At 43.4% G+C, this 72089-nt stretch overlaps 1 protein-coding gene across 2 annotated transcripts; it reads right to left on the bottom strand.

Annotated features, from left to right (window-relative positions):
* Positions 1–43744: 43744 nt before the first annotated feature.
* Positions 43745–69921, bottom strand: FH (fumarate hydratase). 2 transcript variants are annotated; one of them, XM_045982914.1, is made up of 11 exons: positions 69761–69889; positions 64927–65111; positions 61993–62127; positions 60325–60435; positions 58227–58403; positions 55567–55749; positions 52441–52606; positions 51142–51345; positions 49545–49672; positions 47324–47477; positions 43745–44110 (listed from the first exon to the last, which is right to left on the bottom strand). In XM_045982914.1, exons 3-11 carry the CDS (start codon positions 62029–62031, stop codon positions 43968–43970), a joined length of 1305 nt encoding a protein of 434 aa, XP_045838870.1. In that variant the 5' UTR covers positions 62032–62127; positions 64927–65111; positions 69761–69889; the 3' UTR covers positions 43745–43967. The 2 variants fall into 2 exon arrangements, with proteins under 2 accessions (XP_045838870.1, XP_045838869.1); XM_045982913.1 differs by lacking the exon at positions 64927–65111 and having other exon boundaries at positions 69761–69921.
* Positions 69922–72089: the final 2168 nt, after the last annotated feature.

Below are 72089 nucleotides of genomic sequence, written 5' to 3'. Positions count from 1 at the left end.
TGATTCAGATGTACATCTTTATTCACATTGGTTCCTAAAACATAGCTTTGTTTCTAATCCTAATGAAATATAGATTTTTATTTACTTATTTGAGAGAGAGAGTGTGAGCACAAGCATGGGGGGAGGAGCAGAGGGAGAAGGAGAAGCAGACTCCCCACTGAGCAGGGAGCCCCCAAAAGCCCCAACTCTGGGGCTCAATCCCAGGACCCTGAGATCATGACCTGAGCCAAAGGCAGACACTTAACCGACTGAGCCACCCAGGAGCCCCTGAAATATATACCTTTTTTTTTTTTTTCGAAGATTTTATTTATTTATTTGACAGAGAGAAAGATCACAAGAAGGCAGAGAGACAGGCAGCGAGAGGGGGAAGCAAGCTCCCTGCTGAGCAGAGAGCCCGATGCGGGACTTGATCCCAGGACCCTGAGGTCATGACCTGAGCCAAAGGCAGAGGCTTAACCCACTGAGCCACCCAGCTGCCTCTGAAATATATACTTTTTACACTGTTCATGAAAGTCCTTTCAGTACCCTCAACTGACTTTTGAATTTGACTGGGACCAAAAAAGAAGTTCAAGGAAGAATAATCTGAGAGTAACTTGCAGTCACAGATTCGGGGATGGATTGATCTTACTGCTTTGCCCTAATGGTCGCAGAAGGCAGGTTGGCTTTCTTGACGGAACGATTGCAGTTCACCCATTATCTCCAAAACGACCATTTTAGGCTTTTAGGCATCAGTTTTCAGGGAACTAGAAACATTTCTTTGCATCTAGAGTACTATTTTGTTTCCTCGTAAACATCCAAGAACATAAATTCCATTTCAATGATTTCTCATGACTGACACCAATAATTGGGCTCACGGAGTTAATGAGACAAAATCATAAAAGTAGAACACATTTGGAAAAATAGAAAGAGTGTAGAAATAGTGGGGTCATTAGTTGGAAAAGAGAAAGTCTCTGTTGAAATGTTCACCGTGCAGGATGGGAAATGACATTTTATTTCTACAAGTACATATCGAACGGTGCTGTGTGCTGGTTGTTGTACTGACGGTACGGCAATTCATTCAGTCACAAGTAAGTCCAAGTATATGTCATGCACTTGTGTGTGTAAGAGAGTGCTACTGGTGTGGGGAGCACAGCAGTTAACAAAACCAAATCCCCATCCTCATGGTCAGGCCATGGGACGACAGTCTCACTACAGCAGCAATCTACAGATGAGACGGATGTTGTCTCTAGCACAGGCCTAACTGGAGGCGAATGAGTATTAATCAGCTGTCATGCAAACAGCAAACATGGGGAGTCAGAGCCGGATTCAAATTCAAGTCCCAGCACTTCACACAGTGTAGCCCTTGTGTAAATTACTCAGTCTTTGGGGTTTCAGGTATCCTTTTAAAAATGGCATCTACAGGGGATGCCTAGGCAACTCAGTCGGTTAAGTGTCTGTCTTCAGCTCAGGTCATGATCCCGGCGTCCTGGGATCGAGTCCCACATCGGGCTCTCTGCTCAGCGAGGAGTCTGCTTCTCCCTCTGCCTGCCACTCCCCCTGCTTGTGCTCTCTCTCTCTCTTTCTGACAAATAAATAAATGAAAACTAAACATAAAAAAATAAATAAAATGGCATCTACAAATACCACAACAAAAGCTATGTGGTGATAGGTCGTGACTACACTTATGGTGGCGAGCACGGCGTGATAAGTGGAATTGCCAAATCACTGTGGGGCGTCTGGGTGGGTCGGTTGGTTAAGTGTCTGCCTTCAGCTCAGGTGCTGGGATCCAGCCCCACAGCATCTGTCTCCCTGAACAGCCCGCAGCCTGCTTCTCCCTCTGCGCTACTCCCGTCCCTCCCCGGCTCAGGTTCTCTCTCAAATTAACTAAAAAAAAAAAAAAAAAAAAAGGTATGAATCACTCTGTTGTAGACCAGAAACTCATATAACACTGCGTGGCAACTATACGTCAATAAATAAATAGAGAGTAAATAAAATGGTATCTGCATCATACACCACGGAAGCCTCTCACACAAAGCACGGGGCCTGAGCACGATAAGCTTCAGTATGTGCTCGTTTCCCTTCTCCCCCATCCTCCGTGAGGACGAAGTAAGGAATGATATGCCCTCCGGGCGATGGCTGTCTTGCAAAGCCTGGAGGCGTTCCGCTGCTTGGATAAACAGCCTTACGCCTGGCCAGCTGCACCGATGAACAGTTTCACTGGAGGAAGAACAAACTAATCCGGAAGGGGTAATCAAGACTCGGCCTTGTCCAAACGGAATGATTTCCCAGCCGTGTAGAGAACCAGTAAACCTCCATCCCAAAGACAAAAGTAATTTTGGGGAACTGCATGGGGGTCCTCCAGAGAGGGAGTTCGCACAGAGCACGGTGGTCCTGGCTGTGCGGTGTAGCTGAAACCCCAAGCCAGCACCCGCAAAGGAGGGGACTGCAGAATTCTTTGCTTAAGAAACATGATTCGAGGGTGCCTGCGTGGCTCAGTGGGTTAAGCCTCTGCCTTCGGCTCAGGTCATGATCTCAGAGTCCTGGGATCGAGTCCCACATTGGGGTCCCTGCTCGGCGGGGAGCCTGCTTCCCCCCTCTCTCTCTGCCTACCTCTCTGCCTACTTGTGATCTCTGTCAAATTAATAAATAAAATCTTTAAAAAAAAAAAAAAAGAAATATGATTTGAGTTCAACTCTTACCCGCAATACTCACTGCAGGTGATTCGACCTGGCAGTGGTTCCTTCTGTCACAACATCTGAAATTTAGGACCTTACTTTCCAGGTCTCACATCCTCCTACTTTCCCTCCATATTGTACTCCATGTTTCCTCCACTTTCCATTCTTTCCTCTGCTGTAACTGACACCTTTTCTTTCCTTGTGAATATCATACTCCGTGTTCCCCATTCCTGTGAAAATCTGCTGTTGCCATCGGAACGACGGGCCTTCTGAATGATTTTCCCACTTGGGGTCATATTCACCTCGCCATTCCTCACCGTCTTCTCTGTCACTTGGGTCTGAGATTCCAAGATGGCTTCCCAAGGCTGTGGTAGAACCTGGGTTCTATCACTGAGTTAGAGTTCTTTCTCTGTGAGAAACTAGGTAAGCTTGTCTGAGGTTTAGATTCTAATTGCCAACTGGAGTCTCAGGAGACAGGCCAGCAGGCCTGGGTCCATGTCAGAAATATTTGCTGGCACACAAACACTGACAGAATCCACTCAGAACACAATCCCCACCATGGAGTGGACCTCATAGAACAAGTAGCACAGGAGACCCAGCTTCACCCCGGCCCCCCAGTTAGAGTGAGGGAGGGTAAGTTATCCTTTGGCCGCCAATTCTCCAAATGCTCCGGAGAGCTGGCCAGTAAGTCTTCCTCAAGGGAATCTGAGTGAGAAAAAGGAAAATCAGGCAGGTAGCCATGAGAGGGATAAAAGTGAAAGGTGCTGGGAAAAGAAATAAAAACCAAATCTTCGCCTAATGCAGAAGTCCTCTTTACAAAGGTAGGAGAGAAAGAAAGCTCCGTTGTTATTGAGTAAGTATTAAAGAATGGGAGGAACCCCAGGCAACCTGCTCAGAGACTGCAAAGACAGAAAGACATGCTTGTACGTAGCTCAGCAGATACAAACTGTTACATACATGTTCTCAAGCTAAACAACAACCAGTCTTCAAGTATGACGACTCGCCGGTGTCATTTTTCATCCAGAGTTTATCCGAACTGTACTAGGTACTGGGGTAACTGGCTTTCTCCAAAGGAAAAACAAGCTTCCCACATCGTTATGGTGGGAGGGAGACTGGAAACTTGGAGTGAGGAACCCACTGAAGTTAGGCTTCTAACCTGCCACAGAAACTAGAAGATGGAGGCCCCCGCTCTTCCGATGGTCACGTTCCAAAGACATGGCTCCCTGGGCCTTGGGAAAGACGTTCCTGGCCCCCAGACTGACACGAGCCCTATCTCATCTTCAAAAGGATTTACATACATTTCAGAGAGGAGAACGTACTCATAATTAGAAGTTTTCCGAAGTAAATGCTCAAAGAAAAAGTAAGGGAGAGAAATCTCTTTTGTAATTTCAATGGGAGAATGAAGACTTCTAATTCGCCTGTCCTTACCACGACCTTGAGGTGGGGAGGCTGGGAGGGGGGGTGACACTCATGATGGGCCTGCGTGAGCCGAAGTGACGTGGCAGTGGAACAAATGAGTCAGCAGAGGCTGTAAGGGAGAGACATCCATCCCGATATTCCTATTTATACCGAAATCTAGAATTGAGAGTTGGGAGAAACGAGAGAGAAGCAGACATGCACATATGGCAACGAGCTGAGCAGATCCACCATTTTCCGCTGTTTCCACTGCCTTCCATCCAGACGCCGTCGCTGGAGCCCTGGCTGTCCAGACGCCATACATTCCTCTGTGTATGTGTGATTACAACCGCACGCCCTCCTCCCCAAGCACACATCTGAAGTGGCACCGGGAGTCTTTGTTTCTTGATTTAAGAGAAACAATTGCTTAAAACATGATGGAAAGACCTTTCCCTGAGAGGTTGTCGGGGACCCTGGTACGGCAAAAACCCTGTCACCCAGATAAAGTCGCTTCCTCTGAGGGAGCCTTGACATCTGGAACTTGGGAAGGTCATTCCGCAAAGTCAGAGTCCCTCAGAAAAATTCTAGCAAACTAGCTGTGGACATGCAACTTGAAGCGGATGAAGGGTCGGGACGACAGGAGGCCATCTTTGGTTTCCTTGAATATGGCAGCTCCCCTATGGTAAGCATTAGCCTCTGTAAAACATAATCTCAACATAAGATACTCAACTGCTCCTTTGCTCATTCATTCAACCAACCAATAGTCATGGGGCCAGGTTAGGGTTCTGTGAACCGGGGGCCCAACCATGGACCGACCAGACCAGGCCACCACTGTCGGACAGGTACGCCTTAGAAGGCAAGGCTGACCACAGACACAGAAACCTATAAAGATGTCATCCATCTGGGCACAGTGAGAGGGTGAGGGGACAAATCACGGGACGGTGGGTGTTGGTATTGACAGATGGTCAGAGGGATCACGTACATTTTGTGTTTATTATCACTCTGGTGTGTGTTAGGCCCACAGGATGAGCGAAAGCATGACAGATGACGTTTCCCAGGAGTCAGTGACAAAGAAAGCAGATGGCTGGAGCTGGGGGCTCGCAGGGGATAAAAGTGAAAACGCCGTCTCTGTGCCACGGAGGGGGGCAGCTCCTTAGGCCTCCACTCAGCCTCCCTCAGAGAGCGCTGGAGGAAGCCGAGTGAGGTATCAGTCATTGCCCCTGCTTTCCATTCTGGGGCCCGTTGCCAAAGGAGCCCCGACACTCCTTCCAACACAGATGCAAGCATAAAGCCCCGAGGAGGGCAAGGGGAGGGCACCGGTCTAGTTACCCTGAGACTCCAGTGTTATCCCAGAGCATCCCAGGAATTTCCTTTTACGCTGGTGGGAAGGGTCTGGCACCAGACAGCTCAGGGTCAAGGTTGTGGCTGACACAAAGGGAGGTACCAATCGCCCTGCTTGGTACGAACTTCCAACCGCTGCCAGGGGCATCCCCGACCGCCTTGCAAGGCAGCTGAGGGTGTGTGCCTTCTCTCCCAGACCCTCTGCAGCTCCTGGGGGACAGGGACCTTGTCTGTTCCTCATCGGACTGTCCAGCGTACGCGGCCTCAGGCTTGGCCTGCGGAGGGAACTTCGGGTCAAGGACTTCGCAGCTGCACCTATCCTCTCCTCAGTAAACTACTCTTTGAAGCAAATGACATGTAGGAAATGAGGCTAAGAGTTCTGCCATCATCTGCTTTGTATTCTGTGTGGGAGAGTGACCCGTTTTTCAGAAAACGGAATGGCTAGAGCTAGGAGGTTTTTAAAGGTCCCTCGAAGGGGAAGGTTGGGAGTCCACGGAAGGAGAAGCTGGATAAAGCAATGGCTCCCCTCAGTGGCCTTCCAGAGTCCAAACATTGAGGACTGCTGTCTCGGCCTGCGTCTCTGGCCGGCTCCTGGCCAAGGACACTTGCTGATGCGACACAGCTCATTCATGCTCAGACACACTTCTGGGGAAGAAATGAAGCCAGGCGCCCTGTCCCCAGCCCAGGGGCTTCTCCACTCCGCCACCTCACCCCGGCAGCTCCAAACAGAGACTGTGCCCTGAGGACACCTGCCCTTTAAGCACAATCACATTTTATTTTATGTATGCATGCCTAGAGCCGTCACATGAAAGTAAATCCACAGCACCACCGGAGCTCCGCCAAAGCTCTCAGGTAAAGTGATGGACATGAAATGTGGGGACGCTCGGCCCCCCAAAAAGAGTGTGGTCAAATGCAAACCCCCCAACACAAATACACGAACCTATGCTGAACCGGGCTCAATAGGGAGCCATCTGTGCATCCAACTGCGGAGAGGTTAGCAACTACCAGTGAAAGGAGGAAAGGTCTTCTGCCCAGAGACATCGCCTCAAGGAGGACTTTGACCTGATTCATGCAAATAGTGAGGACAGCTGGAGGGCTAACCCTCAGACCTGCAGAGGGTCTGAGGAGGGAACTACTGGGACAATGGTAGGTCTTTGTGCACGGACTGGGGGCGTAGGCGCCCAGCCAACACCGTGACTGACTGAGCCCCATGGCCAGAGGCAGACTGAGAGGCGGGACACGCTGAAGACAAAAGCCATGAGTTACAAGGCAGAGTTCAGGACGCTGCTGAATCTCGTGCCGTGTGACTGTGGGCCAGTGACTAGTAGTACACAGGGAGCCTTGTTTCCCCAGCCGCAGGTGCGGGCCGGCACGTACCTAAAAGAGCGCACTGATCAAGGTGAAGCACAAGGTACTCCCCGTTAGCATGTGCGGGGGGGGGGGGGGGGGGGGGGGTCGCGACTTCTATTTGCATTTTACTTTTACGGTCTTCTATCTGTCCGTTTCTATTTTGGTATATGTTTTTAATGCAAATGGTAGTTCAGTGGTACATAGTTTTTAAATTATGTTTTAAATCAAAATGATGCCAAAATTGTGTGAAGGCCACTAACTTAGAGAACTATGAGTTAGGAAAATGCGGGTTCAAATCTCTCCTCTGCCACTGACGAGCTGCCTGACCGTAGGCAAATCCCTTCACTTTCCCCAGCCTAACTTTCAATCTGTGTATTAGCGGGATAATAATAGCACACGCGTCATAAGACCGTTGTGAGGATTAAATGAGCGCTTCGCATGGTGCCTGGCAAGAAATTAGTGTGAAACAGATAATAGCTCTTATTACTCGTCAACAAAATGGAGACGATAATTTCTTTCTTGCCAAATTGTTGTGAAATTTAATGACATGGTATATTTAAAAGCACTTTGTAAAGTATAAATTCCAGACAAGCGTAAGGCACTATTTTTACTGCTTGTTGAAAAAATGTTTCCGAGTGCCAGAGCATTAGACCAGTTGAGTTTAACCCTTTTCCTCTCTGGGACCACCCGACTTTCCCTCATATCTCGGTTACCACGGGGTGGGGGAGGGGGTTCCTGGGAGAGAGTGCTCATCCGCACGGGTGCCCCAAGAAACACAACTTAACCATTACCTCAGAGGCTGGGCGCAGCCTCGATAGGGCAACTCGGTTACCTCCGTGTTTCAAATGTTAGCGTCTTCTAGCCAAGTCCAATATATCCCTAGTATTTCCCCCAGTTCTTCTCCTTTAAAATATAGGGTCAGAAGGTGAGGCTGTTTGTTCACATAAAGCAGCACTTTTGAAACCACAAGATTTATGTGTTTGATAAGATCTACAGAACCTGTGAGTTGGTGCCCAACTAGGTTTCCAAAACAGGGCTGGCTCCCTGAGCGAGCTATTTAAATGGAAGAAAACATAACCAGCTTAATTCCAGCTTTCTTTTGGTATAGAAAATGATTTATAACTCAAATCATCTCTGTTTTAGCTCGAGTAATACCAGGGGACACCAGTTGACAGAGCAAGGACTACACTAACCCATATTCTGACTCCCCCGGTTGAATCACCTTTAGTCTGTCTCTTTCGGTGACCCCGGGAAAAGGTGGTGACGGAGGCAAGCCGGCACTTGCCCTTGACTGAGATCTGGGAGCAGAATGTTGGGGAATGCCCTCACCTCAAGTTCCCTCGGGGCGCCATGTTGGGGAGGACACAGCTAGCTCAGGGATGGTCCTACAGCTGTCATTCTCCAGTCCTGGAGTTGGGGTACAGCCTTCCTGGGACCACACTCCCATGGGCTAACAAAATAGAACTTCACCTGACTCTGGGAGTCCGGGAAACAGTGAAGGGCAAGAAATCCTTCCACTCTTTGTGTTCCGGGAAACGTCTGTCTGCACAGGACCACCAGCCCTATGTGACAGGATTAGACAGGGCTCACGATGACCTCTTTGGGGACCTGTGACCAGACCCTCCCAATTCCCACAAATGATTAGTGGAACTGGTGGTCCCCAGTGACCAATCTGGAAAACTGCCCATTCACTTAACTTGATTAAACGTTATCGGGCTTCCCTCCTGAACTTTGGGTGCCCCCAAGCTTCAGCAAGCTTTCGTGAGTCTGAAATGCAGAACATCGTCCCCTCTGGCTGCTTCCTGCCTGAGCTGTCTACTCACACCCCCTGCTCACCCACCCCACCCCGGACGCCGGCTTCCCTCCAGCCATCACTGCTCCCCCCATAAAAGAAGAGCCCTTTCCTCCTGGTTTTCGGATGCCTTCTTCCCGTTGCAATGGTCCTTATGAATAGAGTTTCTCCTTACCCAGGTCCAGATGTGTTTTCTGAAAGGAAGGCTCCACTTGATATTCTACCCCTAGTATTTTCTCTCAAATACGTTTTTTCCTGTATTTGCCTATTAAACAAATCTGTGCGTATGAACATACAGAGAGAGAGCTCGACATCGGTGCTCCTGATAAAAGCAGCAGACTCTCTCACGGCGTTATGCTACTGGGGGAGCAGCCAGAAGAGAGAGAAGAAGAAAAATGAACAAAAACCGATATGAAGTGCTTCAAACATAAATAGGGCCAGGTAGGTGAGAAAGGGTACTCTGGCTTGCGTGTGAACTGAAATTTTACGCGTGATAGTCGGATAAGATTTCACAGACACGAATAGACTAGAAGGCCCTGAGATGTGTTTCTGGAGTGTGTTGGGGTGTCCGAAGAAGAGCCAAAGGCCAGTGGCTAGAACCAAGTAAGCAAGGGGCAGGAGATAAAGTTAAAGCAATAGGGCGTCCTAGACCATGCAGGCTAATAAGCCAGGGTAAGGCCTTTAGTTTTTACTCCGAATGAGCTGGACGACCAACAAGGAGTATGAGCCATACCGCGGCGCTCTAACACCTCACAGAACGTCTTCACGGAGTAATACTCCGGCGTCCAGGCGGAGAGCGGACTGAGGGGAGGGGGAGAAGCAGGGAGAACACCTGCGGACCCAGCACAACATCCCTGCAATAGGAAGAGGGTGGTTGGCCCTGAGGTGGTGACAGGACCCGAGGAGACGGGCTCAGAGCTGGGGCTGGGAGGGGGTCTTGCTTTATCTCCTTATTAGACATAAAGCGGCCTTCTAGGTGAAAATTATGCATATTCATACAAGTTGTGAGTTTGAGACAGAGGTCTTCACAGATTTGGGATGTTAATATCGATGAAAGGAATATTACCCATTACTTAAATAATTAAAATGTAATTATTTAAGTCAAAATGTAATTATTTAAGTCAAAAAACTATTTGTTTCGTGTACTTCAGCCAATTACACAAATTTAGCTTTGCCGACTACCACCGGTCTATTTTGCCTGATAGCGCTAACCATGCTTTCGCCTCAGGCCTCTGTCCTTGGTCCCCTCTGTCTCCCAGTGTCACTCAAGTCCAACAGGGTTGAAAGTCGGGGTCAGTGAACCAGACCGCAAAGTGACACACCACTTCCTTCCACAGGACCGTCTTGCCGTGAGGAAGAAAATGCCAACCGGCCCGAAGCTTGTGCTCCGTGATTTGTGCTCCGTGTGGCTGGTTCACCTCCTGGGGCAGTCTTCTTCCCTTACCCCTTCCTGGGAGCAAACAGTTCACGGACCACCCTTTCCGCACAAGACCACCAGCTCGTTCACGGACAACTGCATGGCTCTGGCTCTTCCTCAGTCCATGCGGGTCCCGGAACAAGCGTCCATCCCTCCCATGCTGCTGTCTGCATCAGCCACCTCTGCCTTGCTTTACTTTCTTTCCACTGTAGCCGTGACCTCTGTGACTTTACGTTATGTAAGTATTTTTTTAATTCAGGTGAACAAAGCACATTTCAATTCAGGCATGAACTTCGTCCTACTGAGTTACAACATCAGTGCCGAGGAAATTGCCGGGCACAGACAGGGACGAAAAAGTGGAAGTGAATGAAGAGAAATGTAACGACTGGATGCATGCTTATTAGTATCAGGGCCCCCAGGGGCGCCTGGGTGGCTCAGTGGGTTAAGCCTTCGTCTTCAGCTCAAGTCATGATCCTTGGGTCCTGGGATCAAGTCCTATGATGGGCCCCTCGCTCAGCAAGGAGTCTGCTTCTCCCTCTCCCTCTGCCTGCCACTCTGCCTACTTGCAATCTCTCTCTCTCTTGCAAATAAAGAAACAAAATCTTTAAGAAACAAAAAAAAAATCAGGGCTCCTGTACCTCTTTATTCTGTGTCCATCTAGTAAATCTTTTACTTCTTTATTTGTAACAACTCATTTTCCTATGAACACATTTAACAACACATTTCCTACGTGATGGACTCACAGTTTTATCAGGCAGAAAATCTATTTCAGAAGAACACAATAAGATCTCATTATTTTTGAGCTGTCCATTTCATGTGAACCACAACATGTTGTCATAGATCCTAAAACATTTCAGGTCACTCATCTCACGGTGAAGTCTTGACTCAGGAAAGAACTAGGATGGCTATTTTTGGTCCCAGTCCACACCCTTTAAGAGTCCACAGACAGATATAGACTATTCTCATGGTCTAAGGTCCTGGGGTGACGACAGGGAACATAAATCACAGACTGTCACTTAATGCGCATTCATTCACCGGTGCCACCAGCAACATCAGCGCCCTGGAGAGAAGGCCTTGCCCCTGTTCTCCTCCTAGACTCACAGGGTAGGGAGCCACGCTGAGCTTCAGCTCCTTACTTTCCAGCACCCATGAAACGAGAACGAACATGGGGTGATGGGTTTGCTGGTGGAACACAAACCCACCCTGTTGGGAAAAAGCAGGAGGGAGCTGGAGCCCCAGAGAGTCTTGCTGCCTTTAGTTCTTGAGCTCATCACTCGTCGGAGGGTACGTCCTGAGCTCCATACCTACTTCCAGCTCTGCTTTCTCAAAAGGAGACAACCACGACAGCATTCCTCCAACCAGAATTTAATGGGTAAGGGTGATTTCGTCTCTAGTTTTCAGCTATTGAAAAAATATATTTCTGGGGCGCCTCGGTGGCACAGTCAGGTAAGCGACGGACTCTTGGTTTCCGCTCAGGTCATGATCTAAGCGTCGTGGGATTGAGCCCTGAGTGGGGTTCCATGCTCATGCAGAGTCTGCTTGGGATTTTCTCTCTCCCTCTGCCCCTCCCACTTGTACTCTCTCTGTCTCTCTCTAAAATAAATAAATCTTTAAATACACACACACACACACACACACACACTTTTTTTTCCTATATTTTACTGGTCATTTAAATCAAAATTTGAGAGGGAAAATAAAATTGCCTTTTCCTCATACTACCATCTGGCTCAAAAGTAATTTCTTTGTATTCTATTCGGTAACAAGCATGCTAGAAAAAAGGCTGAGAACCAGTTCTGGGAGTCAGTGATCGGCTTGTTTATTCAACGCTGTTATCAAATCAATTTTGGTTGTGAACTCATAAATACCATGACATGTGTATCTCAATCCTTGTAATGATCTAAATCTAAAGGATGATTATGGATAGGTAATGCAGAAAAATGAAGGGAATCAGGGAGAAATGAGTGATTATGTTTTTATCCTGCTGAAACTGTCAAGGATCAGAGTGCAGGAGATCTGAAAGCAGAAGTAATTGGCTTTCCTCGGTATCTATTATCTTCCCAAATCAAGATACCAACGAGCATAGGATTTATAAAGTAATAAATAACAGTACGCTGAAGAAGAAGGCAGATCTTTACATCTGGTGTCCAGGCTTGATGACAGAAAGCCAACAGTAAGCTTTCACATCTCCAGTATTTAAAATCATGTATTAATTTCTCTACCACACATTATGTGGACAATTCAGCAAAAACAGTAATTATTTAATTTAAAAATTGCCCTAAATTTCCCCTTCTGATGCTTATTCATTATCTTACTCATCTTCGTTTCTGGCCAGAACTGTCAGGAGACAGATCCTCAATGAAGTCATCAACAGATCTGTGTCATGGAGACAGCTGTTAGGTTTCGGTGGTGGGTGAAATGGTTCACTTCCACAGACACCTCCGGCTGTTTAATTGAATGATTTAGGCAAGACTAAAGGCTAGACGAATGCCTTGGAGTTCACGTGCAGGAATCATCACATCAAAACACATGATTATCGTTAACAGATCGTGCAATGCCCTTCGCATCCTACAGCATCATACAGGAAAGTAGCAAAGATCAGCCTTTCCGGATCCGTTAATTTGCTCAGAAATCACAGCTACAGGAAACAAAATCCAGATTACATAATCGGCCCTAAAGGAGGAGGAGTAGCTTGTGCTATTAGCTAAGACACTGAGAGAATCAGTCACGGGCTTGCTGGGGAGGGTTTGGAGGGATGGGACTCCTCGCTCCAAGTGGCTCTAAGTGGCCCCGTGTGCCGAGCACAGACTTGCACGCAGAGACTGGAGCCCCGGGAAGATGCCTGCAGAAGGGGGAGTGTAGGACCAACACCTCATGGGACTGGGGGAGGGGCCGGAGTGCAGGGGTGCTGGGGAGGCACGGGGGTGAGCCGGCAGATGGGGACTCGGAGGGCGCCTTGGAGACTGAGCTAGTTCCCCCTTATGTCTAAGTATAATTCAGAGGCAGATCTGAAACATTTTATTTTTGAAACTGAAAAGCCTTTTATTTCTATTCATATGAAAGTCCAAGGTGGTGCCAGTATATAATACGTGTGATAGCCTCCCTGGAGACCCGTGATTCTATTTCCTCGCTAAGCTTGGTGAGGCCCTTTCCTGCTTACAATTACTAAGCTGCGTTATCGCTTTGGAAACAGCCCAGGTGCTTCACAGGGAGAGAAGAGAGAGCAATTCCATTTCATTTGTATTACTCTGGCAGCTTCCCTGCCCTATTCTACCAAGTGGCCTAGATTCAGATGTTGAGCTAGCACTCTTTTAGCTGGTGGTGATGAAACCAGGGTCAGGAAAGGTAATGGACATGGCCCAAACCAATGCCTCTTTAACGACCCAGCCAAGCCCCTCCTCTCCTAGACCTTCAAGTAGCTCTAAGTTGGGAGAGAAAGCCCCCTCTTAAGAGACTCAGAAAGCGGCGACCACATTTTGTTGAATTTCAATATTTGAATTTCAATCGCATAAATTTTATAGACCACTAAGAAAAAGAAAGATGCCCAATTAGAAAATTACATTAGTGGTGAGTTGTATCCTGATTTTACAGATGCTACTATATACTACTATATTATTTTACAGATGCATATATATGATAGAGATATATAATATACATTATATAGAGATGTTATTCTATGATTTATACACACACACACATACTATGTATATATCGGAGATACTCTATCTGTCTTAGAAAAGCATCTTGCATCTTAGGGGGTGCCTGGGTGGCTCAGTCATTAAACATCTGCCTTCGGCTCAGGTCATGATCCCAGGGTTGTGGGATTGAGTTCCCCATCAGGCTCCCTGCTCAGCAGAGAGCCTGTTTGTCCCTCTCCCACTCCGCCCGCTTGTGTTCCCTCTCTCGCTGTGTCTCTCTCTGTCAAATAAATAAAATCTTTTAAAAAAAGAAAAGAAAAGTATCTTAGAACTGAAAAAATATGGTAATAGAAATCCCCGTGTTCCCAACTACGGTGGAAATTCATCTAGACAGGCTGCTCCATTATTTCAGGTGCAAACCAAACAGAGTGCCACACCCAATGGCTTCAACCATCTACTTTTTTTTTTTCCAAAGATTTTATTAATTTATTTGACAGAGAGAGATCACAAGTCGGCAGAGAGTCAGGCAGAGAGAGAGGGGAAGCAGGCTCCCTGCTGAGCAGAGAGCCTGATGCGGGGCTCGATCCCAGGACCCTGAGATCATGACCTGAGCCGAAGGCAGCAGCTTAACCCACTGAGCCACCCAGGTGCCCCTCAACTGTCTACTTCAATTAGTCACTCATTTTATACTAAATCTTCTGTAGTAAGCTTATTCTTCAGTTAGTGATTCCACAGTATTTGCTCTGTGAAAATCCATTAATATAATCCATTTATCTCCCATACACTTTAGCGTATTTTTAAAAAATTTTAATTAATGGACTTTTAGAGACATTTTAGATTTATGAAAAGATCAAGCAGAAAGTAGAATTCCCATACACCCTCTCTCCCCTGCCCCCAGCTCTCCCTATTATTAACATCATGCATGGTTGTAGCACATTTGTTACAACTGATAAATCAATATTAATACATTATTAATTAACCGAATCTACAGTTTGTAATAGGGTTCGTTCTTTGTGTTATACAGCTGTGGGTTGTGACAAATGCATGATGTCACGTAGACACCATTACAGAATCATCTAGAATAGTTTCATTGCTCTAAAAAGGCTTCACCTGCTCATCCCTCCCCCTCCTCAAATCCCTGGTAACCATAGGATTACTAGGGGATTACCATGTCTCCATAGTTTTGTCTTTTCCACAATGTCAAATAGGTGGATTCATATTCATATTGTTGACTGGCTTTTTTCATTCTCATTTAGCATTTTTCAACAAATGTACATTTAAAGTTCTTCCATGTCTTTGTATGTATGACTGGGTAGCTTATTTATTTTTTATCTCTGAATAATATTCCACTGTCTGGATGCACCACAGTTGATTTATCCACTCACCCAATGAAGGACATCTTGATCATTTTTAATTTTTAGAAATTATGAGTAAAACTGTTACAAAACCACAAAAGACCCCGGGTAGGCAAAGCAAGCTTGAAAAAACAAAAACAAAAACAAAAACAAAAAACAAGGCTGGAGGCATCACGATTCCGGACTTCAAATTATATTACAAAGCTGTAGTAATCAGAACAGTATGGTATTGGCACAAAAATAGATACATAGATCGATGGAAGAGAATAGAAAATCTAGAAACAAGTATATGCTCAATTAATCTTCAACAAAGCAGGAGAGAATATCCAATGGGAAAAAGATGGTCTCTTCAACAAATGGTGTTGGGAAAACCGGAGAGAGACATGCAAAAGGAAAGTGGACCACTTTCTTATACCAAACACAAAAATAATCTCAAAATGCATTAAAGACCTAGATGTGAGACCTGAAACCATAAAAATCCCAGAAGAGAACACAAGCAGTAACTTCTTTGACATTGGCCATAGCAACTTCTTTCTCGATATGTCTCCTGTGACAAGAGAAATAAAATAAAAAATAAACTATTGGGACTACACATGCAAAATAAAAACTTCTGAACAGCAAAGAAAATAATCAACAAAACAAAAAGGCAACTTATGGATGGGAAAAGATATTTGCAAATGACATGTTTGATAAAGGGTTAGTATCCAAAATATATAAAGAACTTCTAAAACTCCATACCCAAAAAGTGAATCATCTAATTAAAAAATGGGTAGGAGACATGACTAGACATTTTGCCAAAGAAGACATACAGAGAGTCGATGGGCACATGAAAAGCAGCTCAGCATCATCAAGGAAACTCAAACCAGAGCCACAACGAGATACCACCTCACACCTGTCAGAATGGCTAAAATCAACAACACAAGAAACAACAGGTTTTGCAAGGATGTGGATGGAGAAAGGGAAACTCTCTTGCACTCTTGGTGGAAATGCAAACTGTGCAGCTGCTCTGGAAAATAGCACGGAGGTTCCTCAAAAAGTTAAAAATAGAGCTACCCTATGACCATTGCACTACTAGATATTTACACAAACAATACAGAAATACTAATTCAAAAGGCTACATGCACCCCAACGTTTATAGCAACATTACCTACACAAGCCAAATTATGGAAGCAGTGCAAGTGTCTGAATGGATAAAGAAGCTGTGGCATATATCAACATAAATGTACAGTAGAATATTACTCAGCCACAAAAAGAATACAATCTTGCCATCTGCAATGACATGGATGGTGCTAGACAGTATTACGCTAAGCAAAATAAGTCAAAGATGGACACCGCATGATTTCACTCACTTGTGTAATTTAAGAAACAAATTAAATGAGCAAAAGGAAAAAAAAAAAAGAGAGAGAGAGAGAGAGAGAGAGAGGCAAAACAAGAAATGGATACTTAAGCCTAGAGAACACACTGCTGGTTACCAGACGGGAGGCGGGTGGGTGGTTGGGGAAACAGGAGATGGGATTAAGGAGTGTGCTTGCTGCGGTAAGACCGGGTGATGGACGATGACCGATGACAGCAAGGCTTGAATTACTGTATCATACACTTGAAACAAATGTTACACTGTATGTTAATCGACTGGAATTTAGATAAAAACTTTAAAAGCCTGTTATAAACTTGTGTCCAGGTTTTTGTGTAGATATAAGTTTTCAACTCATTCGTGTAAGTACCAAAGAGGGCAGCTGCTGGATCTTATAAGAGTACACTTCGTTTCGTAAGAAACCGCCAAATTGTCTTCAAGTGCGGCTGTGTCATTTTGCATTCCCGTCAGCAACAAATGAGTTTCTCTTGTTCCACCAGCATTTGCGGGTGTCAGGATTTTGGATTTTCACCATTCCACTAGGAGGTAATGGTACGTCATGGTCATTTCTACTGTAGTTCCCTTATGATGATGTATAACGTCGAGCATCTTTTCATACACTTCTCTGTCACCTCTGTATCTTTGCTGAGGTATCTGTTCAGATCTTTTACCTGCTTCTTAACTGGGGTTTTTCTTTTTGTTTATTATTGAATTTTAAGAATCCTTAGTATGTTTTGCTTTTTTATTTCTCAAAATAAAACAGTTTAAATAATTCAGAAATAAAATAATTTAAATAATTGATAAATAAAACATAAACAATTTTCATCAGAATCAGAAATTTTCATTAACAAAAAAATAAAAATAACCTTTTTTTAAAAAAGATTTTATTTATTTATTTGACAGACAGAGATCACAAGCAGGCAGAGAGGCAGGCGGGGAGGCGGGGAGGAGGCTCCTTGCTGAGCAGAGAGCCTGATGCGGGGCTCGATCCCAGGACCCTGGGATCAGGACCCGAGCTGAAGGCAGAGGCTTAATCCACTGAGCCACCCAGGTGCCCCTAAAAATAACCTTTAAATAGGAAAATGAATTTCAGTTTTCTCCACTGCAAAATACCTTAGGTAAGATTTCTTTTCAAGTACCAGAAAACTTCTTATAATATGAAATGACTAACCAGTCAGATAAATAATTTTCCTCTTTCCACCTTGGATTAATATTAGTTGATTATACCTGTGGTTGCAGAGAGAGAGGTCGGGGATGAGGTGAGATTTAGTTTTACACACTTTTCTTGGTTATAAAATAAAACTAAAGGCCTATGATTTATTTCTCAGGCTGCTTCAAGTGACCATGAATCAAAATGTTATGTGTCAAATAGATGTCTATGTCAGTAACTCTGTTTGAGATAATCATAGTAGTCTACGGCCATACCACCCTGAACGTGCCCGATCTCGTCTGATCTCGGAAGCTAAACAGGGTCGGGCCTGGTTAGTACTTGGATGGGAGATAACCCTAGTAGTCTTTAGATAATTAAAAGTGAATTAGATCCATGAAAAGTAAAAGAACAGATATTATAGTAGGTATTTAACTATTTAATATTCTTTTTAAAAAATATTTTATTTTTTAAAAATTTAAGATTTTATTTATTTATTTAAGAGAGAGAGACAGAAGAAAAGGAACACAAGCAGGGAGAGCAGGAGAGGGAGAAGTGGGCTTCTCACCGAGCAGGGAGCCCGATGCGGGGCTTGATCCCAGGACCCTGAGATCGTGGCTTGAGCTGATGGCAGAAACTTAATGACTGAGTCACCAAGGGGCCCTAGACCTTATTTTTTTTTTATTTATTTATTTGACAGACAGAGATCACAAGTAGGCAGAGAGGCAGGCAGAGAGAGAGAGGGAAGCAGACTCCCTGCTAAGCAGAGAGCCCGATGTGGGGCTCAATCCCAGAACCCTGGGATCATGACCTGAGCCGAAGGCAGAGGCTTTAACCTGCTGAGCCACCCAGGCGCCCCCTAGACCTTATTTTTTTAGAGTAGTTTTGGGTTCACAGCAAAACTGAGAAGTTTGAGATGACAGAGATTTCCCACATTTCTCCTGCCCCGCATGCACAGCCTTTCCCATTATCGACATCTCCCCAGCCCCCCAGAATGGTACATTTGTTGTAAGTGAGGGATCTACATTAGTGCATCATTATCACTGAAAGTGCATAGCTCACATTAGAGTTAACTGAGCTTTTTTTAAAATAAAGTTTAAAAATACGATGACAGGCGCTGGCCCTCAGCTCCCTATGTGCCAAGCTCTCTGCTAGAGATATTTTCCCATCACCGTCTCTCTCCCATGATGCCGGAGCAGCCCTCTATCTGTTAGGTTAAGACTGTCTTGTTTATCTTTTAAACTTTAGGGGTGATGAAGGGCCAGAGACATGATAGGGGTTAAACACTTATTGTTGAAAGAATGTCTGTTACACAGCATATATACTCCTCACCAGCTTCTTTGAGTCTGAATTTGTGTATTAATAAGAGAGACAAGTTTCTAGCATTTGCCATTCAGGTCGTGTTCCTCATCCAGGATCAAATCCTTGATCAGGCCAGCTCTGAGGTGTAGTGAAAGCAACGTCAGTGTGCCTGGCTGTTCCACTTGTAATTCATTTTCCCACTGAAGAATGAAAGTCACAATATTGTGTTATGTTTTGATGCGTTGGAACCGGGAGGCTGTCTTTTTTAATTCTCACAGAACTTTGGATCTATTTATCAGCTTCCAAACAGCTCTTCTGCTTAGATGTTTGAGTGGTGTGCAGTGGTTTACTAAGGCAGATGCTTTACTAATCAGCCGACACTTGGTGCCCGTTTCCTCTGTGTAACAGTGTACGGGAGCCTCGTTACGACCAAGTTCATATTTCAACCAGAGACTGAACCAGATAACCTTCAGGTGTGTTCCAGCTTCGTGCTTCTGTGGTGTAACAGAGCCCATCAGGGCTTATGTTCGATGACTGCACTTGGCCTCCCTGTGAGCTAATCCTCCCAAACCCTATTTATCACACTGCTGAAAAGAAAACTGAATTATGAAATTGGACAGCATTCAAACTGCATATCCCTGAAACCCAAGACTTTGTACACCTGGGGACAGAATTCTAACAGGATGGCTGAGCCATTGGATATTTGGAAATCCACTTTAACATAAATTTGCTTTAAAAATGTGGGTAATAATTCCAACTTTCAGATTAAACTTCTACTCACTGTGTACATTTCTTCCCATACTCTACACCCCCAAGCCCTGCCCCAATAATGGTTTTGTGACTAAGACTGGTGTCACCATAATGTTCTTGGGACAGAACGATAGGCCAATGACTCATCAGGCACTAGAATGGGAAAATATTGAAGAGCCTTCACATCATTGGCATCTGAAATATTTCAATACTGTGACTCTCTTCCTAAAAATAAAGACAACTAAATAACTTGATTCAGTGATAAATGTCACAAACTGAACAACTGTGACAGAGCACAGAACAAATTATAATTACTTATAGAATCATTACAGCTACTCATAAATACCTTAACATTGGCCAAACAATTTTTCTTGTCAGAATACATTGTTCCTTCTGGAGCTCACACCCTCAATTTGCCCAATTACTCTCCACAAAATGTTCTTTTTGGTGGCTGAGCCATGAAATGATATTTAGCTTCCAAAGGCTTTTTTTCCTTAGGAAAAACATCTGAAAAGCAGATGAATACCTTTCAAAGGCAGTTGTAATTGAGGTGGTGGGTGAAAAAGACGGAAAACATCATCTGAGGACTCTGTGCCAAGAAATGGTGGCGTGGGGGCGCCTGGGTGGCTCAGTGGTTTAAGCCTCTGCCTTTGGCTCAGGTCATGATCCCAGGGTTCTGGGATCGAGTCCCACATCGGGCTCTCTGCTTAGCAGGGAGTCTGCTTCCCTCTCTCTCTCTGCCTGCCTCTCTGCCTACTTGTGATCTCTGTCTGTCAAATAAATAAATAAAGTCTTTAAAAAAAAAAAAAAAAAGAAATGGTGGCGTGGAGCAGGAACTCGGAAATGCGGCTTGCGTGGCTAATGGCGTGCGCTTCTCAGCATTGCCCACATCGCATTTTGCTTTCTTTCCCTTGCTTCCCTGGCTTCCTTCTTCCTTCACTCGGTCTGTGTGTCTGTCCCTTCTTTCCCTCCTCTCTTTCCTTTCCCTGTGCTTCTCGCTGCATATGGACTTCTGAAGTATACACCTCAGAGAAAACGGTGTGGGCACCTACAAAAATGGGTGCCTTTGCCTTTCTGATTGCATATTTCAAATGCTAAGCTTGCTCAAGAGATGATTAATTCCACAGTATCTTGTTTTTAGTAAGATAATCAACACACTGAAAGTTGTATAGGCACAGAGATCCTCCCTGGGAAGTTGTCCATACCCGCTTTAAAGGGCTGTTTTCATGAACCCACTCCTCATTCTGAGTGTTCCTCTTTCAATGCATTTACCTCCTTCTAGACCCCTTCTGGGGGATCAGCAATGGCCTGCCCCAACACCACAGCCATGCCTCCTTTACTCAACAGTACCCCACACTCTTGACCTCATTTCACCAAAATTACGTCTCATTCCTCGAGGATACTGCTCTGTGACAGAAGCTAACTTAATTGATTACTACAAGCCAACCCATTAATAATTTAATAGATAATGTTTGCTTTTTCCAGGAATTGTCACCTAGAATCAAGGTTTTCTCAAAGAAGTCATCAAATAAAGTCTTTATTTGATCAAGTATTTGTGAGGTGCTTCTGAGGTTCCAGGTACTGCCTATGATATTAGATATTCAGAGGCTGACAAAATGCACATGGGCCCTGGTCCCTATCTTCACGGAGTCTTCTAGTGTAGTGGGTCTTTGAGTCAACACTGTAGAGCACTTTTCTCATACCATTTGATTCACATCACATAGGTCTAGGTCGTCTTGTAGGACCAACTAGGTGGTCACCACAGGAACTGCAAACAATTTTTTGGTCATTCTTAGTAGCATTTACATTCTGGGACATACACTGGCACAAACAACGGTTATGTGAGTTAGAAATTTCTACTCTCATTTTGTAAAGGAAATTGGCTTCACAGCATTAAGTCCTCTGTACTTAGAATCACAGGACAAGCAGGTAGCCGCGTCAGGCTTTGGAGAATACTTTGGAACCCAAGTCTCTCATTGTCCTTTCCACCATAGGTGTCCCTCAGATCCTCCTCAAGGTCATTCGGATGGGTACATAATCAGGAATCACATGCCATCTTCAGTTTATCTCCTTCCAGAGAGATCAGACCACAAGGCAGTCTTAAACTATTACTGTGCAATGGTTCCCATGCTAATAACATGTCATTCTTATTGCAAAAATTATTCTGGCTTGAGTCATCCACTAGCAAATCTCTGTCCTTTACTTCATTTATTTTTGTATGTATCAAGTTACCCTATTTCTATGTCTTCCCCCAAAGTGTCAATATGGCACAGGGGGTCAATTGTGGTTGGTCTTTTTCTGTCTGGTTCTTTGTCTCTAGGCATAAATCTATCATCCATTAGTCAACCTCCTCTTACGTCAGCTGATGGACAAGTGGCTTAGTTCCCCGGCTCACCCTCGGTAATCATGCGTTGCATTGGTGGCACGGACTGTTGATGCGGCATGAGAAAAGCATGGTACTGCCTTACGTTTATTCTATAAATGAGCCAAAAATGGCTCCAGGGTACTGGTCCCTAGATTGGTTTCTTTGTCACTGCAGACAAAGACCTGTTAGTTCACAAGCCTGCCAGTCCCAAACTCAAACTTTTACACACCCAGTGATTTGAAACATAGTTCAAAAAAGCAGATTTTTAGCCACTGGAGCTTGCCTGTTTTGTGTACCTCGTGAAACTACACCCAAACACATGCCAACGATAGAGAAGACATGTCCGGGTCCTAAAGACATCTGCCCTTTGGAACTCTCTGACCCAAAGACTCCCACTGTGCTCCATGTAGCTTCCCCTGGACACAGAAACCCCATTCCTGACTCCCTTCCCCCTGGGAGTTCTCCTGCCCTCCCCCACTTCTGAGTGGTGGCCCCCCAAAAACTAAGACTCTGGAGGGTCTCAGTCTGTGACGGACTTCCCTCTCCTGCAAATCTGTCAGTCACCCAGCAAGACTTGTGCATACTACTGCCACCTTGTGGTCATGTCTTTCCTTGACTTTCTCCCAAATCCCAACAGCATCCTTAAAATAATCGGAACGATTCTTGGGTTCACTGGAGATACACATAATTCCATAAGTTAGATGTGGTTTTAGTTTATTATTATTCGCTTGTGAGTGGTATTTGGTAATATTTATTTACCTACCAGTATAATGGGGCACTGTCATCCCTGAGGGGGCACACAATTTTTATTTTATAGTCATGTTGGTTATAACATAGAAGTGAACTAATTCATAGAGTAAATAATTACCAGTCATGTTCTTGAATTTTCAAAGGCAACACTTTGCGCCTATAGGATCAGTCTTACTTCATCACAGAAATGTTTGAGGATCACACAGATGGAAAATGAAGACTGTCTTGTGGTGCTAGGAAGGTAAGGAAACACTCAGAAAAATCTGACAGCTCATCAGAAGAACACAAGAGCCAAACTAAATGGTCAGAGTTAGAGCAAACTGAATCACAAAATAAGTAATAGTAGGTATTTTAATACATCGAATAAATATTCATAATGTCATACTGTTATAAATAAATTTTAAAAAATAAGAAAGTAAATGCGGGGAAGAAACAGATCTTCCTTACAGTAGAATTCCAATAAACAAAGGTATAAGGGAACTAAGAGAATCACCACTAAGTAAATGTTACAATAATAACCGTTGCAGATAAGGTCCATCAAGGACGCAAAAATCGGCGGGTGAATGTTGGAGGCAAAAGAGCATTTGCATACTTTCAACATATCTCCCCAAGGTCATCAGAGCAAAGGGAGAGACAGGAATCTTACAGCAGAGAGACCGACAGCCACCAACTCAACCAAGTGGTCCAGGTAAACAGCACCGGCAACAAGACATAGACATCACGAACCCCTTCACATGATGCACTAGAAGACAACCACATCATCTCCATCCTATTTGTGTCAAAAATGCATAATTTCATTCCAACCATGAGAAAATATCAGAAGAATCCAATGAGGAACATTCCATAAAATAACTGGTCTCTGCTCCTTCAAGGTCAAGTATCAGGTCATGAAGGAGAAGGAAGGACTGAGAAATGGACTAGAAAAGACCAAGAAGGATTTACAACGAAATGCAATGTGGGACATCAGGTAGGATCCAGGAACAGATGAAGGCTCATGGTGGGGAAAATGGTGAAATTTGAGAACAAGACTATGGTTTTTACTAATATTGTGCTGAGGTTGACTTCCTGATCTTGAGCACCACACACACTGTCTTGTGCAAAAGGTTTATGTTAGGGGAAGCAGGTTGAGAGATGTAAAGGAACTTTTTATACTATTTTCCCAGCTCTTCTCTAAGTCTAAAATAGTTCAAAATAAAAAAGCTTAATAAAAAAGGGAAAATAGGGTGGAGGAGGCTTTCTAAGACTGCTGGAAACTCTATAGAAGCTCTCAGCCCGGGGTTACCTTAAATCGTGATCTGAGACACAGTTGAGCCACTGCTCCTCAAGCAAGTTGCAGATCCGGGCAGAACCCATCCTTCCTTCTCCAGGAAAAGTCGCGCAGGAACTCAGAGCAGGAATCTGCCGGGTTTGTAGACTGCAAATGGGCCGTGCGCCAGAGATAGAAATGCTCGGTCACAGGCGAGGTGAGCTCCGAGCCCGGCGGGAGACCAAGGAGACGGGAGGGACTGACGGCTTTTCTCCGAGGTGCACTGAGGAGGGCGGCCCGAAGCCTGGGCTCCTCCAGCGGCACACTGGGCGGCCGCCATCTTTATTCCCCGTCCTCCAAAGCGGTACGGAAAGCGCTCAGGGAACAAAAGCTCCGAGCGCAAGCCCGAGCAGATTGCTTAGCCCCGCCCCTGGCAAGGGCAATGCAATTCTGCCTCCGGCAAAGACAATTGAGAATTATGGCAACAGGCCCCTCCTGCAGAAGATCAGCAAGGACGTCCAGCCAAGACCAAGTTCACGGATCAATGAGAGTGGGAAAACTCCAGCGCTAGCAGAAAGCAACCTTATTTTTTGTATACATATAAGTTTTTCCTTCTTTAAAATTTTGGGATTTTATATATATGTATATATATAAATATAAATAATATATATATAAATATATATAAATATAAATATATATATATATATAAATAAATGTATATATAAATATATATAATATATATATTTATATATGTGTGTATATATATGTATATATACATATATATATATATAATACATAATTTTTTTCCTTTCTTCTGTCCCTGGTTTGGGGTCTCATCTGATTTGGTTAGTGGGGACATTGGTACCTTTTTAATATTTTGTTCTCTCATTCATCTGTTCTCCTCTGGATAAAAGGACAAGGCAGAAAAACTCACCTCAAAAAAAGGAATAAAAGGCAGTACTGACAGCTAGGGACCTAATCAATATGGACATTAGTAAGATGCCAGAACTAGAGTTCAGAATGACGATTATAAAGATACTAGCAGGGCTTGAAAAAAGTACAGAAGATACTAGAGAATCCCTTTCTGAATAAATAAAAGAACTAAAATCTAACCAAGTTGAAACTAAAAAAGCTATTAAGGAGGTGCAATAAAAAACGGAGGCTCTTACTGCTGGGATAAATGAGGCAGAAGAGGGGCGCATGGGTGGCTCAGTGGGTTAAGCCTCTGACTTCAGCTCGGGTCATGATCTCAGGGTCCTGGGATCGAGCCCCACATGGGGCTCTCTGCTCAGCAGGGAGCCTACTTCCTCCTGTCTCTCTGCCTGCCTCTCTGCCTACTTGTGATCTCTCTCTCTCTGTCAAATAAATAAATAAAATCTTAAAAAAAAATGAGGCAGAAGAGAGAATAAGAGATATAGAAGACCAAATGATGGAGAATAAATAAACTGGAGAAAAAAAAAAGAGATAAACAACTACTGGACCACAAGGGGAGAATTTGAGAGATAAGTGATACCATAAGACAAAACAATATTAGAATAATAGGTATCTCAGAAGAAAAAGAGAGATGGGGGAAGAAGGTATATTGGAGTAAATTATAGCAGACAACTTCCCCAATTTGGGGAAGGGAACAAGCATCAAAATCCGGGAGGCACAGAGAACCCCCCTCAAAATCAATAAAAATAGGTCAACACGCTATGATCTAATAGTAAAACTTACAAGTCTCAGTGACAAAGAGAAAATCCTGAAAGCAGCTCAGGACAGAAGGTCTGTAACCTACAATGGTAGGAATTAGTCTGAGGGCATATCTACCCACAGAGACCTAGCAGGCCAGAATGGACTGGCAGGATATATTCAGAGCACTAAATGAGAAAAATATGCAGCTGAGAATACTCCATCCAGCTAGGCTGTCATTGAAAATAGAAGGAGAGATAAACACACACACACACACACACACACACACACACACACACACACAAACACCTTCCAGGACAAACAAAAATTTGCAAACACCAAACCAGACTTACAGGAAATATTGAAAGGGGCCCTCTAAGCGAAGAGAAAGCCTAAAAGTAACAGACCAGAAAGGAGCAGAGACAATATACAATAAGTCACCTTGGAGGCAATACAGTGGCACTAAATTCATATTCTTCAATAGTTACCCTGAATGTAAATGGGCAAAATGCCCTAATCAAAGGACACAGGGTATCAGAATGAATAATAATAATTTAAAAAGACCCATTCTTATGCTGTCTGCAAGACATCTCCAGATTTAAAGTGAGAGGGTGGAAAACAATTTACCATGCTAATGGACATCAAAAGAAACTTGGGGTGGCAATCCTTATATCAGATAAATTAGATTTTAAGCCAAAGACTATCATAAGAGATGAAGAAGGACACTATATTGCACTTAAAGGGTCTGTCCGAAAAGAATATCTAGCAATTTTATATATCTATGTCCCTAACATGGGACTAGCCAATTACATAAACCAATTAATAACAAAATCAAAAAAACACATGGACAATAATACGATAATAGTAGGAGACTATTAACACCCCCTTCACTGAAATAGACAGATCATCCAAGCAAAAGATCAACAAGGAAATAAAGGCATTACATGACACACTGGACCAGATGGACATCACAGATATATTCAGAACATTTCATCCCGAAGCAACAAAATACACATTCTTCTCTAGTGTACATGGAACATTCTCCAGAATAGATCACATCCTGGGTCACATATCAGGTCTCAACCAGTACCAAAAGATGGGGATCACTCCCTGCATATTTTCAGATCACAATGTTTTGAAACTAGAACTCAATCACAAGAGGGAAGTTGGAAAGAACTCAAATACATGGAGACTAAAGAGTATCCTACTAAAGAATGAATGGGCCAACCAGGAACTTGAAAAAGAATTTTAAAAATCTAAATGAAAATGAAAACACAATTGTTCAAAATCTTTGGAATGCAGCAAAGGCGGTCCTAAGAGGAAAGTATATAGCAATACCAGCCTTTCTCAAGAAACAAGAAAGGTCTCTGCCCATTTTTTGATATGATTATCTGTTTTGTGTGTGTTGAGTTTGAGGAGTTCTTTATAGATCCTGGATATCAACCTTTTGTCTGTACTGTCATTTGCAAATATCTTCTCCCATTCCGTGGGTTGCCTTTTTGTTTTGTTGACTGTTTCCTTTGCTGTGCAGAAGCTTTTGATCTTGATGAAGTCCCAAAAGTTCATATGAACAGACACTTCTCCAATGAAGACATACAAATGGCTATCAGACACATGAAAAAATGCTCATCATCACTAGCCATCAGGGAGATTCAAATTAAAACAACATTGAGATATCACCTTACACCAGTTAGAATGGCCAAAATTAGTAAGACAGGAAACAACATGTGTTGGAGAGGTTGTGGAGAAAGGGGAACCCTCTTACACTGTTGGTGGGAATGCATGTTGGTGCAGCCACTCTGAAGAACAGTGTGGAGATTCCTCAAGAAATTAAAAATAGAGCTTCCCTATGACCCTACAATTGCACTGCTGGGTATTTACCCCAAAGATACAGATGTAGTGAAAAGAAGAGCCATCTGTACCCCAATGTTTATAGCAGCAATGGCCACGGTCGCCAAACTGTGGAAAGAACCAAGATGCCCTTCAATGGACGAATGGATAAGGAAGATGTGGTCCATATACATGAGAGAGTATTATGCCTCCATCAGAAAGGATGAATACCCAACTTTTGTAGCAACATGGACGGGACTGGAAGAGATTATGCTGAGTGAAATAAGTCAAGCAGAGAGAGTCAAGTATCATATGGTTTCACTTATTTGTGGGGCATAACAAAGAACATGGAGGACATGGGACATGGGGAGATGGAGAGGAGAAGGGAGTTGTGGGAAATTGGAAGGGGAGATGAACCATGAGAGACTATGGACTCTGAAAAACAACCTGAGGGTTTTGAAGGGGAGGGGGGTGGGAGGTTGGGGAACCAGGTGGAGGGTAATAGAGAGGGCACGTATTGCATGGAGCACTGGGTGTGGTGCAAAAACAATGAGTACTGTTACGCTGAAAATAAATTTAAAAAAAAGAAGAAGAAACCAGAAAGGTCTCAAATACACAACCTAACCCTACACCTAAAGGAGCTGGAGAGAAATAATAGCAAAGAAATCCTAAACCCAGCAAAGGAAGAGAAATAATAAAGTTCAGAACAGAAAACAATGAAATAGAAACCAAAAGAACAATAGAACAGATCAATGAAACTAGGAGCTCATTCTTTCAAAGAATTAATAAGATTGATAAACCACTGGCCAGACTTACCAAAAAGAAAGGAGAAAGGACCCAAATTATTAAAATTATGAATGAAAGAGGAGATATCACAACAAACACCAAAGAAATAAAAATAATTATAAAAACATATCATGAGCAACTAAACTATATGCCAGCAAACTTGACAATCTGGAAGAAATGGATGCATTCCTAGAGACATATAAACTAACAAAACTGAATCAGAAGGATTGAAAACCTGAACAGACCCATACCCAGTGAGGAGATCGAAGCAGTCATCAAAAATATCCCAACGAACAAGAGCCCCAGGCCAGATGGCTTCCCAGGGGAATTCTACCAAATAGTAAAGAAGAAGTAATACCTAGTCTCCTGAAACTGTTCCCAAAAGCATAAATGGAAGGAAAACGTCCAAACTCATTTTATGAGGCCAGCATCACCTTGATCCCAAACCACACAAAGATCCCATCAAAAAGGAGAATTACGTACCAATATCCCTGATGAACTTTGATCCAAATATTCTCACCAAAATACTAGCCAATAGGATCCAACAGTACAGCAAAAGGATTACTCACCATGACCAAGTGGGATTTATTCCTGGGCTTCAAGGTTGGTTCAACATCTGCAAATAAATTAATGTGATACAGCACACTAAAAAAAGAAATAACAAGAATCATATGATACTCTAAATGCTGAAAAAGCATTTGACGAAGTACAGCATCCTTTCTTGATCAAACCTCTTCACAGTATGAAAGAGGGTACATACCTCAATATCATCAAAGCCATCTATGAAAAACTGACAGCAAATATCATTGTCAATGGGAAAAAACCAAGAGCTTTTCCCTTAAGGTCAGGAACACGACAGGGATGTCCACTATCACCACGGCTATTCAACATAGTACTATAGTACTAAAAGTCCTAGCCTCAGCAATCAGACAACAAAAAGAAATAAAAGTCACCCAAATTGGTGAAAAAGAAGTCAAACTCTCACTCTTTGCCGATGATATGATACTTTATGTGAAAAACCCCAAAGACTCTACTCCAAAAATGCTAGAACTCATACAGGAATTCAGTAAAGTGTCAGGATATAAAATTGTTGCACAGAAATCAGTTACATTTCTATACACAAACAAGACAGAAGAAAGAGAAATTAAGGAGTTGACCCCATTTACAGCTGTACTCAAAACCATAAGATACCCAGGAATAAATCTAACCAAAGAGGCAAAGAATCTGTACTCAGAAAACTATTGAGTACTCATGAAAGAAATTGAGGAAGACACAAAGAAATGGAAAAATGTTCCATGCTGATGGGTTGGAAGAAAAAATTGTGAAAATGTCTATGCTACCTAGAGCAATCTACACATTTAATGCAATTCCTATTAAAATATCATCAATTTTTTCAAAGAAATGGAACAAATAATTCTAAATTTATATGAAACCAGGAAAGACCCCAAATAGTCAGAGGAATGTTGAAAAAGAAAACCAAAGCTGGCAGCATCACAATTCCAGACTTCAAGCTCTATTACAGAGCTGGAATCATCAAGCAATATGGTACTGGCACAAAAACACACAGATCAGTGAAACAGAATAGAGAGGCCAGAAATAGACCCTCAACTCTATGGTCAACTAATCTTTAACAAAGCAGGAAAGAATGTCCAATGGAAAAAGACAGTCTCTTCAACAAATGGTGTTGGGAAAATTGGACAGCCACATGCAGAAGAATGAAACTGGACCATTTCCTTACACCACACACAAAAATAGAGTAAAATGGATGAAAGACCTCAATGTGAGACAGGAATCCATCAAAATCTTTGAGGAGAACACAGGCAGCAACTTATTCCTAGAAATATTGCCAAAGGCAAGGGAAGCAAGGGCAAAAAAAAACTACTGGAATTTCATCAAGATCAAAAGCTCTGGCACAGCAAAGGAAATAGTCAACAAAACCAAAAGATAACAAACAGAAGGAGAGAAGATATTTTCAAATAACATATCAAATAAGGGGTTAAGTATCCAAAATCTGTAAAGAACTTCCCACACTCAATACCCAAAGAACAAATAATCCAATCAAGAAATGGGCAGAAGACATGAACAGACATTTCTTCAAGGAAGACATCCAAATGGCCCACAGACACATGAAAAAGTGTTCTACATCACTTGGCACCAGGGAAATACAAATCAAAACCACAGTGAGATACCACCTCACACCAGTCAGAATGGCTAAAATTAACCAGTCAGGAAATGACAGGTGTTGGCAAGGATCCAGAGAAAGGGGAACCTTCCTACATTGTTGGTGGGAATGCAAGCTGGTACAGCCATTCTGGAAAAAAGTATGGAGGTTCCTCAAAGGTTGAAATAGAGCTACCCTACAACCAAGCAATTGCACTAGTGGGTATTTACCCTAAAGATACAAATGAAAGGATCCGAAGGGGTATGTGCACCCAAATGTTTATAGCAGCAATGCTCACAATGGCCATACTATGGAAAGAACATAGATGTCCATCAATAGATGAATGGAAAAAGAAGAAGTGGTATGTACATATACAATGAATACTATGCAGCTATCAAAAACAAAGTCTTACCATTTGCAATGATGTGGATAGAACTAGAGGTTATTATATTAAGCGAAATAAGTCAGTCAGAGAAAAACAATTATCATATGATCTCCCTGATATGAGGAAATTGAGAGGCAGGGCGGGGATTTGTGGGGGTAGGGAGGGAAAAAAAAGAAACAAGATGGCACCAGGGAGGAAGACAAACCATAAGAGACTCTTAACCTCAAGAAACAAATGGAGGGCTTCTGGAGAAGGGTAGGGATAGGATTGACTGGGTTACACACATGGGGAAGGGTATGTGTTATGGCGAGTGCTGTGAATTGTGTAAGACTGATGATTCACAGATGTGTACCCCTGAAACAAATAATACGTTACATGTCAATAAAAAAATTTTTTTTAAATGTTTGGGAGAATGGGGGGAAAAAAGGAAAATAGGAGTACCTGGGTGGTGCAGTTGGTTGAGCGTCCATTTTGGTTTCGGCTCATGTCATGATCTCAGGGTTGAGACGAGTCCCACATTGGTCCCTCTGCTCAGTGTGGAGTCTGCTTGGGTTTCTCTCTCCCTCTGCCCCCTGCCACCCCTCCCACACATACATGCATGCATTATTTTTCTAAAATAAAAATAATAAATCTTTAAAAAAGGGAAAATCAAAATGGTGTTGGCCAGCGAGGCAAACACTAGGATGTTAGTGAAAGCTCAAAAACAGGAACCAAAGCTGGATGACAAGAGGTTTTGATTCAATTTCCCAGTTCAGAAAATTGAAATAAAAAAGTGCTGTAATTTCACCGAAGCAACCCAGACACAAAAGTTTTAGCTCAGGTTCGACCATTACTGATGGAGACAGGCCAGGTCAAGGGCCCTGAGGGGACTGGGCAGGACGAGCCAAGAGGGTCCTGGCCACACACAGAATAGCAATCAAACATGAGCCAGCAGGAAGTGAGCAGAGCGTGTTGGGGGTATGCCGAGAGCACAGATGGAGTGTCTGTGAGACTCAGAAAGGAAAGGAGAGGAGGACTCGTCTTTGCTCGGGGTCTGAGGTTTTTCTTGAGGAATATGGTCTTGTGTACGGTCCTCTTGGGCATCAAGAAACTGGTCAGAATAAGGGTAAGAGTCCAGGTGTCCTGCAAAAGTCGCTTGTTCCTTGAAGTCGGGGGTCTGGGCATCAAGATGTCTAGTGCCAGTGGTCTGGAAAACGCACATGGTGGCTTCATTCCGTCATTCTCACCCAGTCCTTCCTTAGATATTATCTGCTGTGCTGCTGGGAGCCCCTGAGAAATCAGTAACTCCTTGGTCTTATAGAGAGGATATACCATCAGACATATGTAAGTTTGGGGTGCAGGTCCTGGCAAGAATAGAAGCAGAAGAAGGAGCAAAAAGCAAATTTGTATGGAGTCCCTCAGTTTCCTTGTGACAAGGACAATTGCACAGAATGGGAAAATGTGATGTGCTATATTTACCGTGTTTTAGCTTTTGTGCCTATAATGTTAGGATGATTTTCTGGAATACACGTTCCTTTATGATTGGGGAGTGTTCAAAGATTTGGTGAGGGATATCAATAAAATTACACCTAACAATCACGAAAGTATAAAGTCAAATATTGTTTAAGTTAAAATCAGAATAACCGTAGACAGTATGTACCAAATGGGGGGGGGGCATGAAAGTACTTTTTATCTTGAAAACATATCACAAAATTCCAAGAAACTATGATCTCCCTCTTCTCCTCACAAGACCATTAGTAATACAGAAAAACTGCTTTTGAAAAATGTTTAATCGTTAAGATAAAATGCCCATGAAATTTTTTCCCTTAATCATCAGAATCCTTTAGTTGGGGCACCTGCTGGCTCAGTCAGTTGAGTGTCTGACTCTTGATGTCAGCTCAGGTCATGGTCTCAGGGTCATGGGAACAAGCCCTGCCCCGGGCTCCACACTCAGCATGGAGTCTGCTTGGGAGTCCCTCTTTCCTTGTCCCTCTGCCCCTCACCCTGCTTGTGCTTTCAAAATAAAATAAAACAAAATTTAAAAATTAAATTAGGGGCGCCTGGGTGGCTCAGTGGATTAAGCCGCTGCCTTCGGCTCAGGTCATGATCTCAGGGTCCTGGGATCGAGCCCCGCATCGGGCTCTCTGCTCCGCAGGGAGACTGCTTCCTCCTCTCTCTCTGCCTGCCTCTCTGCCTACTTGTGATCTCTCTCTCTGTCAAATAAATAAATAAAATCTTAAAAAAAAATTAAATTAAATTAACAAAATATCAGAGTCCTTTAAGATTCGAGGAAATAAAGGAGAAGTAACTCGAGATTCTAATATGCTGCCCTTCCCCCACCAGCTGGGGTGAGAATGACTGTTGTAGGTGCTTTTCGTTCGAATATATCTGTAATGAGATACATGAGATAAATATTATGATTAAAAATTAGGTTTTTGGCAAAACAATTACATTTTGGCAAGATAGACCATAATTCCACCCTTAAAGCAGTATTGTTGGACTTGAATTTAAAAAGGGGCCAGAAAATATATTAAATAAATTGTATCTAAATAATTATAAGTATAACCATGACCAAAGATGGTTACAGTCAGAATTTAGTTTATCATCACCTCATCCCAGTAAAATGCAACTTCACCCTATTTTTTAAGGATTTTTTTAGTATAAAATATGCGGTCAGTTTAATGAGCAGCATCCCCCCCTCCAAAAAATTACCATAGTGTGTGAATCTGAGCCTGTATTTTTGTTTTGTGTCTATCTGTATATCAAATAGAATCATATGTAGTTACCTAATCCCAAATCAAGAATTCAGAGCTTATTATGGTAATTTTCTTAATTAATGCATCAATAATTACACACACACACACACACACACAAGGAAACAATTCTCTACTGAGTTATTCGCTAGCAAAGCACTTCTCACCTTGTAAAAACCATGAACTGTATTTGGAACAGATTTAATTATAATCAACACGTTTTTAGCTACTGTTGTGAGAAGGTGACTATGGCCATCATCCTTGCTGTCGGTCTGACAATTGCAAGAACCTACCGGATTTATTTAAAGAGGCCTTCACCATCTTCCCTGTCCAGTGTACAGCAGCCGGTTTATGGGATAAATCAATCTGGTTTGGTCCACGGAATTTTGGGTCGTGGTTTTCTCAGCAATTCAGAATGCAACACAGAGTTAAAATCCTGCAGGTGAGTGTTTGACTGGAAAGATTGTTAACTTTGTCTCTTTTGTCTCTCAAACTCTTTGTCTGTCCAACTACAGCCTGTCTTTTGTTGTTGTTGTTTCCAAATATCTCAAAAGCACCGAGTGTAAAGTTGGTGGATTTCCCGTTTGCCAAACGTTCAGAGAGTCAGCTGCAAGGCAAACAGAAAACTGGAAGAAAACATCTACACGAAGTAAGTCAGAGTCAGTCAAGTTGATGTGCACGAAGCTCATTCTACTTGATATGAAGACGCAAAATCCCCAACAGAAAAATGAACAAAGATGAAAAGAAGAAAAAGAAAAAGAAAAGAAGAAAAAAATTTTAAAAAAATAATTGACTAATGAATGCATTGAAAAAATTGACCTCAGAAGTAATAGAACAAATTCAAATGGAAACAATGAGGTACCTGAAAAAAAAGAATCCATTCAACAGTTTTTGAACTGGTCATGCTTACAGTCGGCTGAAATAGTATCTGTCCGCACACAAGAGCTTCCGGCAGCCTCTAACTCTACAACTTTTCCGGAAAGGAGTTTGGTAGTACAGCCAATGCGTATTATTTATGGATTCCTTCTTTCCTAATTTACCTTCTGGCTAAAATGTATTTGTAACCACTTGAGGTCATTTGTGGACATGAACAGGGTGATGCAAATTCTGGGTCCCGGTGCGTTCAGACAAGACAATCTCTGCCTTCTCATTTCAGCTCTTATTCTGCAAACAGCATTGTAGGAGCCCAGGGCAGGCTCCCCAAATGTGCCACGGTCGCATATTGATTCTCTTAATAAAAGTTAGTTAAGTAACGGTTGGCGCAGGGCGCCTGGGTGGCTCAGTAGGTTAAGTGTCTGCCTTTGGCTCAGGTCACGTTCCCAGGGGTCCTGGGTTCGAGCCCCCGTTGGGCTCCCTGCTCAGCAGAGAGCCTGCTTCTCTTCTTCTCCCTCTGCCCCTCCTCCTTCATGTGTTCTCTCTCAAATGAATAAATAAAATCTTAAAAAAACAGCTGGTGCAAGATACTTAGACCCTACTCTGTCCCCCTGAAAGCAGGAAGCAAATCTCGCATATGAAAAATATCTTCCTTTTACCAAGAAGTTAAAAAGCCTTCCTCATCACCAGAGATACTGACTTTAACATCCAAAAGGCTGCTGAAATAAGCCTGGTCACTTGTTACTCTCCACTACCTCAGCAGCTTAGAATTCCACTTAGAATTCCTTAATTTCATTATTGGTCCTCTGTGTGCATGTAATAAAACTCTGTGGGTTTTCTTCTTTTTTCTCCTGTTAATCTGTCCCTCCCCGCCAGTGTTCCTTTCATGGTCTACTTAGCACTGTTTTTCTCGCTTTTGTGCTTTTTATGGTGACTTTGCTGTTTAAAATGGCCCCCAAACGTGGTTGTCTGGTGCCCGCAAGCACGAGAGGCTGTTCGGAAAGCTCGGTCCGGGCATGAGTTAGGGGGTGCCGCGGGCACGAGTTCCACGTTAGTGAATCAACAACATATATTAAGGAAAAGATTTCAAACCCTAAACATATGAAAAACAGGGCATTGGTCAGTTAACGAAATATGTGGAGCCGAGTCCCGAGGACCCTGAGCTGGTACTTCTTGCAGGAGCCGTGGTTCAGTATCTGCTAACTTGGTCTTTCTCCCTGACTGTATGGAATATAACCACCAGAATCTAGACTATAGATCCGACTGACTCTACTGGGAGCTCTCACAAGGCCGTGCTCTTCACCCCCACACCTCCCCTCACCGCTGCATCTAGAAATCACACTTCGAAGGGTGGCCAGGAGTTTGCAGCCGTGTCAACGTAATACAAATTAAAAATACTTGGGGCGCCTGGGTGGTTCAGCGGTTTAAGCCTCTGCCTTCGGCTCAGGTCATGATCTCAGGGTCCTGGGATCGAGCCCCGCATCGGGCTCTCTGCTCAGTGGGGAGCCTGTTTCTCCCTCTCTCTCTGCCTGCCTCTCTGCCTGCTTGTGATCTCTCTCTCTGTCAAATAAATAAATAAAATATTTAAAAAAAAATAAAAAAATAAGAAATAAAAATACTCAGTGCCGGTGGGAATGTGTCTTGGATGCAGCCGTCCCCGCCAGGATGAGCAGTAGGGGAGGAGACGACAGCAAGCTTGAGTGGTCTCTAGAAGCTGGAGCAGATGGAGCTTCCTTGGAATCTCCAGAAAGAACCAGTCCTGCCAACAAGTGGAGACTGATTTAGGACTTCTGACCTCTAAAACTCTAGGACAGTAACTTCGTGTGGTTTTCAAGCACTAATTTTGCGATAGTTCGTTACAGCAGTGAGAGGAAGAAGGATAGGCCCATCTTACATGCACGTGGTGGGAAACGAAGACCGAGCAGTCCCGCCATAGAGCATATACAGTGAATGGTTGGAACACTCTTGCCTCAACAGTTTTGCTATTTATTGTACACTATAAATCTTTGTTTTAATTTATCTTTTCAGTGTCCCAAGATTGTTTATGCACACACCCAGTGCTCCATGCAAAACGTGCCCTCCTTAATCCCCACCATCAGGCTCACCCAACACCCCACTCCCCTCCCCTCCAAAACCCTCAGTTAGTTCCTCAGAGTCCACAGTCTTTCATGGTTCGTCTCCCCCTCCAATTTCCCCCAATTCACTTTTCCTTTCCTTCTCCCCATGTCCTCCATGTTATTCCTTATGTTCCACAAATAAGCAAAACCATACGATAATTGACTCTCTCTGCTTGACTTATTTCACTCAGCATAATCTCCTCTAGTCCTGTCCATGTTGATACAAAGGTTGGGTATTCATTCTTTCCGATGGATGCATCATACTTCATTGTGTATATGGACCACATCTTCTTTATCCATTCGTCTGTTGAAGGGCATCTCGGCTCTTTCCACAGTCTGGTGACTGTGGCCATTGTTGCTATGAACATTGGAGTACAGGTGGCCCTTCTTTTCACTACATCCGTGTCTTTGGGGGTAAATACCCAGTAGTGCAATTGCAGGGTCGTAGGGTAGCTCTATTTTTAATTTTTTGAGGAACCTCCACACTGTTTTCCAAAGTGTACACCATAAATCTACAATTATTTATTTATTTTATTATTAGGTAAGTGTTTTTAGAAATATTTTAATAAGTGCCATCAGAAGTAATAAACTCCCAAAAAGCTCTCTTTCTTTGTTCTTTTTTTAAGTAGGCTCCATGTAAAGCATGGAGCCCAGTATGGTGCTTGAACTCATGACCCTGAGATCAAGACCCAAACTGAAGTCAAGAGTTGGACAAATCACTGACTCTGCCACCCAGGTGCCCCAAGAAGCTCATTTTTAACAACAACAACAAAAAAATTATGTACTGCTTTTCATTTATCAAGGAAGTTATGGATAAACATGCCACTTGATAAAAATATTTGTCCACATTTACATCCCTCTTCAGGATATCACGGACCATGTGAAAATCAGAAGGCACACAAGTCTACTGAAGAAGCTCAGGCAGCTATTTCAGAAGTTACTGGTTACTCCAAGAGACAGTGCTCGAGGACGACAACTTGAAATATGCTGCTGCAGGAAGTGTCCTTATGTCTCACTTTGCAAAGCATGGCTTTTTCATTTACCTTCCATGAGCATCCTACGAAGCAGACTTCATTTGTTTTGGCTTGCAGGTTTTCTTGTGTGCACAGCAGAAGAGAAGCCCTAACGCTGTGCGGTTGTCCAGACCCACGGCGTATGCAACACCAGGAGGGAACCCTCATGTAAACCATGGACTCTGGGTGACAATGATGTGCCAATGTAGGGTCATCACTGGCACAGACGTACCATCTGGTGTGGCAGAGCGATACTGGGGGAAGCTGTGCATGGGTAGACATGGGGGTAAATGGAGAACCTCTGTACTTTCCTCTCAATGTTGCTGTGAACCTAAAACTACTCAAACAAAAATAAAGTCTTTAAAAAGAAGTGAAGCCACAAGGTTGGGTTCATTCACCAGAGTTACATGGTGCCATCTTTGTGTCAGTCACCATGTCCCAAACAGGAATCCATGACCTCCAGTAACAATTGGAGGCTATTTTTGTTGGGATTTTAGAGGTGAAATGGTATCATGAATATTATTGTAAATGCTATTAAAAACTTCAACAATGAGGGGCGCCTGGTTGGCTTATTCAGCTGAGCTTCCGACTCCTGGTTTTGGCTCAGGCCATTACTTCAGGGTGTTGGGATCAAGCCCTGTGTGAGGCTCCTTGCTCAGCACACAGTCTTCTTGAAAGTCTCTCCTCTCCCCCTCTCCTTCCCCCAACTCTCTCTAATAAACACACAAAATCTTAAAAAAAAAAAAAAAGTTCAACACTGAGAATAAAGTTTTTTGATCTTGTAGCAATATAGATACTTATTTTTGTGGAACACAGTGTGGTGGTAAAAACAGTGATTTCACTAGATTGTTCTCAACCTGTAGAGCAAGAGTATCCTTGGAACTGGTTGTGGTCCAAACACAATTCAAGCACGCCGTGATAGTCTCCCAACTGACCTAGAAGACGTCAAAATATACAAACGTTACGTATTTACTTCCTCAAACACTTCTGTGATGAAGCTCATGTTGAAAATAATTTCAGGTGGTGGGGCACACACTTCCTCCAGCTTCTGAGGAATGACTTCATGAATCATCCTAAGCATCCTACGGTAGAACTGAAGTTTTTGTAAATGCACCTTCCAAACTGTAATTGCATTCTGTTCTTTATTTGGTGTAGTATGAGAAATAATAGCTGTCAAGGAGGTTCAGGTCCTACTTTCTAGATTCTTTGAATGTTACTTCATATTGTAAAACAGGACTCCACAGACGTGATTTAGTAGAGGATCTCCAGATGGTCAGCTTGTCTTGGATCATCCAGGTGGACCCTAAAGGCAGACATATGTACCTCGATTCTTAGAGAAATGAACATTTATCGCAGGCAGAAGAGGAAGCCATGTGAGCATGGGTTCAGGGAGTGGGTGATGCAGCCAGAGGCCAAGGATTGTTGGCAACCACCAGAGGCTGAGAGGCAAGAAGAGATTCTCTCTGGGAGCCCCAGGAGGGGTGTGGCCATAGAGACACTGACTTTGGCCAGTAAGATAGACTTCAGACTTGGGGCAACCAGAACTAAATGCACAGTGATTCATCGCAGTAGCCACGGGAAACTAATACAGTTGGAGGTTTTTGATCAAGATGCTTAATGAATGGAGCACCAGCAACTTATTACAGCTCCTTAATTTGAATTGCAATGATTGAAAACAAAGCTCACAAATGATAAGACATTGCAATTTGCTCCAACAAAAACAAGAGAACTAAACAAATTCCATGATGAGAGCTCCAACCGTGCATGATTTCAGTGGGAGTGTCTCAACTTTTCAGAAAACTCTTTGTATGAGATTCCCACTTATAATTGTACAAATTAATATTTCATTTTGGAATAGGATTAATGTAGACATCCTACAATATCACAGCATAACTTGACAAAAAATCATAAATAAGAATTTGTCATAAATAAGAATTTGTCTTTCTTGGTGTAAAAACTTAGATGCTAAATGTAGTAAGTCGTACTGAGAAAGACAAAGACCATATGATTTCATTCATTGTGGAGTCCAAAAAGCAAAACAAAGGAATAAACAAAACAAAACAAAAAAGGCAGAATCAGACTTACAAACATCGAGGACAAACTGGTCATTTTCAGTGGGAGGGGAGTGGGGGATGGACAAAATGGGTGACCGGGAGTGGCAGGTACAGGTTTCCAGTTACGGAAGGAGTAAGTCACGGGGACAGAGGCACCGCACAGGGAATATTGTTGATGGAATTGTAATGGTGTTGGTGGCAGAGGGCAGCTGCCCTTGTAGTGAGCATAGCATAACGTAGAGAGATACTGAATCACTATTATACACCTGAAACATTTTTTGTCAGCTACACTCAAATTTTAAAAATTTTTAAAAAACCTTATTACAGTTAGTCTGAATAGAAGCAAAAAGATAACAGTGAGTTGATATTTATACACATCAAGATGAAAAATAGTATTATAAGTATCCTCCATTTAATAGAATCTGCTCTGAGCTTATCAGGTGTATCAGCAGCTCTATACAGAGAGACTAATTGCTCAATTAAAAATACTTTCGTCTACAAAGAAGAGCAAATTGAAAATGTCAGAATTTCAGTTACTGTTAATGCAATTTGTAAAGATTACAGACAATGTTATATAAAAATTGAAAATAATAAGACCCTATTGGAAAAAAATACATTCTTTAAAAAAATGTGACACTTTATTAGAAGGATAATAAGGAATTGACCACGTTGTAAGAATAGCTACCAAGGGTTATTGCTTCTGCAATGTTTAAAGTTCAATCAGTAGAACCTTTAAAAATTTTGCTTTTTAATGTGCGCACGCACACATATGTGTTTTTATGACTTTGGAGAGAATTCTGTTTTTGAAATTAGCCTTTGTGTAGCATCTACTGATAGGTCCGCCAACATGACAAAAACAACCGTTTGGTGCACACACATTTCAAACATTGTAATTTTATTGCCTCCTTTAGCTCTACAGAGTGCTCCTGCTTAGATAAGAAACTACACAGCTGAACACTCTCGAAGGAACGAATGGCCAAGTCTGATTTCACCTCAGTCTCATCCTTTTAAAAATCTGCTCAGTGTTCTGCAATGTTGCCCGTTGTCCTTGGGCGATGAAATGGAGACACTAACTGGGGTGGGCATCGTGTCGGGTGCTTCGTATGTATGCACGGGTTTGTACATAGGTATCAAGACTTCCATTTTAGGGATAAGGAAATGGGTTTATAGGCATCGAGTTGTGGCCAGAAAGCTAACTGGGAGGCAGCAGAGCTGGAACGGGACCCCGCTGGATCTACGGGCTTTCTCTCCGAGTGTCTAGAGCACGAGCCCCTCAGTTGCCCTCCACGGCCACGTCTCTCTCCTTCGGTGCTTACCTCTCATTTGCCTTCTGTGCCGCCGGGCCATTCTCCAGCGTCGCATCTCACCTCCGCTTAAACATCCCATGTGCGGGCTCGTCCCGAGTTACTGCTGCAAACACGCCGCTCTCATCAGAACGGTGCACTTCTCCCTCACCAGCCGGAGGCGAAATGAACAGTCTCGACCGCAAATTCCAAGAGAGAAGTCTCCTCTGTTAGAGTGTCATGTCTGGTAGAGGAAACCACTATTCTCTCCTCCCCTGCAGTCCCGGGGATGGAAGGCTTCTCGTTCCAGAGACTTACGAGGGCCTATGCTTGATGCTAAGACAGCAGATGGGACAGAATGAGCTCTTCCGGTGCTCACCTTAGCATCCTGGTCTGTTGCTGGGCGCCCTTAGTCAGTCTCCGGGGGACAACCCCGAAGTGAAGGTAGCGCCAGCGGGCGTCTCCAGGACCATCAGAAGATGCCAACGTGGTGGCCTCAGCTGTCTGGCTTGACAGTGTTGCATGATCTCAGTGTTCTGCCTGTTGACGTCACACAAGGCCGACAATAATCAGCAGCTTCTTTCTCCTCACACAGATTGCAGGTAGAAGCTACTCTAGATCACTTACCGAAGCTAGTTGCTGAATGCAAATTTAATAACTTTGCTGTAAGAAATCCCTTCCTACAACGCTCCACACAGTTAAGAGCTTCTGTTCCAAACTTTAAAAAAACGATCCAAGTATCATTGACTAGCAATATCCCGTTCGTTTCAGGTATACAGCATGATTAGGTATTTGTATACATTATAAAATGCTCCACACAAGTCTAGTTACCGGCTGTCTCCATGCAGTTATTAAAATAGTGCTTTATTGCTGTATTAAAATATTCCCTATGTTGTATCTTGCATTCCCATGACTTACCTATAACTGGGAGTATGTACCTCTTAAGCCTGCCCAACAAATTCATTCTTGATTACCAGTTTTAAGCTTACCTTTCTATCTTTTAAAAATTATACTTAATTTGTGTATCTCCCAGATTTCTTGTTGCCATAGTTATAAATCAAAAGGACAATTAAGGAGAAAATGAGAGCCATAACACAACTATAGTCAAGGACATGGTCGTTAAATGTGTGTGTATGAAATAGTCCTGTAAGTTTTTGCGAATACATTTTTTGTCAACCAAATTAAACAGTTATATGAGCCAATTTTGCTTGTGACTTACTATGAATTTCTCTGACGCTTCTGTGTGTCAAGCTGGTGGTAGTTCCAGACTGATCAGTTTATAAATCCCATGACTTTCCTCCCCTGAAACTAGTTTGCTCAAGAAAACCCCTTGTCATTCTACATGTTTGTTAGGTCATGACACCATGACCTAACAATCCATGGATTGTTTCTGGGTCCGTTTCAAACATATTTACCTGACATTTTAACCAAAAATGTCTCTAGATATTGCAAAGCATTGAGAGCCATGTGCAAAGCATGCAAAGCCACGGTACAAAATGGCCCCAGCGTAAAAGCACTTGAGGTTGGAGAGCCTGGGTGGCTCAGTCCGTTAAGCATCTGCCTTTGGCTCAGGTCATAACCTCAGGGTTCTGGGATCAAGCCCGGGGTCAGGCTCTCTGCTCAGGTGGGAGTTTGCTTCTGCCTCTCATTCTCCTTCTGTGTTTTCCCTCTCTCTCTATCTCAAATAAATAAAATCTTTAAAATAAACAAAACAAAAAAAAATACAACACTGAGGTTGACTCTCAGTACAAACCTTCACCAGGGAATTCTAAAACCCTTATATGGGATTCTATCACAGAGCGAGTTTTCCTTCAGAAACAACACAGAGACCACTGTCCGCTCACAGGATTCACGGATGGCTCGTATCTCACGCTAGGACAGAGTGAAGAGCTGCGCAAAGACTGTTTGAGGCCGGGAACTCAATCTGCTGCTATCTCTGTTACGTAACTGCTGATGTCTCGAGCTGAGCCCTCACACGATGGCCTATTTAGACAGAGGACAGAGGTCTGCCTGGACAGACCATCCACATCACCGAGTCCCACAACACGACAGTTGCCAGTTTGGATGTTGATTACCAGGCACTGCTAAGCCATTTAATCGATTTTACGATTTTTTCCAAACAAACAAAAAACTTTTGAAACAAAACAGACGAAGGGGAACGCACGCTTTGTTTTAAAGCAAACTGTGCCAACATCACGCCGCCGCCACCACGAAGAACACTGGCAGAAACAGTTACTGGTGGGGTGGAAGGTAGATCCTACAGGTTTCACGGTTCCATAAAAAAGCTGGGAGATCCTTTTTGTGGGGGAAAAAAAAAAAAGAGTGCTCACTCAGACTTCAGAGATTGGTTAGAACATAATTTCATCCTTCATCACAAGGGTTCTGAAACTCTGGATTAGTCTTAGATGCTACACACGCCGCCTTCTAAACACCGCAGGGAATGGGTGTGGAGGGCGTTTTCCAAGAATAAGTGAATCCCTGCTGAAAAATCCTGACACGCGCAGAGATGATGGCCAAGACTGCCTTTCACGACACCCTCCTCTCTTGCCCAGTTCGGGCCCGCACCCCTCGAAGTCCTGACCCAGTCTGCAGCCCCCTCCACTCGTATCTGATCCAAGGTCAGGAGCGCGGTGTGTGTGTATGTCATCGGCATGGAGCATGTCTGCCCAATTTTGACACCTGCCCTACTTCCTAACAGAGAGACGCATGCACACGCACATGTACACACACACACATTCACACCCCCGCGCTGCAGGGCAGATGCTCGGTTAGCTTATGCCCAGAAACCACGGGAAAAGAAAAATGTCTAAGTATATAAGGAATGAGGTCGTGAGTACCTTTTCATTAAAGGGGAACTGAAAACAGCACCAGCCAACAAAATTAAAACTTGAAAAACTGGTATGGCTCTTTTATAAAAGATATGAATAAACACACACAGAAATGAGATTTTACTATAATAGTCAATTAACATAAAAGAAAAATGAGTCTGTTTTTACTTTATACAATTTAATCACTTCATTTTACACTTTTCAAATTCACTTTTGGACCCAGCACAACCGGGGGTTTTATGTATCGACCAAGTCGTTCTGCTAGAGACATTCAAGTTCAGGAGCCATTTCCTTGCACATTCATCCATTTCTGCTTAAGAACAAATAAGAAGTCTTTTTCATTTCTTTTATTGAACATAATTATTTTATTATAAATTTATTAAATCACTTTGGACCCAGCATGTCCTTAGGTTTCACCCACTCATCAAACTGCTCTGCGGTGAGAAAGCCAAGTTCAATAGCAGTCGCCTTTAAGGTGGATCCGGTTTTGTGCGCTGTCTTCGCAATCTTTGCCGCCTTGTCGTATCCTGAAGAAAAAATAAAAAAGGCAATGTAGGAGTTCGTAGTGAAATCTGGTTTTCTAAAGCAAAAGGTAATCATTTACTCAACTGAAGCTACTGATCTCTTAAGTAACATTTTTAATCTTAAAAAAATATTTAACAGGGGCACCTGGATGACTCAGTCGGTTAAGCCTCCAAATCTTGATTTCAGCTCAGGTCATGATCTCAGTCATGAGATCGAGCCCTTTGATGGCTCTACATTCAGCATGGAGTCTGCTTAAGATTCTCTCTCAGGGCGCCTGGGTGGCTCAGTGGGTTAAAGCCTCTGCCTTCGGCTCCTGTCATGGTCTCAGGGTCCTGGGATCGAGCCCCACATCGGGTTCTGTGCTCAGCGGGGAGCCTGCTTCTCCCTCTCTCTGCCTGCCTCTCTGCCTACTTGTGATCTCTGTCTGTCAAATAACTAAACAAAATCTTAAAACAAAAAAAAAAGTCTCTCTCCTCTTCTGCCTCTGCCCCAGTTTATGCTAAAGAAATAAAATCTTAAAAAAAAAAAAAAAAAAAATTTGGGGCGCCTGGGTGGCTCAGTGGTTTAGGCCACTGCCTTCGGCTCAGGTCATGATCTCAGGGTCCTGGGATCGAGCCCCGCGTCGGGCTCTCTGCTTGGCAGGGAGCCTGCTTCCCTCTCACTCTCTCTGCCTGCCTCTCTGCCTACTTGTGATCTCTCTCTGTCAAATAAATAAATAAAATCTTTAAAAAAAAAAAAAAAAAAAAAAAAAAAAAAAATTTAACAGTGATTATCCTCAGAGCTGTGACTTCTGATGCAGCCTAAACCCTTTACTTTTCATAAGTGAGACAGACTTAAACATACCTCACTTTCTATAACAGATTTGTTTCTACGGGCAGTTGGCCACTTTAATCGTCTTTGGGTTCCCTTATGTAGCTCTCTGGCTAAATGCTAATGTACAGTAATTTTTAAAGGCTCAAAAACATATTAGCCAATCTCAATACTACACTGAGAACTCCTATCTTCACAGGGGGAAGAACAAAAACACAATATAGCATCAAGACATGAAAACATGTTTCTGAGTAGTAGACATATGTGTTTTTTCCAGAAACATGTTTAACTGGAAGCAGTGGTTCTACAGAGCATAACCAGCTAAGTGTTGCAGTGCCCCGAGCAGACAGCATCCTGTGTGGGAGCTGTGGGGACTGGCTCTGAGGCGGGGGAGGGGGGCTGGGGAGGGACGCACCTGCCAGCTGCTTCCAACACACTTGTCAGTACCTTGACCTCTTCCCAACATCCCAAGGATACAGGGGGCAGGTTTTAGCAGAAATCTATTCTCATACCAACCACCACCACCAAACATATCTGTTTGCCTCAGATATCTGCCTCTGGAATTAACAAAGGCAGGGACGGCTTTGCAAGCTGTCTTAACACAACTGAAAAAAAGGTCAGAAGGCAAGAGCAAGAAAGGGCACAAGAGAGTGCCTAGCTGGCTCAGTCAGTTCAGCGTCTGCGTTTGGCTCAGGGCAGGGTCCCCTGCTTCTCCACCTCCCTCGGGCCCTCCCTTCTGCTTGAGCTCTCTCAAATAAATAAAATCTTAAAGAAAAAAAATCAGAACAAAAATGAAACCAACAAAGGAGGAAAAAAACCCCAAATACCCCCAGATCAGAGGACTATGGTCAAAGGGACAAAAGCCTTGAGGCAACACTATCGTCAAGCAGGCAAGATGTGACGTGTGGTTGGCATGTGCCCATTAACCCTCTACGAAACAAGTTATGGGCAATTTCAGTACTCACCTGAACTGGCGAGGCTAAGCTTGTCGAAAAGGGCATTTACTGATCAGAATGACTTTGAGAAAGAATTTTCATCCGATGGTCAGGGTCACGATTAGGTATTGTGTAGCCTTATACTGAGGACGTTAGAGTCTAAGTCTTAACGCTAACCGTTCAGCTCTACTCTTTGGGTCCCCCAAATCCCCGTCACCAGCCAGCCTGCTCCACGGGTGCGCAGAGAACCCGGGACAGGCAGCTACAAGGCTCACGCTGTAGCAGCAAGGTGCGGCTTGCCCATTTATCCTCGTGTGGCCTTTAGCTCACAGAGAGCTGATTCCAAGAAAGACGGATCAATCACTTGGCATTAGGAGCACTTGTAACTTAAGTGTTCTGAAGTACAGATGTGAGAGAACATTTCTCACATAAGCCTTTGGGTTCCCCTGTGTAGCTCTCTGATTGAATGCAAAAGTACAATAATTTTTAAAGGATCAAAATATTATTACCAATCTCAATTCTATACCCCAGAACAGGCTATACTGCATGTCACAGCTACATACATATATGATATCTACAGATATATATCCGATAAATATTTTAAACAGTCAAATGAGCTCTAACTTTATGAAACAGAAATTACAGCTTGATGTGAAGCCAATAATAGAAAATCTGCCTGGAAAGTTCGGCATTATAGAAAAGTATTTTAAACAGCAACCATATCGTGCCAATGACTGTATCATAACTCAGTATAAAACAAAATCGAAGAATATGTTAACAACCTCGGCTCATCAGTAAGAAGGTGGGAAAAGGCTTTCAAGGCACCATAACAATGCAGCAAGCGCCTCCAAACCTACGAGCTAAAACTATCTTTGGTGAGGATCACTCTGGTCGGACCCCCAGTCCAAGCAGGTATGTTTGAATTCACACAATAAAGTATTTATAATTCTGGAAAAGGCCTGCAATGTAAGACTCACGGTTTTAAACATAGTATTTACATTTTCCTCCTTTCCCTACAAGCAATGAGGACTTTTTCTTCTGTTCTTACTGGTAACTCCCCATTTCTGAACGGACTCAAAGAACAAAGCCGAAGTGTAGTAGAGCAGCTAGAGAAGTCTGGAAAAGGAGTTCACCCCACACTGCTAACCAGCCAGTGCCACCGAGTGACGCTACCCGGTGGGGAGAGCTTTCCCTGGTAGAATGCACAGAACGTTCAGCCTCTCCATACCACGAAGATTTGTGTAAGTTTGAACTGCTGAGTTTACCACATTTCAAATGAAATGAAGCTTCACTGACAGCATATTAATATATAAACAGTGTCTTTCAACCCAGTTTCAAATATTTTGTGAGATTTTACTAAACAATGCCCAAAAGGAATTTGCTGTCCACCTTGATCCAACAATCTCTTAAAACTATTTTAGCTTTTTAATTTTGTAGTCAAAAATGGCATTATAATTCCTTAAACCTTACCTATATGAGGATTAAGAGCTGTCACCAACATTAGAGATTCATTCATCAGCTTGTTGATCCTCTCTGTGTTGGCCTGGATTCCCACGACGCAGTTTTCGGTGAAGGAAACAGCCGCGTCCCCCAGCAGCCGGGCTGAGTGTAACACGTTTTTGATCTGGAACAGGAGGGGTGAAAGGGAGAGGGAGAGAGAAAGAAAGAGAGGGGTTTACTGAGCCTAACTTTTGTGCCCAGTAATATATATTATGCACCGGTTCCTAAACGAGTATGTGATTGATAAACATGGAGCACTCCTGTGATGCGCAAAGTACCATCCCCCAGAAACAAATGTGAAAGAAATTATGAACCTTTGAGGACATGGAAATCTCAAAGACATAAAAGCCATAAATACAAACAACTGGAACCCAAGAGACCTATAGTGTGACAGGACACTGACTGGTATGACATGTTAGCATGAAGAGAAATTAAGTCAGTTGCAGGAATCGGTGAAGTCCTATTCGATAGAAGGGACTTGGACAACGAGAAATGGAAAAGGAATCTTCTGGAAGAGAAGTAAAGATGCAGAGGTTAGAAAGTTCGGCTTGTTTGAGGCAGTCAGTGCAGAGAGGGCCTGCCAGGTCTTAATGGCCATCATGTTATCAATACTCAACAAAACAATCCCGACCCTTTAAAATAAACTTTCACGCATTTAAAATGAACATGAAATCAGTTAGTTTGCTTTAGAGTTTTTTTTCCTTTTTTGTAACATTTCCAATACGTATAAAGATATATCTGCATCCTATTCTGGGTCTAAAAACTCAGGGTCTGAAAAGTACAGTCCCAAAAATGGACTCCAGTAGAAGGCTCAGAACTTCAAGGTTTGATCTGGCACTGATTTTAATATAAGGCAAATGTTGGGGCGCCTGGGTAGCTCAGTCGGTTAAGCGTCTGCCTTTGGATCAGGTCATGATCCCAGAGTCCTGGGATCGAGCCCCGCATCGGGCTCCCTGCTCAGCAGAGAACCTGCTTCTCCTTCTTCCTCTACTTGAACCCCTATTCGTGCTCACTCTCTCTCTCTCTCCCTCTCTATCTCAAAGGAATAAAATCTTAAAAAAATATATAAGGCAAATATTGATTACCTTGATGGATTTTCTATAAAAGACAAAAAATAAATTTTTTTTTTAAAACAAAAAGATTAGCAAGACATTTGTCGCACATCTACACTGCCAGATACCTGGTATTTCCTGTTTGGAATCTGACATGCAAGCAAAAGCTTAGACGTCTGAGTTCTGCTTTGGCTTAGCTTGTATTTTTCATGAGATTGTACATTTCACGAGGGCAAAAAAATAGGTCTTGCTTATTGTTCTATCACTAGTACCCAATATGGTGCCTGATCGAGATTTGACAAATGCACTGAATAAATATTCTTAATATTTGTCATTTGCCTGTCTTTATCTAATTAAAACCAGACTTTATACCAGATGCAAGCTGGTAATAAGCTTCTAGTATATTTTATGTATGACACTTTACACAAATAAAGCCCTCCAAAGGATGGCGGTTCCATCATCTGGAGCTGAGGAAAGTGGACGAAAGATAAAGATGACGCCCCCTGCTGTATCTTCAGGAAGAGGAAGGTAAAGAACAGATTTTAGACGCACAAATGTTTTCTGGGTATGTGGAAAAGGGAAAACCGATGAAGGAAAGCCAGAGAGGGACAGGGATGAGCATGGGAGGAGGGTGCTGAGGAAGCCAAGGAAAAGTGTTTCAAGGCCAAGGTCAGATGTCACCAAGTCTATGGGCCTGCGGGAGTTCCAAATGACCAAGAGACTAATCCAAGGACCAGTCGGGGGCAGGAACCAGGAGTAGTGAATTTGCCTTAAAGCGAATGTGGGTTATCCTTCTAAGACGATGGAATTTGAGGGGTGCAGGAGACAGGGTTGAGGGATGGCTCAAGGAGACCCAACTTATTTTTAGCCACTGGCATCTCCCCACTGAATGAGGGACAAGGAAGAAACCCACACCCTATTTCCTATGAAATAAAGCAAACCATCAAATCACTTGAGCTACAAGTCACCTAATTAAATATCCAGGCTGAATCTTCTAATACTAACAAATGCTTGACTTCCAGTTGCTACTTCCACCATCCCTGTACCTAAGGTGAAATCTCTAGAAGACTTTATGAAAGAAAAACACAAGACAATTAGCCTTCAGTCAAAAAGCATTAAAAACTGAACGTCAAACTTACCATCATTGGCTTGAAAACATTCAACTCAAAATGTCCATTGCTGCCTCCGACTGTGACGGCGACATGATTCCCCATGACCTGGGCGGCAACCATCGTCAGCGCCTCACACTGGGTAGGGTTCACCTTGCCTGCAAAAGAGCCACCAAGGAAAGAGTCCACATCAAACGTGCTCATGGTGTCGAGTGCCAGTTAAGATTACGTATCACGTCAACGGATCAAGAAAAGGAGGAAATCTAACTTCGTTAAATAAAGCAAGTCCCCCGTCATCAGGGCTGATACAATACAAGCAAGAGAGAGGGATGGGTGGCCCCAAACCGTGACCCAATCACTCAGGGGCTCCTGAGTAACGAGCACCCGCACCCGCACAGGAAATGAGGTCCTCCCCATTTCCACGGCTTTCGTTCACTGTAGAACACTGGAGCCAGGCAGTGAGCACCCCGCGGGGAGAGACGCGGCCCCTGGCCTGCAGAACCTGGAGGCCGGGGGAGAGAGCCGGCAATCACAGCACGCGAGGGGTAACCACAGAGAAGCGGGCTCTAACGGGAACACTCATAAAATAAGCACCGGGCTGACATTCGGGAGACTTCTCAGAGGAAGCGAACATGAAGCAGAAATTCTCCTACTCGTCCTAAGTCTCCAGAGCCCCATCACCCTGGGAGCACCCCTCTGACAAGCTCAAGTCTGAAGCAGACACCGCAGATGCCTCCGACCAGTACAAGGCGACACACCGGAAAGGTTACTTCCTCATCTGTGAATCCGGGCTTCTCTTTTCTAGGCAATCCCCTGGAATTTGCCGCCAAGGAAACTTACATCATTTTTCAACGTCAACTATTCTAGAACCTGATCTCGTCTCGTTCTGTACACGTGCACAGATTTCAAAGAACCTACAGTCAGGTCTTTCTTTCTCACTAAAGTCACCCTGTCAGTTTTAGTTGAACCTACAGAGGACTTTCCGCAGGATTCTTGATCCTGTCACCCGGCGTGCTGCCGTTTCCTCATCCGCTGACGTGAGCCATGCGTACCCCTGCCTTCACCCTCAGTCACCAGCGAAGTGGTGAAGGGGCAGAACCCCTCAGCCTCCCGTCGGAAGTCAACTCATCAGTGTCACTCCACCCACCACATTCATCTAACAGGGCTGCCACACGTCCCCACGGGACTCAGTGACTGTCACAGGAGTCTGCCAAATGACTCGCCCGTGCCTGGGTCACTTCCCTTATCTGACAGGTCAAAACCCAACGCAAAAAATGAACTAACAGGCAGTTGGAAGAATTCGTTTCTATTCAACCCATGCTGATCACTTTAACAGCTGGCTTCAGAGTTCTTCTGGCTTTGGATTATGAAAGACGGAACTTACACATTCGCTCACGTAGGGACCAAAATACACGTGCTAACTCAGTCTCTCTTCCTGTATTGCTGGGTGGTGCTCCCGACTCGGATCACGGGGGGCCCGCACGCATTCTGAAACGAGTGTGCGACACACGTCCCTATCCGTGTTTGGGATCAAACTCCTGCTCAACACACGCAGACGTGCTCTGTTGAGGAGGATGCCCGGTTCTCGTCCGGCTGCTGTGCTCAGATTTACCAGCTATATCATTACCTGGCATGATACTGCTTCCTGGTTCATTTTCGGGCAAGATCAGCTCTCCCAGACCTGAGCGGGGACCAGACCCCAGAAAGCGAATATCGTTGGCGATCTTCATCAGACTGCAGGCGCTGGTGTTCATGGCTCCACTGAGTTCAACCAAAGCGTCGTGCGCGGCCAGAGCTTCAAATTTATTTGGAGCTGTGACAAAAGGCAAGCCTGAAGAAAAGAAAAATAACTCTATGAGTTAACAGGTAGAATTAAATGTTTTTTTTCTAATACCCGCAAGTTAAACAGAAAGTTCCAGGACACGAAAAGCAAACACAGAAGAAAAATTTTACTTCTAGAAAAAATGCTTATCTTCTAATTCAAGCTTTGTCTACGTTTAAGTCTTGAACAAGCAGGAAGAATCTGGAGATACTAGCGTGTTTAAAGGATAAAGAAACAAGGACAATAAAAGAAATGCACTGAAAGAAAAACACTGCTCTTTTGCGAACATGTGTATGATGCCTACTTCTGAGAAAGGAGGAAAAGGAGCTACAGTTCACTTCATTCCACGCTCCTTCACTAGTACAACTGCCCCCGCCTTAGGCTGTCCTAGAGCCTCCTTTAGCCGCGACCCCGCAGACCCCGAGATGGCAGGCGCCAAAAGGAGTTAGACGTTTCCACTCATTGTCGCCTGTGCTCAAATTGTAAAGATCACATATTCTAATTCCTATAATACAGTTCTTCTCAATTAAAACTTGACTGAAAAACCAATCTCTACTAGAGACCATCTAATTATGTCTGCCCTTTCTGCCAGTGACATCTATCTCTTTAGAAGAGTTTTCTGGAGATGACAACTCGGCTGTAATAATAGTTATTACCGAGAACACAGCACTCTCTCTCCTCAAGGAAAAACAAGATTCAAAAAGGTCATTAACTCAGAGAAATGTCCCAGTATGATACAGGGGAAAAAGAAACTAAGCCTGTCAGTCTCTCAACATATCTACCATTGAAAGGACCGTGTCGCAACCATCTGCGGATTTTGCCTGCTTTGTAAAGGGTATTTGAAACAGCTTTAAAGGGAAAATGACTGGGCATCACCATGACAGTAAACAAGCCCGCACTGACGGATTTAATTGCACACCGTATGAATCACAGACGGGAAACATGAAAGGCAGAAGGATTAATACTGCCTTCTGAAACAGACATAAAACACGTTTGATGGGAAAATATTTTTTCGCTTTAAAGTCACAAGAGGTCAAAGCAAAAACACCTAGAAAATATAGACCAGTGTAAGGAAGAGGAGTCGGAATTCACATTCCCGCTGACCTGTGAGCGCGGCCACTTTGGCCGCCACCTTCTCTGCAAAGCCGATTCTAGTATTCAAGCCGGTGCCCACGGCGGTGCCTCCTGCCGCGAGCTCGTAGACCCTTGGCATGGCGGCTTTTATTCTCGCCATCGCGTATTTCACTTGTTGAACATAACCGCTGAATTCCTGGAAAGAGAAGGAAATTAAGGAGGGAACATGTGATGTCCTAACAGCTTAAAAGTGACTCTGACTGTGTTGAACAGAAGTTCTTTTAAATATGTTTCAGGTACTAAATTATGAGCTACCAAGTGGAATGTGTACCATTTTAATTCATACAATGATCAAAGTACAAGGAAGAATGAGGATTTATAAACCTCTAAGGTGGGATGACACCAGCGGGTAACTTGCAGCCTGTCTAACTGTCTTCTTTTAATAGAAAGCAAAGAAAAACAACGCAGGAAATAAGCTTTATTTTTTAAAGATTTTATTTACTTATTTCTGCAAGAGAGAGAGCAAGAGATAGGGAGAGAATGAGCAGGAGCGGAGGGGAGGGCCAGAGGGACAAGCAGACTCCCCACGGAGCCAGTCCTACACGAGACCCTGAGATCATGGCCGAGCTGAGAGCAGACATTTAACCGACTGAGCCACCCAGGCACCCAGGAAACAAGCTTTAAGAAAGAATTACTTTAGTACATTAAATTATTAGTCTGCTTGCAGGTGATTTTTTTCTTGTTCTTGTATCCCAGACAACTTCAAGAAAGAAAAAAGAAAAAAACAAAAAAAACCCTGAATCGTTTCTCCAGACACATACAAACACAGACATTTTCTCCACACAATTTCAGCTTGAAAACCTAACAGAGAACAGGAGGCTGAACGGCTCGCTGAAGGGCACAAGCAGGTAAGAGGCCACAGCAAGCCCAGAGCTTCTAGATGCAAGTTCATTCCGCTATTACTGTCACAAGGTTGCCAGAATGACACACATTACGAAAGGCAGCCACAGAACGTATCGTCTGAACACGACAGGGCCCCTTTTAAGAATTATGCAGGGTGGGGCACCTGGGTGGCTCAGTGGGTTAAAGCCTCTGCCTTCGGCTCAGGTCATGATCTCAGGGTCCTGGGATCGAGCCCCACATCAGGCTCTCCGCTCAGCAGGGAGTTGGCTTCTCCCTCTCTCTCTGCCTGCCGCTCTGCCTACTTATCATCTCTCTCTGTCAAATAAATAAATAAAATCTTTAGGAAAAAAAAAATTATGCAGGGACAAAAGGCATAAACCAGAAAACTCAACCGAGCAAGCCAGACTATATGGTTACACTAAAGCCCTTTCCCTGCCTAAAAACATGGAAAAACCATGAACAGTTCTGATTAGTATTAGGATATCTTACTGTTTAAAAAAAAAATATTTTAGAAGCTGTAACCCCTTTCAGGTAGACCGGATCCATCCAATCTAATGTCACTAATACATAACCGGCTGGGTGCACTGAAGAAGTTTCTTTTTATTGGGGGAAAACCTACATACACTCAAAAGGCAATTCCAATCAAAGCAAGTGTAGGTGCTCCGGTAAGGTGAAGTCCACCAGAAAACTTGCTGACGTAACAGGGAGAATGATGATTTTACCCAGGAGGCTGTCATGGCCCCAAGAGACATTACCTTGGTGGTTTTCCACCATGTGACACACACAACAAGGAAAACGTTAGAAACCAGAGGGACGCTGCTCCTCTGTAGAAACCATGCCAGGCACTAAGAACGTGCTGCAAAGAGAAGAGGCTTCAGGGACAACGGAAGGTAGGAGCTCCCTTCTCTCACAGCACCTGTATTCCGATGAATCATTTTGTCTTCCTCGTCCCTTCCGTACTGAAATTAAGCTAAGCAATCAAGCTTCCTGCGGTGTTCATCTGAACACAACTACAAATGAGCCTTTCCAAGTAAGAAGCCCTGCTCCCCTCGCTGTCACCTGATACCGCATCTGAGCAACTCCCCGTTCCCCAACCACGGGAGAGTTTTACCATCAAAAACCATTGCCTGGGGCACCTGGGTGGCTCAGTGGGTTAAAGTCTCTGCCTTCGGCTCAGGTCATGATCCTGGGGTCCTGGGATCGAGTCCCGCATCAGGCTCTCGGCTCAGCAGGGAGCCTGCTTCCTCCTCTCTCTCTGCCTGTCTCTCTGCCTACTTGTGATCTCTCTCTGTCAAGTAAATAAATAAAATCCTAAAAAACAAACAAACAAGCCAAAAACAAAAACAAAAACAAAAACCATCACCTGATTCCCTTCGTGTCCTTCGTGCTGCGTGCTACTAGACATGCTCTGAGGCACTGATCAAGAAACACAAAAACACTTTCTGGTATTTGGGGGAAGAGAGTAATCCCCCTTTCCCATACGGCCCAAAACAATCTTACAGGTAGACAGGACTTGCTTAATCAATTTAAAAGTAATTTTTATAGAGCCTACTCTGTACAGTGAGAGACAAAGGGAGAGAGGATAATGGTCCTGGGATGATGAAGGCGGCGGTGACCGCTAGCGCCAGTATGTGCTTATTACGACGTGTCGGCACGATTCTAAGCCCTTCATATGAACCAGTGAGAACCTCACAACTGGGACACAGATGTTATTTTCCTCATTTTAAAGCTCAGAAAACTGAGGAGCAGAAAAGCTCACTAATTTTCCCAGGGTCCCACGGTTTGTACGTAGCACAGCTAAGCTCTCAACCCGCGCCGCCTGCCGAGAGACTGGCTCACAGCCCTCATGCTGTGCTCTTCCCCTCAGAAGCTGTCAGTAAAACTACTGACGGGTTAATGCAGAAAAATCTCTGCCACTGAACTGCTATAATCTGGCCTTTTATTTTTTATTTTATTATTTTTTAAAGAGTTTACTTCTTGATTTGACACAGAGAGATAGACAGTGAGAGGGAAGACAAGCCGGGGGCGGGGGCGGATAGGAGAGGGAGAAGCAGACTCCCCACTGAGCAGAGAGCCTGACATGGGACTCGATCCCAGGACCCCGAGATCATGACCTGAGCCAAAGGCAGACGTTTAACGACCGAGCCACCCAGGCAACCCTAACTTGGTCTTTTAAACGAGTACGATTTAGAGGGTAATAAGTTGCCCATTTGTACCAATCCCCAAACCGAATCAACCGCTGCACTCATCTACCTGCCCGAGGGTGAGAGGAACGGCATCCTGCGTGTGAGTACGCCCAATTTTGATGATCTGGGCAAACTCTTTAGATTTGGCATGGAGAGCATCGTGTAGCTTCTGGAGTCCCGGCAGGAGCACGTTGTGGACCTCTATGGCGGCGGCAATGTGCATCGCTGTGGGAAATGTGTCATTTGAGCTCTGTTGGAAAATTTACAAAAATGGTAAAATGTTACATCAGAAGCAACAAAAAACAAACTTGAATGTCTCTATCAAAAATGTCACTAAATGATTACACAAAACTCATGTCTTTAGTGCTTAATGACACTGACTTGTGGCAAGACACAGCTCACTTAAGGTCCGAGAGCAGCAGTTGGGCTTAATGAGGGCAGGACTGTATCATAGATGCCGCCACTCTTCCACACTGTTATGGTATCTGCTAGTAAAGGGCAGCGAACAGGAAGGACAATTAACAAGTGCATGTAAGGATATCTTGCAGTTACTGAGAGTCTTTTATTAAACTTGAGCAAAATTCTTGTGAGGTAGTTCATCACTTGAAAAAAGAGGAAAGCCAAGCTCTCAAAGAAATGGTGTGACTTGCCAAAACAGTTAGGAACTGGCAGAACTGGGACCTAACCAGAAAGTCCATACTCCATGCTCTGTTTTCAACTGGAAACTCTATACTTTTAAATTATTATGCTACTTAAAAAAAAAGTGTTATTTTTATAGCTTTTTACTGTGGAAAATATCAAACCATTTCCAAGAGTAGAACAAATGATATAAGGAACATTCATGGTGCACACTGATCTTGCTTGCCACCTAGCGCCCCCGACTTGTACACACGCGATTACTCTCACTTGGATTTCAGACTTCAGTATACATAAAAGAGAAGTTTATATATTTAAATGCAAGTAATAAGTTTGAAAAATCCTTCATACGGTAACCTTGTATGAAAAAGCTTCCCCATTAATACTTTAAAATATATTAAATTACACCTAGCACCAGATCTTAATTTCTGAATATTTTCCAATGAGATCCTCCAAGAGTTCCCTGGAAAAATGGGCATTGACGGGGACCTGGGGCAGGGAAGCTACAGCATGATGAGCCGGGAGCACCTGGTAGAAGAAAGTCCAGAACTGCTTTAAAAAAGAAAAAAAAGGAGGTGGGGTGGGGGAGAATGGATGGGGATACATCCAAAGGACATGGGAGCCAACAGAGAGGACTCCCAAAGCTAGAACAATCTGAGCAACAACATAAGTAATAACACTATCAGATTAGGGCCCTAAGAGTAAAATAAATATGCACAAATCCATGCTGATATACATAAGCAGACACATAAGTGCGGAGGTAGAGAGAAGAGGACAAAAGGACAAATCTTCTTTACGGAAAAGTTCCAGTTAATACCAGCAGAAGGAATGAGGGGAGTACAAAATCTTAGTGTCACCACTAAGACATCACAGTGTAACTGCTATAGGCAAGATCCACTAGTGAACGATAAGCTTTGTGGACAAGTTTAAGGAGAAAGAGGGTATTTGCATCAAAATTACTTATTAATTCTGTGTTGATTTTAGTACATGACCAAAAATTCCTTGATATTCCTCCCTTTAGAAAGTGAAGTTGAAGGGCAGTGCCTGAGTAGAGGCAGGCCTGCATGGCTCACTTCTAACAGAGAACGGAAGGTGGAGAAGCCCGCCGGCCTAAACAGGGGTTGAAGTACGAAGTCCTGGTGCTATCATGTGCCCCGGCCGTGACGCAGTAAGAGGAGCCCTTCCCTTCTGAACAGTCTTCCCAAAATCCAAAGTCTCCACCTGATCATGAGAAAGCATCAAACAAATCCAAACCGAGGGATTCCACGAAATACATGACCGCTACTTTCGAAAGAGTCAAGGTACAAAAGATGAGAGTCAGAGACTGGAGGAGACTAAGGGAACACAGCAACCAAGTACAACATGTAGCATGGATTTTGTCTTGAAAGAAAAAAGATATTGGTAGAAGACTAGGGCCATGCTAGTAAAGTCTGTCTGGTGGAGGGTGCTGTATACCAATGTTAATTAATTTCCCAGTGGAATTAATGTACCAGGGTGATGAAAAATGCTTAACATTAAGGGAAGCTGGGAGAAGGGTATACAGGAACTCTGTGTGAAGTACCTTTGTAATTCTTTTATAATTCTAAAATGATTTAAAAATAAAGCATTTTTAAAAAACAAAACAATATAAATATACTTATATACTAAATTCAGGTTCCCTAATAGGGATTTTTATGAAGTTTAAGACATAGACCCAAGATTTCTAAAAGAAATAAGAACATACAAGAATTCTGGAACACTGAAAAGAAATAAAATAAAATAAAATTGAAAAAATATATACTTCAAAGGAAAAAAAATGTGGTATATGGACTTTCTTCATCTGGATTGAACCTGAATTTTGAAAAGTGGCTTTAAAATCTTTTATTTTTACTACTCATACCTCTGTTGAAATAAGCCCTTTAAATTGTGAGTTGTTAAAATAAAATCAAAAGAAAATGCCAAACACACAAACAAACAAAAAATATATAAGTCCTTTTCACTAAAGAATGTAAGCCAAATGAGACTTCCTTGTCAAAAAGCTAATTCCTGTTTTACAGGCATAATCTCAGGTGTTCTTTTCAATCTATAACAAAGAAAAGATCATATACTGACCTGGCTTTTATTAACGTGATCATTGGGATGCACGGGTTTCTTGCTACCAAGTTCACCTCCTAGCATTTCAATTGCTCTATTGCTAATGACTTCATTTACATTCATATTTGTCTGGGTTCCAGATCCAGTCTGCCATACCACGAGAGGAAAATGATCATTTAATTTACCTTCGGCTACCTGCAGGAAAAAAGGTTTAAAAAATGGATTTTTAAAAATAAGAAGTATTTTATATCCATTTAGCTATTGTGATCAGCTATGATTAAGGAGTCACCCATCAAGCGCTGTTCTAAAGATGCTCACTTTTCTCATATGCTAAATGATTTACGGATGGTGCCACACGGCTCGTGCTTGTCCAGCGACTCCAGGCTTCTGCAGCATCCCATGCTCCAACCACTGCTGCTCTACAAAGTGAAAGGTTATCTACTCTGAAAGATACAATTGCACGGATTGCAGGTGAAGACTGAATCAAAGCCATCTTTCTTCTCTATCTCCAATGGCCTCCTCTAATAATAACCAGACAGGGCCACCTGTTAAGGCTGGCACACCTTAGACACGTTTCCTGTGGTGCTCAGTGGGAACGTCCAACAGAAGTTACAGCTGGACTCAGCATGATAATGAAAGAGTCACTTGAAAGTGAGTTTGCTAACAGCTACTTCAGTGCACAGACGTCCAACATGTAGCAACTGCCAAGAGTAGAGACAAACACAGCCCAGATTTGTCCATTTCTGTCATATAGTTTTACGTGTTAGTTTTTGAATTATAAAGCTTTCTAAGAGAGTAGGTGCTGAACTTCGTCTTCCAGAATGATTTTTAGCTTAAAAAAAAGCACACGCTTTAGAAAATTATTACTTTAAACAATTAGTCCCTTTTAAAATACAACTTTTTTCCTAGTTATGTAATAGACGTTCAGTGTGAAACATTTTGAGAAGCGAGAAAAGTGTAAGTTACGATAGCGCTGCCCCTCAGAAATGGTGACTCTTGGCATTTTGGCTTCTCCCTTTAGGCTTGCCCCAAGCGATGGGTATGCAAACATGCACAAAGAAAAACACACGTTTTCTGTTCATATTTTCCAAACACAAATAGGATCATAAAATACATACATTTTGCTACGTCCCCGACCCATACTTCCTATATGGTGGGCTCCATCATAGGACATTCTGGACATAATATTTTCTTTTTTTATTAATATTTTATTTATTTATTTGACAGAGAGACAGAGAGAGAGCATAAATAAGCAGAGCAGCAGGCAGAGGGAGAGGGAGAAACTGGCTCTCCGCTGAACAGGGAGCCTGATGCGGGGCTTAATCCTAGGATGCTGGGATCATGACTTGAGCAGAAGGCAGCCGCTTAACCGACTCAACCACCCAGGTGCCCCTATCATAGGACATTCCTAAGAAACTAATTTTCTATGGCTCTACTATATAGTTTATATAAGCATCTGTTATGGTCGGGTAAAGTCTAATTTGTTATTATCGTAAATAGTACTACAATGAAAAACATTGTAAATATGGGTTTTTAACCATTATCTCTGACTACTTCCTTCAGATTACGTAAGTGGATTAGTGAAATTACATTCTCCATACCTATCATCAAACAACTGACTAGTTTTAAAAGGAATCATTTATACATAAAAAATAAAATGTAGTATAAGTTTAACCATGTCTCTTCAGGTTTTCTTCAAACTGTGAAGAGAATTAAAAATAAAAGGTATGGGAGGCCTGAGTGGCACAGCTGGTTACGCGTCTGACTCTCGGATTCAGCTGAGATCATGATCTCAGGGTTGTAAGATCGAGTCCTGCATCGGGCTCAGTGAGGAATCGACTTGAGACTCTCTCTCTCTCTCTCTCTCTAAAATAGAGTCTTTAAAAATTAAAAAAAAAAAAAAAATTTAAAAAAAGGTACAGCATCATCCCAAAACTTTTGCCACACTATTTTAAGCACCACACTAGTACCCTCACCAAACAAGCTGCAGTCACCCTACCTTGAAATTCATTAACTCAGGAATTCAGCACCCCTTTTCCCTGCCAGAGCCTGACATCATCTAGCAGAGACGAGGGTCTGACGCCACTGAGTAAACAGCACACTTGTCACCTCCTACCTCATCTGCTGCCTTCACGATGGCCTCGGCAATCTTGGAATCAAGACCGTAATCCTGGTTTACTTCAGCAGCTGCTCGCTTCAAAATGCCAAAGGCTTTAATAACTGGGATCTAAAATTAATCAGAAAAGTATCTCAAAATTGCAGGTTTCATTAAGCATATAAATTTAAGATTATTCTTTTATGCAAGTGCAAAAACTACATAAAACACTAAAGTTAAGTAATGTTACAGTAATACTAAGATTACAGATAGGTATGTAATGAACCAAGATTCATCATGTATCTGTTTAGGGAACCAAACAAAAGCAAATAGGTTGACTCTTTAATATATGTGTGTGTCTGACTGCACCCCCTCAAACACACAATGCACCACTTTTTTATGAGAGATTAAAACAGACATGTGTTTATTTCATATATATAAACACAAATGGCACTCGGTCATTGCACCAGCAAGTTCCATTATTTTCCCTCACTGGATCTCATGCCATATTATAATTTCTCCTTCTCCTCATTAAAAACAATAAAAGTAAAAACAATATTTAACTGCCAATAAGTTCTAAATAACCATTACTAAATGGGTATCACTTCATCCTAAAGCCAAAAAGCAAGTTCTTCTGGTTCGTCAATGAGGCTTTAACACTCCCACCCCTGCCGCCAGAAGCAGGAGCATTAAACCTGAGCCCTGCTTCCTTCCACCACTGGCGCCCTGCACTGACCTCCTCAGTCCCAGGAGCTGAACTCCAGGAGGACACTTTAGGATCAGCTGCTACCCTCTGTCACCTCACCACGTCGCCTGACCCTAGTTTGCCCCACCACCAGGCCGAGCGGCGGAGGCAGTGACAAAAAGTCAGCTGCCTATTGTAAAAGTGTATAAGTCTGTGAAGGTTCAGTCTTAAAGGCTTAGCAAGGGGCTAAAATACAGAAGTTAAGATGACTGTAGGGTAAAAAGTATATTCGGAAGACAGTATTCCACAGCAGCTCCCGGGCCGAAGCCTGGCCACTTGGCCGGCTCTGAGCCTAGGCTGCAGCCTGGCACCGACCAGGGTTCACACCGCGGCCGGGCTCAGTAGCGTACGGAAGCCACTAGGTCAGTTCTTTCCACTTCTGACATCTCTGAAGCCAGGATGCGTCACCAGATAGCTCGTGACAGGGCCCGACTCTGACAGCCCTTCTCCTTCCTAGTGCTACTGAGTGCATCTCACCGGCGCATCTTCTGAGGTCATCTCACACTTAACGAAATATGGAAGGAAAGTTTCCTAATCCTTCGGTCATTCACATAGCCCTGCATGTGCACTTACGTTTAGATAGGGTGAAGAAGAACAGTGTTATATATTTGTGTACACTTTTCTGGAAACCGAAACCAAGATAGACAGAAAGTAGAATATTAAAGAAAAATCTGTTTCCTTTTCAATCAGTTTCTTAAAAAGCTGTCTTAAATCAGCTTAAAAAACTAAGTATTGAAACGAAAAATGTTCAAACTAAAATTCTAATAAAAATCTGAAAAAAAAAAAAAAAAAAAAAAAAAAAAAAAAAAAAAGCCCAGCAAAAATAAAAAGACTTACAAAGCCAATTCCATAGTAACTTTTTATTTTAACTCAGTAAGATATTTATTTGCAAAATAAAGTGTGACTCATTTGAATAAAGCCAATACTCCCGTAAAACCACTTACTGGCATGCGTTCTGTCGCACCTCCAATCTTAAAATTCATTGTGGATCTCACCGTCTGGGCGCCATAATACTTATCATTCGGGACCTTGAGTTCACCAAAGGTGTCAAACTCTATCCTAAAGGAATCTTGGCTCGCCTAAAGAGAAAAATTAAGACACTGTTAAGAGCTTGAAAAGAAACTGAGTATCAAAGCAATAATATCCTATCAGCTGTAAGGGGCAAGAAACCTTAATACCTACTAAAAAGATTAAAAAAAAACAAACCCCACTGGATTCTCCTTCTGCTCTCCAGTTCTTTTCCTGAGAAATTTCTGTCACATTTTCTTTTTGGCGTATAGTTAACACGCACAACGGTACACTAGTTTCAGGTGTAAAACACTGAGACTCAACTCTAGGTCCTGCTGTGCTTGCCACGGTGTGGCTACCATCTGTCACCACACAACATTATCACCACACAATCCACTATATTCCTTTTGCTGTACCTTCTACTCCAAGACTGACTTCATTCCTTAATGGGAAGCCTGTACCTCCAACTCCCCTTCAGCCATTCTGCCCATCCTCTCATCCTCTTCCCTCTGGCAACCATCAGTTTGTTCTCTATATTTACGGGTCTGCTTCTGCTTTGTGTTTGTTTACTCATTTGTTTTGATTTTTAAATTTTACATATAAATGAAATCATATGGTATTCGTCTTTCTCTGTCTTATTTCACCTAGCATAATACCCCTCCCTCTAGGTCTATCCATGATGTTGCAAATGGCAAAAACAAACCTCAGATTTTTATGGCTGAGTAATATTCCTGTGTGTGTGTGTGTGTGTGTGTGTGTGTGTGTGTGTGTGTGTGTAGTGTGTAGTGTGTATACACCACACCACACCTTCTTTATCCATTTGTCTCTCAGTGGACACTTGGGCTGTTTCCACAATTTGGCTATTGTAAACAATGCTGCCATAAACACAAGGGTGGATCTATCTTTTTTAATTAGTGTTTTTGCTTTCTTTGGGTAACCATCCAGTAGTGGAATTACTGAATCATATGATATCTCTAATTTTTTGAGGGGCTGTTCCCCCACTCTTCTCCATAGTGGCTACACCAATTTGCATTCCTACCAACAACACACAAGGGTTCACTTTTTCTCTGTCTCCTCGCTGACACCTGCTCTTTCTTAGCTTTTTGATTCTAGTCATTCTGACAGGTGGACGGTGATATGTAATTGTGGCTTTGAGGTGGAGTTCCTTGACAATTAGTGATGTTGTGCATCCTTTCACGCCTCTGTTGGCCATCTGTACATCAGGTCGTCTGCCCATTTTTCAATCAGATTATTTGGGTTTTTGGTGTTGAGTTATATAAATTCTTCATCTATTTTGGATTTAACCCCTTATCAGATATTATTTGCAAATAATGCAGATGTTAAAGACAGACTGTAGAATTCACACACTATGCAGAAGATAAAGGAAAGCCTCTGAAGTATCTCTAGGAATCTTTTCCAATCCAGGAGTATACCTCTTATCAGTTAAGCTTCAGCCAATTCAGTGCTCTTGGGTTAATCTCTACTTCACTGGGAACTTTAGAAAATGGTCTAAGAATGATACTTGAAAATTTGTAAATAATAGATATTTAAGCAGAGCTTTGCCATGATCTACAAATACTACAAGCCACAGCACAGTGGCTTTGCAGTCAAACAGCCCCCACTCAGTCGCTGGGTCACCTCAGTAAGTCAGTTTTTCTCCTCTATAAATTAAATGTAGCGATAAGGGAGGATGGCTAGGTCAGTTCTTAACCTTTCCAGGGCAACTGAGCCCTCTGAGGATATGAGGAAAGCTATGGATCCCTTCTCTAGAAAAATGAACATAAATATGTATATGAAAACTCTTACATATGATTTTAGGGAATTTATATCTTGAAGCCAATCCACCGCCTGGAATAAGAACCCATGATCCAAAGTCCCTTTTATGGAGACCCTAGGATTCTACCAAGTACCTCAACTTTTGCTGATAAAAAAGTTAACAACTGCTCAACAAATATTTTAGAATACTATAAAAAAGATTAATTGTAAAATGCTAAATAGTTGGCATTTACCTGTGACAATTTGTGTCAAGGAGACTTCAGAAAAGTCTGAGCTTTAATGTGCGTTAACTATGAAATAAACATGGTCAGATGATTCAAAAGATTTAAAAATCCCTACCCAAGTAATTCCGCTTTAGTAAATAGACCTCCAGAAAAAAAGAATTAGTTTGTAGTTTTGGGACTAGACATATTTACAAAACCGTTTATATGCTATAAAGCCTTATGGACTGCAAAAATAGAAAAGTATCATTGTATCTGGGTAGAAATACGGTAGTGTTACCAATGAGGTACATTTTTTTCCTATGTCTCCAAGTCTACAGAACACTGGCCTAAGCCAGTAAGCAGCAGCAGCTAATAAAATAAGCACACCTGAGCACTTACTGGGCTGATGTAGCAAATTCTTTCCAAGTATCAACTTATTTAACTTTTACAACCACTCTAGCAGATTTGACTATTACCATCTCCACCTTAGAGGAAATACTGGGGCTTAGAGAGATGAAATCATCTTGGGAGATCACCCAGTTAGCAAGAAGAAGGGCCTGAAACCCCCAACCCTGGACTGTCAAAACCCGAGAACTGTTTGGATTACTACTTTTTTGTTACTACTTCCAAAAGCTAAGAAATGGAGGGAGTAACTTCAGATTGGGCCTGATCAGCCCTTGAGTTGTCCCCCTAACCCTGGACAACAAGAGGACATAAAGATGAGTAGTTAGATTTTTTCTCTAGTAGGGCTTGGTTACACTGACACCACTATACACCCACTTGCTCCCTTCCGTGTACACCAAAAGCGCGTGGGGTTCTCCATTTCAAATGCACAAATAAAAATATCTTCCATTATGATCTAAGTTTTCGATAGCCTCAGGAAATACCCACGTATGTCGAAGAAGACTTTGGCCCAATGACAGCAGTAACACTGGACACATGAGCGAGGTTTTCTTCCTCCTGTCACCTCGGTATGTGACAGCAACAAGAAGCCAGCTCCAAAGGGAGAGGGAGGTCAGTTTCCATCGGTGACTTGAGGAATCAGGTTCAACTCCTTAGATTTACATCATTGCTTTCTGTGTTCAAAATTATTAAATTTTCATCATAAAACAGCAATAAGTTTCTCTCCTAAGTAACTGGTTTCTACAGTGAAACTCCGATCCACTCAAAGTTACTTGAAAAGATCTAGATGAATATATTTTACTGTGTTCTTCAGCTTAAACCTGAACAATTTTTTAAATTCCAAATCAAGAAACAGCAACCTAGGGGCGCCTGGGTGGCTCAGTGGGTTAAAGCCTCTGCCTTCAGCTCAGGTCATAGTCCCAGGGTCCTGGGATCGAGCCCCGCATGGGGCTCTCTGCTTGGCAGGGAGCCTGCTTCCTCCTCTCTCTCTGCCTGCCTCTCTGCCTAGTTGTGATTTCTCTCTGTCAAAGAAATAAAAATTAAAAAAAAAAAAAAAAAGAAACAGCAACCTCAGTCAAATTCTAGGATCTCCTTTTTTTTTTTTTTTTTTTAAGATTTTACTTATTTATTTGACAGACAGAGATCACAAGGCAGAGAGGCAGGCAGAGAGAGGAGGAAGCAGGCTCCCTGCTGAGCAGAAAGCCTGATTCGGGGCTCAATCCTAGGACCCTGGGATCATGACCTGAGCCGAAGGCAGAGGCTTTAACCCACTGAACCACCCAGGTGCTCCAAATTCTAGGATCTTGACAGTGACCATTAAAATGTGAAGAGGTCAATTGTGGCTGAAATCACAATCCCAGCAAAAACTTCAAAAAACATGTTTATTGTCCTTATAGTAAAAATCAACATCCCAAATCTGCAACAATAAACATTGTTTGCAGCAGCTTAGGTAGCTAATAACAAACTGCTGCAAAAAGCCAAACAGTTATTTCTTTATTTGAAAATAAGGAAATATATAGGTTGCAAAAATTTGTAAAATAGAAACTGTAAATGCTGTAAAAGCAATGCTGTAAAACACTTTTTAAGGCACCAGGAATGAGAGAAAACTGTCAGGAAGCTAGATGTGGGGTCAGCATCTATTAGAGAAGCTCAGAGAGCGAGAGAGAAACAACGAACCAGGTAACCTTGCCAAACCTCTTCAAACATTCTTTTAAGAAACCTACAGAAGCCGAATTTCTGTAAGTGTGCTTTACAGTAACCCACAGGAAAGACCTTTATACAGTGACCCGGTACGTACACCAACACATACATATATGCACACAAGGCTGAAACAAAAACCTCACAAAACAGCAGGAATATTTTCTCTTCTATGCCACTCTATTCTGTCAAAATATAAGAATAATGTGGGTAACTACCCACTACGTTGATTTCACCATCCACTAATCAGTCCACCTGAGGTCTGAAAAGCACCTGTGTGGGTTTTCAAGACTTTCCATATTATCTCTTTCCAGTGTCGTGGGCAAGAAGAGGAGGGATGCTCACCCTGAAATACTGCGAAAATGATCGGTGCTTTTGATGAAAAATGAAGCAATGAGTGGCATCTCTTAAATATATGTTTTTACTTCATACAATATAATCCAGTGTTATTAACAAAGCTAGTGTTTCTGAAAATCATGCCTTCATATGCCATAACTCAGAAAGAGTTTCTAACAGAAGGCAGTTTATCACTTCAGGGTAACATCACGGTTTAAAGAGTTTAACCAGCCAGGCATGGAGCAGACAAAAAGTGCTACTTGAGACAGGCTCCTGTGAGATTTGTGCTCATTTAAAATCACCTCCCTTCCAGGGGCACCTGGGTGGCTCAGTGGGTTAAGCCTCTGCCTTCAGCTCAGGTCACGATCTCGGGATCCTGGGATCGGGTCCCACACTGGGCTCTCTGCTCGGCAGGGGGCCTGCTTCCTCCTCTCTCTCTCTCTCTCTGCTTGTCTCTCTGCCTACTTGTGATCTCTCTCTGTCAAATAAATAAAATCTTAAATAAAGAAATAAATAAAATCACCTCCCTTCCAGAGAAGCATGAAGGTTCATGGTCCTGCAGTCTGATTGCCAGTAGGCCCTAGAAATACCAAAGACTATTGTTAATAGTCACTAACCCCAGGCAACTCTGAAATTCAATGAGGTGTTCTCAAAATCTCAATGCCAGTCTAAACCTGAAAGGTCAATAATATAGGCCTTGAGGGCACCTGGGTGGCTCAGTGGGTTAAGCCTCTGCCTTTGGCTCAGGTCATGATCTCAGGGTCCTGGGATTGAGCCCCGCATCCGGCTCTCTGCTTAGCAGGGAGCCTGCTTCCCCCTCTCTCTCTGTCTGCCTCTCTGCCTACTTCTGATCTCTCTCTCTCTCTCTCTCTCTCTCTCTGTCAAATAAATAAATAAAATCCTAAAAAAAATATATAGGCTTTGAGCATCTAAGATGTCCCCATATATATTCATGTGTAAGATAACCATTAACTAAACCTTGACATCTCCTGAAGAAACGAAATGCCTTTCAGATTCTCAGTTTAAAGTCGGTTAAAAGAATATTTCAGCGTTCAAGAAAATTCAAATCATTTTTCCTGTAAAAGGACTATCCAAAGATATAAAAATCCAGTATTTGACTTCAATGTGTTCGGGTTTTCGGTTTCTTTCTGAAAAAGTGTGTCTGGTTTTAAAATGTAGGTAGTAAGGAGGGCACGGGTTGTGATGAGCACTGGGTGTTACACGCAACTACTGAATCATTGAACACTACATCAAAAACTAATGAGGTATCACACAGTGGCTAACTGAACATAATTTAAAAAAAAGGGGGGGATTTCTCAAATTCATAAACTTCTGCTTCCTTCCAAAAAAAATGTAGGATGACCACCAAGTCCTGCTATGCTGGCAAAAATATAGTAAAAGTCTTATTGATATTACACTGCAATATAGAAGATATTATCTATGCTTCCAGACTTTATAGTCATTCTGCAGGTCACTTTACAAAATGTAGGGCTTCCCCATCCCTCATGCCAGCAAGCATCTATCAAAGCTACAAGCTACATTGTACCTGTTCTCCATGAGACATTCTCACCCTCACCAAGCTCCGGGGAGTTTTTAATCACATCATAACTAACTGTGCATCGTTTCTTTGTTTATTTAATCTCCCTGCTAGTCTCTAAACTCTACGTCTGTAGCGACTGCCCTTTTTCACAGGGCCCAATACATAGCAGGCCTTCAATAAATATGTTATCTTCCACTGGATAAACATTTGCTTTCTTTTAGATAAAACGTAACATGGGGCAGTTAGGGTTATGTAAATCCTCAACAGTAGCAATAAGAAAAACTTCAAAAAATCAACACAAAGATTTTGGAGCAGAGCTCAGAGGGCAGAAGATACATTTAGAATTAGGGGGGCAATCTGTCTTCACTTGATCTTAGCTATCACTCCAACACTGAAAGCAAGTCAGGGCTAGTTTGGGAACATTTAGAGCAGGGCAAGCTCAGTTCTCCAGCCTCCGATTCCCTTTTACAAAACACTAAATTAGTAAAAACTAAAGGCTCTAAAATGCATTAAAATTAGGGCAGGGAGTTGCAAGAACATAAAAGCACCCCTGATTTTGTAGTTTCAAGCACAGTAATGCCGTGTTAATATCTTCAAGCTTATAGTTCAGAAAATATGTTGGACCTTTGAAATACATGGAGGCACTAATTTCAGTGCACTCACTACGTGCCAAACACAAAGTAGTTGCACACGAGCAATCTTGCTGGGTACCTGTTCTTATTTCCATTTTACATGCAGAAACCCAAGCACAAAGACAAGCGGCCCCAATCCCCAACTCTGAGTAGCAGCGCAGGATCTGAAATCACAGGACTGCAAAGCTCATACTGCCGGACAGTGCACCGTGCAGAACTGTGACTCTTCCTAAACTACCATTTATTTTCCAAACTTGTCCTAGCAGTACCCGTGTGCATAAGTATTTAAAATGCTCGGTAAGGGACGCCTGGGTGGTTCAGTGGGTTAAGCCTCCGCCTTCGGCTGAGGTCTGATCGCAGGGTCCTCGGATGGAGCCCCACCTCACGCTCTCTGCTCAGCCGGGGGTCTGCTTCCTCCTCTCTCTCTGCCTGCCTCTCTCTGCCTACTTGTGATCTCTCTCTGTCTGTCAAATAAATAAATAAAATGTTAAAAAAAAAAAAAAAAGGAGACTCAGCTACAAGTTGGATCCTAACCCGTCTGCACCAACTTACTCCAGGGCACTGTTCAACAGAAGTGGGGGAACCACAGCCCAACAAGCGAAACAGGCCACTTCAGGAAAGGCAGAATCTTTTCAGCTCCCGAGAGCCTTCAACCCCACCGGAGGCCTGCAAGCAGCTCTCCACACAGGGGTGGTGAGAAGCCACAGGTCGGAGGCGACCGACCGCAGCCGGCTAAGGGGCAGACGGCAGGGGAGGCAGCGGCCCTGGGCCCCGCCTCCAGCCCGGCACAGTCGCCAGGGCAGCGGCCAAGGTGGGGAGCTCCGTCCGCACGGGCTGGAGCGCAGCAGCAAGCGCGGCTGCGGCGGCCCCCCCCCAACCCCGCCCGCCCCGGAAGTCGGAACAGACCCCGCAGGACCCTCGCCGTCGGTCGCCGCCCGTGCCCGAGCGCTCCTCCGGGCGGAGGCGGCACGGCGGGGCCCGGCCGCCAGCCACGCGGGCACGCAGCCCACGCCGGGCTCTGCCGGGACGCCCCGGGAATGCCTCCCGCCTGCCCGGCCGGCCAGCGGAGGGCTGAAGGTCACCGCCGGGAGGCCGGGGCTCGGACGGCCGCGCTCACCATTCGGGCGGAGTTCGGGGTCCGCGGCGGGAGGACGGCCGCCTCTCCGAGGCCGGGAGCGGAGGCTGAGGCCGGAGGCCGCAGTAGGCGACACGAGCGCGCGAGAAGCCGAACGGCGCGATACATGATGCAGTGGGTGCCTGGGTAGAATTTGGGAGTAGTTGAGGCCACGCCCCCGCGTGACTGTCATAATCCGTCCCGCCCATGGCGCCTCGCTCTTATCCAATCAACACCCTAAAGCCCAGCGGGTGGGGCGGGACCAATCATGAATGGCCAGTAAAGAATGAGGGGTGGGGTTAACTTCGAGCTGAGGAGAGGACCCTTGACTCCCTCGGATTCATGGGAAACGAGTGAGAAGGGCATTATGGGGAGGGAAGTTCGGTTACTCTGTGGAGGAGGTCGGTCGCCGTGTGAGGCGGGAGGAGCGGGGAGCCGACCGGTGAATCCGCGGTTGGTCCACGGCCTGTTCCAGAAAGAAATATTTATGTATCCTGTAGCCCGTCATTACTGCTTCTCTCTTTGAAATCTTTTAAAATTTCTTCCAGATTACATCTTCCGTGTAGAAATTGTGGAAATCGGAGCAAAGTATGAACCATGAGATAATAATCGTCACGATGCCGACACTTAAGTCGTTTTGAGGTCTCTGCGGTTTCCTTTTCTTCTTTTCTCGAACTTTTTTTTTTAATTTTTTTTTATTTATTTGACAGACAGATCACAAGTAGGCAGAGAAAGTGAGAGGAGGAAGCAGGCTCCCCGCTGAGCAGAGAGCCCGAAGCGGGGTTCGATCCCAGGATCCGGAGATCATGACCTGAGCCTAAGGCAGAAGCTTAACCCACTGAGCCACCCAGGCGCCCCCAACCTGTTTTTTGTGTTTTGTTTTGTTTTTTTTAAGTGTAGTGAGGGCGAGGTCTAGAATTACATTTTTAAGATTTTATTTATTTATTTGACAGAGATCACAAGTAGGCAGAGAGGCAGGCAGAGAGAGGAGGAAGCAGGCTCCCTGCTGAGCAGAGAGCCCGATGTGGGACTCGATCCCAGGATCCCGAGATCATGACCTGAGCCGAAGGCAGCGGCTTAACCCACTGAGCCACCCAGGCGCCCTACAGGTGATTTTAGATTTCTGTTATTTACATTTACGTTCTCAGGGGGTTTTGTCCTGATAATAGACACATTCACATTAAAGGCGTATTGTTTTCGTGTCATAGGTGGTGACAGAAAAGCACGAGCTGATACGAAACTGCTTTTGACCCACAGTTTTACCTCGTCTTGCTTCTCTTTGTTGCTTGAAACCAGTTGACAGTTAATGATGAAGTAAACCACTGGATGATGTCTGCAAGTCCGAAGTCCAGGACCCGCAAAGCCGAGCTTACAAGAGGTAGTTGCTGCCAGACCTCTGGGTCGCACTGCTTATGTTATGTTGTGGCTGACGAATTTGACTCGTATATATTTCAAATGCGAAAGCCTGAGTGAGCATGATAGTTGCACTATGGTCAGAACTCCAAAATCTCACCCGAACTCTTTACACCTCAGCGTTTCTTCCCTGTCAGCCAATTCAGAAATTACTAGAATGCTTTATGAAAAAGGGAAACCAAGAGTTACTGAGAAGTCAGGAGGTCAGAATACAAGAATATTGTATTTCAGAATCAAAAGATAATACGGGGCGCCTGGGTGGCTCAGTGGGTTAAGCCTCTGCCTTCGGCTCAGGTCATGATCTCAGGGTCCTGGGATCAAGCCCCGCATCCCGCTCTCTGCTCAGCGGGGAGCCTGCTTCCCCACTACCCACCCCCCCCACCCCCCACCCACCCCCCCACTTGTGATCTCTGTCTGTCAAATAAATAAGTAAAATCTTAAAAAAAAAAAAAAAAGGTAATGCAATGGTTTTACGAAACAACCCATCCCACACACTAGGCTTCTCACCATTAGAAGCAAACAACACAAAAGTTAGTGTGAAGACAGTAGTGTTAGTGTCCTCAGTTTGACAGAAAGCTGCAGGAACATCACCAACAATCCCTACCACCGCGCATATGTTTGAAAGTTCTTGATTTCCCACTTTTTTTAATATCTTTTCCTTTCTTCATTACACTTTGTCACCTTTCCGCAGCAGAAATATTAGATGGCATAAAACTGAGATGATAAATTAAACCTTTTGCTCAGCATTCACAGCATTAGGTCCCATTTTCAGAATTTCACCTTTGACTGCCATTCCCGGGTGAGTTTCGTAGGTTCAGTTCCAGTCTGGACGGAGCATGGTGTACAGTTGTACTTGTCGTTAGGGGAAGAGCATTTTCAATTTTATTCTTCATTCCCATCTCTATTCAAGGTCTTTGGC

Source organism: Meles meles, chromosome 17 (genome assembly GCF_922984935.1).
Source record: "Meles meles chromosome 17, mMelMel3.1 paternal haplotype, whole genome shotgun sequence".
In the NCBI taxonomy this organism is placed as follows: Eukaryota; Metazoa; Chordata; class Mammalia; order Carnivora; family Mustelidae; genus Meles; species Meles meles.
Note: the sequence above shows the minus strand (reverse complement) of the source record. Positions and strands in the feature narration are given on the sequence as shown.

Bases quoted from the DNA above. Each gene is read 5' to 3' on its own strand.
- FH (XM_045982913.1), bottom strand. From the start codon at position 69,886: ATGTATCGCGCCGTTCGGCTTCTCGCGCGCTCGTGTCGCCTACTGCGG. The intron at 60,436-61,992 runs GTAAGTGGTTTT...GATTAATTTTAG, and splicing joins GTGCGACAGAACGCATGCCA to ATCCCAGTTATTAAAGCCTT. The intron at 47,478-49,544 runs GTAAGTTTGACG...CTCCTGTTCCAG, and splicing joins ATGTTTTCAAGCCAATGATG to ATCAAAAACGTGTTACACTC.